Source organism: Anolis sagrei, chromosome 3, assembly GCF_037176765.1.
Source record: "Anolis sagrei isolate rAnoSag1 chromosome 3, rAnoSag1.mat, whole genome shotgun sequence".
NCBI lineage: Eukaryota > Metazoa > Chordata > Lepidosauria > Squamata > Dactyloidae > Anolis > Anolis sagrei.
Window position 1 is genome coordinate 258,672,568 of NC_090023.1, and position 72,089 is coordinate 258,744,656.

The window sequence follows — 72,089 nt, forward strand, 5'->3', positions numbered from 1 at the left end:
TAATTAGAATTAGTGGCCTGGAGGGCTGGATTATGCCTGAAGGACATATACTCCCACTCTAGAATCATCAGGATCATTTATAATAGATTATTTCAAATAGGTTAGGGTGTATTATAGAACAGTATAGCCAACAATAATCCACACTGTTGAATGCCTCTGGAAGGAGTAGAGTGTTGTGCCTGTAGGAAGAGAGCCAATGTACAGGCAGTGACTGAGTTACAAACACCCAACCTACAAATGACTCATAGTTAAGAACAGGGCTGAAAGAAATCTACCTCTCGGAAGGGAAGTTCACTCTTTGAAGAGTTATCATGGGGGAAAAAGTGTCTCCGCTGAAGCTTTCCAGCCAATCCTTGTTTCCACAACAAGCCAAATTTTGCAAAACCCAATTATCACTGGAACGGAAAGTGAGGTGAAATCTTCTCAACAGAGGAACAGACAGTAAAACAAACACCACAGGGGTGTTAACCCTCCCCTATGTTATCGAAAGCTATATATAAGGAAAGGGAGAGGGAAGAAGGCAGACTCGGGTTATACTTTTAAAATGTACCTGTTCCGACTTACATACAATTTAAGAACAAACCTACAGAACCTATCTTGTTCATAACTTGGTGACTACCTGTAGTTTAAAAACAGCTTCCTCTTTTTCTTTTCTTTATCCAGGATGAAGTTTATGCTTGTACCTCAGATATAGTACTTACCAATAGTTTCATTTGCTCCCTGGTTCTGTGTTCTCCCAATATTTGTCCTTTATTATTCTAAGAGATGATGAATAAAGGGGACTGCAGTAGTAGAGCTGTACCGGTACCAAATATAATCTACAGTTGACCAGTATTTCTTCTGGTAGTGGACAACTGTAGGTAAATGTAAATAATATGAGTTGATGGCGGCAGTATCCCTTGCAGGGAGAAAAGCAGGATGGAAGTAAATAAATAAATAAAATGCCTGAAGAGTGCATTTGAATTAGTTGTATAGCATAGTAGTCTTCAGGGCATTGTTGTTGATCTTGAAGTTGGTGTTGTTTCCTGTCAAGTCAACCTTGACAGATTGTGATCTTACAAATGGGGAAAGACTTCCAACTGTCATGTGCAAGTTTAGAAAACTCAGGTCTTTGGCTTCCTTTATTGTAGCACTCCATCTATAATGCAGTTTTCCTCTTTTCCTGCTGAATATGTGATGTACAGGAAGAACTATGGCCTGGTGAATTCTGACTGCTGTAAATATCCAGCATTTATTGGGATCAGAGATAGGTGAAAATTACCTACCCATTACTAATATTCCTTTTTAGGCAAGGTGCTCATGGATGTAGTAGCTGGGCAAGTTCAGATGTTCTTGGATGAAACAGATTTTAGTAGGATTTCAGATCAGTTTATGGGTTCAAAACAGCCTTGGTTGCTCTGAGAGGAAGAATCCTGCCCCCTTGATATTCCTGGATCTCTCAGCAACTTTCAGTACTATTGATTATGACATCTTACTGAGCTGGTTTTGTAGAAGCTGGAGAAGAGGAGAACTGTTACTGGGCCTCTACTGCTATCTTCAGGACTGCTTCGAGAGTGGTCTTAAGCGCCATGACTCTTAAAACTGTGAGGTGCCATAGGATTCCATACTATCTCCCACACAGTTTGCTATCTAGATGAGTTTGGGATTGGATCCCCAACACTATGCTGATGAAATTCAGCTATACTTCCTCATGTCAGATGCAGCTGAGGATATGCAGATGCTGGACCAGTGCCTGTATGCTGATGGGCTGGATGAGAGCCAAAATAAACTAGAGATTAATCCCATTAAAATCAGTGCTCTGTGACTTACTGGTTTTCAGGTCCATTAATTGGATAAATGTTCTGCCCAGCTCTACTTGAAGGAGCAGATCATGGTCTGACAGTATTTTTGGATCCTTTCAGTCCCTGAAGGGCTAGATGGACTCTGGATCATAACACCTTAAAATTGCTTTGACTATATTGTCAACCTTTGCCTTTTGAGGGCAAAGATACCAATCATAGTAGTTCATACTTAAATAACTTCCAGTCTATTGCAATGCAATCTCTGTGGAGCTGCTGTTGAAAATGGCTCTAAAGTTATAGTTTATATGGCACACTATAATAGATTATTTCTATTGTTTTTACCTCTCCAGAATCTAGTTTTCCCTCACCACATGTTGCTGTAGCCCACTCTGATTAAATGGAAAAGAAAGAAAAGAAAAAGAGCAGGCTTCTAATATAATGAATTTCACAATGCTTGGGGTATACAACACTTTTTGTTGTTCCATTTTGTGTGCAGATATAGAGAATGTCTGATTTGCTGACTGTAGAACACGCAACATGTAGCCACCGCTAGCCTTCCCTTATTTTTGTCGCAACTCCCTGGAGAGCCCTGTGCGGGGAGCAAGTGATTCGCTACTGCCCCCTCCTTCAGCTCTCTTAAAATATGTAGTATAGCATGTATTTCTTGGATGTCCAGCAGATGGTGCTGTTTTTGGAAGCATATTTTTACCTGTCACAAGTGTGACATCTATATAATTGTTGGTATGTAAAGACATGAAAACATTCACCTGTTCGAATGCTATGTTGTGTCAAAATTTCAAAGCAATCGGTGAAGTATTTTGGGAGATTTGAGGTAATGAACAAACAGACATTTACATTTTTATTTATATAGATAGTAGCTAGATTCCCAGTGTGAGTATTTAATAAAAACCACTGACAGTGCAGTCAACCCTCTACAGTTGTGAATTTGACTTTTTGTGGATTTGTTTATACATGGATTATATTTTAAAATATTCACTCTAGGAATTTCTAGGCTCTCTGGTATGAGTTTAAGGAGAAATTTTGCTGGAGGTTGGTTATAGAGTCATATAGAGAACATCACTCTAGAATCTCTAGATCCTCCAGTATGATTCTTTGGTTAACATCTAGCAGACATTAGAGTCATGCTGGAGATTCTGGAGAGGTAAAAACAATAGAAATGTTATTATTTTTATGTTTTTACTTTTGCAGTGGTCCTTTACCCCAACCCCAGTGAATGTGGAGACTGACCGTCATTTCTGTTCTGAATTCAGGAGCTAGTGGTGGCATGTAAAATAATTAATGTCATGCAATGTTAATGCATAAATAATGCCTCTTCAGTTTCCCACCAGTGGATGCCATGAAAGAGCAAGAATATGAAAGAGAGCCTTCTCTGCTGTGGCACCACACTTGTAAAATTCCTTTCTATGGAAGGTCTGATTGGCACCAATACTGACTTCTTTCTGGTGCCAAGTTAAATATGACTTTTTTAAAAGCCACTTTGGAGTATTACAATTTTTCCCAAACCTAGCACTGGTATGTGTTTTTGAAATCTCCTGACCTTGGATAAGGATAATGTTGCCCTATTGATCTTCAGATGAACAATGGATTGGTCATGGTTGGAATACTGTTCAGCATGTTCTAGATCGGTGTTTCTCACTCTGTGGGTCCCCAGATGTTTTGGCCTTCAACTCTCAGAAGTTCTACCAGCTGGTAAACTGTCTGGGATTTCTGGGAGTTGTAGGCCAATACACCTGGGGACCCACTGTTTGAGAACCACAGTTCTAGATTATTCCCTTTAAAGCGGAATGAACTGTCTTTTAGATGTGTCTGGAGAGCTACTCCAATCAGCCCTAGCCAGTATAGGTAGTTTTCAGGAAGCTGGAAGCTGCAGTTCAATATCTGGAGTAGCCCATCTGCTCTAAAGCATGGTGGTCTCAGATTAAGATGTGTATGATTCTGTGTTCTCACTGGAGGCTTAATAACTTGTGTGACCAGAAAAATCCTTTATGAACGTACATAGTTGGAAATAGCTCAATCACTATTCTCTGTTCCATGAATCTTCTGCTAGGACAATTGTACAGTACTGTAGAATCATAGATTTGGAAGGGGCATATTTGGCTATTAGGTCTAACCTCCACCTCATCCCTCTTCAATGCAGGAAAACCATCTAGAGCTTCCAAGCAGGTAGCTGTCTAGTCTCATCTTAAAGATGTCTAGAGAAGGAGTCTCCACAATCTCTCTGCTTAATTGGTTCCATTGTCAAGTGGTTCCTTCTAATGTTCAATGTTCGATTACAGAATGAATTTCCCAAAAGATATCCCAGCCTCTGAGCTTTTCGGGTCCCAGTGAAACCTTCACCTAGGTATTTTAAATAACTCACATAACTCGCCCACTGTGTCAAAATCCTGCAAGAGACATGTTGATATCATGACTGTTCTCCATTTCCCAATCCATCTCTCTAACCCACCTTAAAATTCAGGCAGCTGCACTGAGGTACAGAGCTGTGTGGCACTTCAAAATTCCATCCCTTGAGATTGCTACTTGTATTTTAAGGGGAATACCAAAGAGTTATAAGGTCATAAGCTTGGGACATTGTAACCACCTAAAAGGATACCAACCTCTGTATTGAATTTCAACATACTATGAACTGGCGTATTTTATGTTGCTTGTGATTGTATGCTTTTGTGTTCTGTTAATAGCAAATTTGTTTTTGTGTTTATATATTATAAACCAGATAATTTTATTTGCTGTCATAGAAATATTCATTCAATAATGTAACCCTTCCACCAATGTTATTGAGAGGAAAGAACTTTCAGTTGTATTAATATTGCAACCCACTAAGAAGTCTAGAAATCTATGCCAAATTGTGTGGATGTGTTTCCCCCTGAACTTGCAACATGTGTTATGAAGCTTTGTAAGTTTATCCCAAATTGTTAAAAAATACCATAAGAACATAAATTATTTTGTGTGGTGTAAAAGTTGTTAAATATTGTTTTTAAAAAAATGTTTAAAATTACAAGAGTATGCAACACTTTGTCGCTGTTAGTATAACAGCCATAACATTCAGATTCAGGAAGAAAGTGAATTTCTTTGAAAGGATGGCACTTTTAGGCAAGGCCACTAAAATATGAATCAATTTAGGTATAGTATAATCTCAGTATTGTTTCTATATTCCATTTAACTACATTTGATGTGCTGTAGGGATCGGACAAACTGAGTCCTTCCTTCTCTGTCTCTTCTTGACAGCAAACAAGTCTAGAACAAACAGAACAGTTTAACCTATTTCTAGCCAACAATGCTTAAATTGTGAAATTGCACTAATAACAACAACCACAACAAATAAAGGGACCACCGTAGTACAGAAAGCCAGGCTTACAAGGGTATGAGGAAGTATAATTATGGGAATGCAGAATGATGATTCAGCACAAGTGCACTACTGAGAAGAAGTACAGCATCAAAGATGTTCAACCCAATATTTATCCATTATCTATACTAATATGATTGTAGTGGAATAGTGGGTGCTACATCAGGGTGACTCTCTTGTTTTAGCTGCCTAAGATTAATGTGGCTAACCTTTTGGGCAATGATAGTTTTTGAGATCCAGTTCAGAATCTCTAAATTGTTGTGACCTGTGTGTGAATGAAAAATGTACAACCAAGCACAGTATTGTGTGACTCATCATGAATGTACTGATGAGAAACAAATGAGAAGCAACTATAATGTGAAAATGCAAAGATATCTGATTTATTACTAAGATAGATGGAAGAGGCTGGATGTACAACTATTGCCTTCAAAGGGACAGAAGACCTAGGGTTGGGAGGGTAGCAACTACATGATCATCTGATCATCTCCAAGAAAGACCATACAGAAAAACTAATGTCATGTCAGGTGTGGATTGAAGGACGGGGCTAAAAGTATACATCAGCTTACTGCTCCTAGTGGAAGTGCATTATAAATAATAAGCATGTGCAATCCATTAAAAGTTACTTACAAAACTAGGGCACGCTGTTGTTTTGTTTCTAAAGTATTTCTAATTTTTCAGAGGTGAAAATTTCAGAACTCTAACAAGACTAAAGAATTTTCAATTTCAATCGTGGCAATCGTGCATGCGCAATAAGGAAAACATCACTGACCGTGGGGAAACTTCAGGGGCTCCTGTCTCCCTTATTTTAAAAACTATTGGGGTGAAACTTGCTACAATGGTAGAACACATTTTTGCCCACCACACTTTGCCCATCAAGTTTCATAATGTTTTACATGTCTACAGATTTTTTGGGGGAATTTTTCAAAGTTTTTATAAACAACATTTTTAAAAACCGACAAGAAAAGAACGATCTACTTGATTTTTATATACCATTCACAAAATAACCAGGGCATCAATCCCCAGAAGTTTCAGAAAGATTCACAGATCTACAGATTTCTGGGGATTTTTAAAAGTTGAGATAAACATTCTCCCCCCCCCCAAAAAAAAGCAACAACAGCTATCCCCTTGAATATCTGTCTGCCTTTATGACACACAACTGCATAACTACAACTTAGCACAGATTTATACTATTACTTACTTTAGTCCTCTTTGCAGATTCCATGATTTTATTTATTATAATTAGACTGACTCTAAATGCCATGGCTGGCTGCTGCAGCCAAATGGATTCTGGGAAATGTAGTTGAGCACAGGCATATGGCTTCTCCTCGCTTTCCAAACTGCACATGTGCATAATTAAATTACTATAAATGGGGAACCTTAAGGGGCTCCTATATCTTTCATTTTTAAAGCTATTACAGTGAAGCTTGCTACAATGATAGAATACATTTACCATTGTTAGCCCACAAAATTTCAGAACGTTTCACTTATCCACAGATTTTTGGGGAATTTTCAAACTTTTTAAAAACATTTTTAAGACAACTACAAGAGCTAGTGCCTTGAATTTTCTATCCAATGACACAAGATAACAGGAATTCATTCTCTCCAATTTTCAGAAATACTCATACTGATTTGAGGGAATTTTTAGATTTTGTAACAAAAAACTGTTTAAGTCTCTCACTCCTCTCCTGATTGGTCCTTTCTCATTCTGATGCACAATGGGAAATGTAGTTTATGGCAGAGCCCTTTGAATTCTTTGGCAATTTAAAGGCAACATGGTGTCCACTCTACCTCCCCCTCTCTCCTCCATCAGCATTGATTGGCTGAGAGGCATGCCAACAGATTTAACTTCACCTCTCAGCAGGGTTTGAGTGTTCTGCGCATTTTAACTGCATCACAGACACATCCGATGGAATCGAAACTTAAGAATTGAAGCCTTCAAAACGTTCAATTTCTTAATGTTTTCAGCACACCACTCCGGAGCATCGGAATACGTGTCATAAGTGTGAAACATACAAAACAATAAAGCAACAATAAAATGTAACTTCTGTAGTTTGCTGTATAAAATGCATGTACAAGGAGGGGTGGGTGGGAGTGGGATAAAACAATAAAACAACAATAAAAAAGTGTGAAGCATACAAATAACATCTAACTTACGATGATTTCCGATACAAATGCACATGCCTAATGAATAACACCAAGTCTTGTTGGAACTGTGAACCTCCACTGGCAGGGTGCTACTATTTCAGAGGAAGGATGGGCCTAAATCAGTTGGTGAATCCATGAGACATGAAGTTCAGTAGCAAGAAAATAAAAGTGATATATGGAGCCATTAGCAAACTTTTTTGAAACCTTGTGGACTATGGTTGGGAAAGCTTTAAATTGATGCAGACCAGAAATATATCTAACCATTGGTGATCAACTGGGTAAATTCAAAGACCATGGTGCATTACAATAGGCTATGCCATATAAGCAAGAAAATATAGCATAGAAGGTGTGATTTTGCCATTAAGACAGTATATCATTTAAAGGTAGACATATAGTTGGGCAGGATGCCCAGTATATTAGGGAAGCTTAGTTTGCTTATAGGGCTGTTATAATGTTAGCTGTGCCATAGGGACAAAATGGGCTGATTTTTTCCTACCAGTTTTGAACTGGCATAAGGTGAGCAAACCAAATACTGAACAATGATTCTCACCTTTCCCAAAATGCAACCATATTGTCATCAACCTTTGTTTTTGAACAAGACATAACATTGGTGCTCTATGTTCCCAGCTAGCCACCAACTAAGAGTCAAAGCTGTACTGTACATCATGAAGTGGTAATGAATGGCATTCTTTTAAATTCAAAATCTTTGTATATTGCTGTGAAATGATAAATGGAATGGATAACCCACCTTGCCACAAACTACAAGTGTTATTCTAAGGGCAAGAGTGACTAGTAGTGTTATTTTTTAGTATGGTGCAGCTTGCTGCTATTGCTACCTACATTTTGTGGGTCCAGAGTTATTGCAATTTAATGTAACGGCATTGGATTTTCCAGATAGATCTGGAAGTGAACTGATATATTCTGATATATAACTGTTATATATCTTGCAAGGAGCATAAGGTAAGGTTTTCCCCTGGCATTAAATCCAGTTGTGTCCGACTCTGGGGGTTGGTACACATCTTAATTTTTAAGCTGAAGAGCCAGAATTATCTGTAGACGCCTCCAAGGTCATGTGGCCAGCAAGACTGCATGGAGCACAGTTATCCTTCCCACCAGAGTAGTACCTATTGATCTACTCACATTTGCATGTTTTCAAACTGCTAGGTTGGCAGAAACTGGGACAAACAGCTTATGCCGCTCCCTGGATTTGAACCTGTGAGCTTTTGGTCAGCAAGTTCAGCAGCTCAGCATTTTAACCCACTGTGCCACCGGGGGCTTCTAAACACCAGCAAGGGGTATGTGGTATGACAAATGTGAATCAGGCTATCAAGAAATGTGCAATAATTTGGAGAAGAGCAATGACCAATCTTGATAAAATAGTGAAGCATAGTGACATCACACTAGCAATGAAGATCCGCATAGTTAAAGCAATGGTATTCCCCATAGTAACATATGATTGTGAGAGCTGGACCATAAGGAAGGCTGAGCCAAGGAAGATACACACTTTTGAACTGTGGCGTTGGAGGAAAATTCTGAGAGTACCTTGGACTGCAAGAAGATGAAACCAGTCCATAGTCCAGGAAATAATGCCCAGCTGCTCACTGGAGGGAAGGATATTAGAGGCAAAGATAAAATACTTTGGTCACATAATGAGAAGACAGGAGAGATTGGAGAAGATAGTGATGCTTGGGGAAATGGAAGGAAAAAGTAAGAGGGGCCAACCAAGGGCAAGATGGTTGGATGGTATCCTTGAAGTGACTGGCCTGACCTTGAAGGAGCTGGGTGTGGCCATGGCCAACAGGGAGCTCTGGCGTGGGCTGGTCCATGAGGTCACAAAGAGTCAGAAGCGACTGAACATGCATCCCAACCTCAATCGCTACTTCCACCTGAAAAAACATCTACATTAAGAATTCACTGTTTCTTCTGCAATAGAGTGGGGGATAAGAAAATTAGCAGATGGTGCCCTATTGCTGGAGAATTTGCTTGCAAGGACAGCGGTACTTGTATAATCCTATTCCCATTCACTGCATTCACTGATAAATATGATGATGAGAAAAGGACTCATGTGGTCATAAGTTTCTTGAAAGGCAAGCCTTAATTTGTGAAAGCCTTCAACAATACAAGCCTTAATTTATTGTTGATGTACTGTTTTATGTCTATGTCTCTTCCTTTGTATATGATTGCAAGACTTTTGGCACTTTCACCTTTCCATATTTACATTGTTTTTGATGTCTTCTAAAGGCATGCAGTTGTTGAGGCCATCTGACAAAATTAGATTAGAATTTCTGATCTAGGTGAGACTGTGTATCTGGAGAATTCACATTATAAACAATTGCAATGCAACTTTCACAAACAATAACTGAAAGATCATTTGACATGTTGAAGCAATTTAAGCCTCTTCTTTGCATGTGTGTGTTTGTGTATATAATGTGTGTGAAGAGAAAGAGAGTGCTAGTTTAAGCTGTTGATTTGAGGGTAGCTGACACAATGAACTAGTACCATGAGCATCACTTGCTGTGTTTTTAGCTAATGCTCTTGAACACTGTTTCAAATTACAAAATTTAATTAGCTATAAAAATGCTAGAAGGAACAAACATCACTCCATTGTCTTGATATCTTTCCTGAAATTAGTCTTTTAAAGCAAATTTGCCATATTAATCATCTAAAAATATTTTTGATCACTGAATTATTAGTCTCCCCAGCCTGTTTTCAGGTATTCATTGCCATAGGTGATTGCCTCTTAATTACTACATGGGCGCTTTCTATTCAGTCGTATTAATTCATGTTTTCTGGCACGGTCCCAAATGGCAGCCTTGCCCTATATCTTCTAATTACTTCTATAATTGAATTTGCCCACTTTTCCTCACCTATTTTTTTAAATTGACTGTGTTTGTTCATGGTTTATTGTGTCTTTTTTGTGTCAGCCCTCTGCAAGCAGAATGTACATTGATTCTTTCCTCATTTCTCATTAATTTTCAAGAGCTCTGCTGTGTGTCTGTTTTTTTTCAGCCTGTCAAGCCTATTGCTAGACCAAAAAAAAGTCTTATTATTAAAGGTTAGGTAAAATAGACTGAAGTTAATTAATTCATTAGTAACTCTGAGCCAATTACTGAAGTCTCTTCTTATTTATATACTTGTTAACAAGACAGAAATGAGAAATATCCCTTATAGGTTTTTGTCCTTCAGAAGTTGGTTAAACCCTTTAGAACTTGTGCATTTAGTTCCACTTTAAGAAGAAATTTTTAAAAATTGATTCTACATTAGATGCTTACGGCACAATTGTCACCTGTTAAAAGAGGGCTTTCATGTATGACACTTGAAAAACTTTCATCTCTTGCATGTACTATTTCTGTGCAGTTATCAATGTTGTGATTGCAGACTTGGAAATAGAAGAGAACCATGAAAGTCTATTATAGCAAAAACAATAAACAGTTTTGAGGCACCTTATACATGAACAAAATTTATTATAGCCTGAGCTTTTGTGGGCTATAGTGCACTTTATCAGATTCATGAAGTGTTACCATGGTTAAAGTAGGACTGTAGATATTGAAGGTAAAAGGAAATTAATTTCTGCATTTAATCTCCATTTGACCTTACTGTCTACTGTCCCAGTTCCAATCACATGTATTTTAAGTGTGTATGTGGGTGAGAGGGGGTGTATATGTCTGATGTCCTATATCACCATGCATCTGATAAAATTAGCTATAGTCTACAAAGTCTCAAGATATGATAAATGCTCTTAGTCTGTAAGATGCCAAAGCCTTTCTTTTTGAATTGTTGGTTCATCCTTTTTGATTTCAGTTGCTAGCTCAAATTTCACACATAAGAAATTCCAAAATCAATTGAAGCATAGAATCATAGAGTTGGAAGAGACCTCATGGGCCATCCAGTCCAACCCCCAGCCAAGAAGCAGGAACATTGCATTCAAAGCACTCCCAACAGATGGCCATCCGGCCTCTGTTCAAAAGCCTCCAAAGAAGGAGCCTTTACCACACTTCGGGGTAGAGAGTTCCACTGCTGAACAGCTCTCACAGTCAGAAAGTTCTTCCTAATGTTCAGAAGAAATCTCCTTTCTTGCAGTTTGAAGCCTTATTTAAAAAGCAGTGCATTACAATCAATTCAGATTTATACTTAAGCAAGGCCTGCATGTTGCAATGGGATTTATTTCCAATGGTGTATGGAATTCTTCCAGTTTAGAGCAAAGACCACCAACCTATTAAAAAATACAAGTTGAGTATCTTTATCCGAAATCCAATGTCTGGAATTGTCCGCATGAGTTATTGAGATAATGATACCTTTGTTTTCTGGTAGTTGGATGTTTCGTGCATAAAATTATTTGAAATATTTCTAAAATTACCTTCTGGTGCATGTGAAACATACACAATTTTGGCGTTTATATATGGGTTCCATCTCCAAGATCTCTCATTATGTACACATATGCAAACAAAAATATTTCAGTGTATGGAGGTTCATTTATGGAAGGACACAAGAATGGGAAAATGGGAGTCAGAGTATCTTAAGAGTGGACAGGTGAGTTTTTCATCAATCCCCATCCACAGTTCGGTTGGAGCCAGTCTTCAGTCTCATCTGCATATGTTTTTCATACCAAGGCTCAGATCTGGAAAATGTTAAAAAAGAAAAGAGAAAGATCTCCTAGAACATTTGTAGAATGCAAGCCTATGATCTGGAGAAGGTTTCCAGGCCAGAAGTGGCTCCTTCCAAGCAGGATCTAAGCATTTATCTTCTCAAAAATTAAACACATGGTAAGAATAAACACATCTTACTTCTTACCATATATCCTCAAATTGAAGCAGTATTTGTAACATTGTATGCCATGATTTTCAAATGATGCAGTTAACCTTAGGGCCTTTTTTCATCCACACATAATCCTCCAACTAAGCACCATCTTTTTTATTGATGTATCCTCACTCTTTAATGAATCTCTTTCATTACTTGCATCCCTCCTTCTTGACAATCACCATTTTTATGGTACGCTACTAATTCTTTCTCAAATCCAGCTTCCACTTTCTCCAAAATCTCCAATAAAATTTTTTAGAATACTCTTCAAGAAAATTGCAGTGTGGTTCTGATAAAATTATTGCGATCAGCTTTGGAAATTATGATAACTTCAGAATGTACAGTTGGAATTGACACATCTTTTAAAAAAGACGAGTATTCCTTAACTGCGTAGAATTTTATTTGTTAATTTTTACATCTTGGAATACAACTTTTCAACTTAATTAATCAAAAGGAGGAAAATAAGGCTAGTTCTGTCCTGATGAAATGACATGTGATACAGTTTCCAACTCTTTATTCTGTGTGTGTATGTGCTTTCAAGTTGCCTCTTCACTTATAGTGACCCCATGAATTCCATAGGGTTTTCTTAGACAAAAAAAATACTCAAAACTTGTTTTGCTAGTTTATTCCTCTAAAATATGACCTACAGCACCTGATATTCATTGGTGGTCTTCGCTTAACATATAAATACAATTCACATATGGAATGCTATTGAGCCTTCCTTTCAAAATAGCTGAGAGGAGAGAATTAATATAAATGCTTTCCTATATTTTGGGAGAAATAATGACCTGCAGTAATTAGCACAGCCTCCTTGTGGATCCATAGTAGTCCCAATTGTAATGGAGAACAAAGCTTCTTGAGAGATATTATAGGGAGCTGATGATCAATACCTTTGACCTATTAGAACAAAACAGATTTTGCCTTTTTGTAACTGAAGGGGGTAGGAGGGATGAAAGATTTCGACATTGCAATTGCAAAATCAGTTTTCCAGGAGATTATTCTAGCCACTTCTGTGACAGTCTTTATTCATTAAATAAAGCAAGTTAGAAGTAATGCAAAAATAAAAATAACAGCTAGTTAAATTCCAGCTAAAAGCAAATCCTTGCCTCTACTGAAATAGAAACCACTAGTTATTAAAAGTACACATGATAAGTGCCTCCCATCTATAGAATATCTTCAGATTTAGAAGCTTGATTCATATCTAAACTCCTCATAAAACTTGCCTCAAAAAGGACAAAGGACCAGAAGGTTTATAGGATAGACATTACTTCATCCCCCTTTAAACTAAACCTTGTTGAGTGCACTGAATAAAGGGATGGTGTCCTATATTTTTGAGGGGTTTTTGTTCCTTCAAGAAGACTGAAATATGATACCAAAATGCTTAAATATCATCACTTGCTCTGTGGGATGCCCAGCCAAGACACATCAGTTTCACAGTTTCTTTGCAGACCATTTAGTTTTCTTAGATAACTTACTACCTGTACAAAATGTTCACATGGTGGTCATGACCTAAACAGCTTAAATCCATTCTATCTAACTGACCATATCTCCCCAAAAGAGCCTTCCTGAACCCTGAGATCTACAGGAGAGATCCCTCTCTCATTCCCACCATCCTTACAAGTTTCAATGGTGGGAACACAAGAGAGGACCTAGGCTTTTGGAGCTCCCTTCCTGGTGAAGCTAGGATAGTCTTCTCCTTGCTTTTCTTATATTATGTTGGCAGGAAAATACTTTTTTATTTAGGCCTTAAGAATGGAAGGCTTTTAACAATGGAGCTGTAAATACTGTCAGAACCATTAATCATGGCAGAGGCGTCTGGGCATTCTAATACAGAGAAATGTCTTGATCCATCTCCTCTGCCCCTATTCCTTATATTTATTTTATTTTTATTTACAGTATTTATATTCTGCCTTTCTCACCCTTGGGGTGAAAATATATAGCATGCCTTGACTATTTTTATATGAAAATATATGTATTGCAATAAGGAGAGGATCACTATCCAGTCATTCAACAGCAGTAAGAGTGCTTGCATAGTTAAATTAGTAACACAAATGGCACAAATTAGTGCATAATCCACATTACTACTGGCTTCTCAGAACTGTAAATAAATTCACCCAGAGAATGCACTAGACTGCCAGTTATTGAACTGTGATTGATCTGTGAACTGTTGCATTCCTAGACATGTGTCTATGGCAAAGCTGCAGAGACATTACTGCTAATTTCTGTATTAAGTTGTGCCTTTAACTTATCTTATTTGTCTTTCACCAAGATAATTTATAAAATAATTAAAATGACAATAAAGCACAGAATAAAATTTAGTCAATTCAGAGGGTGAAATCAAGATTATGGGGAAAAACATCTTTTTGAACAGTTAACATATTGCAAGGCGCAAGTTAACAGCCAAGGGAATTGTTGAGGTGAGTGGCTAGCTCCTCCCTTTATTTCAGAGCATTAGAGGCAATTTCCAAATAAGACCCAGTTGTTTGGTCAGAATATCAAAGAGGAAAGATGAACCAATTATTGAAGAATTGAGCCAGAAAATGTAAAGAATGAATGGGAGAATGATAACTAGAAAAATAAACCCCACAAGACTTGTGTTTCAAAAGGTGTATCTACGTTGTAGAATTAATGCCATGTGACACCAGTGTAACTGACAGAGAAGGCTAAAGATTATAAAACTACAAAAATTGTGTCAAGGGGCATTATTTCTACAGTGTAATGCACTCAAAGTATATCACCGTATGGGACAACTATCATTGCCAGAACATAGCACTGTGGTCCAATGCTTCACTTGGCTCTTTTTATACATTCATCATTGATGAAATTGATGAAGTGTTCCATCAAGACCCACATAAATTGTAGAAGGATCAGGAACAAAACAAACAAATAAAAAATATTGAAACCCACAATTCTCCTTTAGACCAGAGAAAGAAATTTTATGAACCGGAACATAACAAACTCCAGAATGTTATTTTTACATCCTGGTTTAAATAAAGCACAACTCTTGACCTTGTACCACCCCTCCTGCTTGGACGTACTGATTATGTAGTCTAGCTCCTGCATTTATATCACCATTGCAATGAAACAGGCAAACAAGCATTAGGATTCTAACTCAGCTGAGTAGCTTTTTTATTTTTCACACATAGCCTTAATTTACTTATTAGTAATTTAAGGGGAAAGATAAACACAAACCACTGAAAACTGACGCTCCAAATGTAATCAAAAGTTTATTCTACATGATAGGCCTAAATTCATAGAACAGAATTAACCAACCTGGCTTTAAGTCTCTCTATCTGAGATAACAAATTGCCATCCAGTTTCAATGTGGTGTAATCATCAAAGACTTTTACGTGGTCCCACTGCTCTTCTACCCCTAGCACACTGCCATGTACGTCTTGGACAACTTTCCTTACTATATACTTTAAATGATTGTAGCTCTAGCTGAAGATTCTATTATTGTAGCTCTAAATAGCCCTCATACATTTTTGAGATGTTTGACCTTCATGTTTTTCTCCTTTCAATGTTGTTTTTACCCATTCCTTCACACACTGAAAAAAAGAAGTTTCTTCTGTTAAGTGAAACTGAGTGTGACGTACTCTCTTGGTAATTTCCCACAATTAAATGTGCCTTCAGTTGCTTTACACATTGCATTAGATTCTAGGTGCCTCTTAGATTTAGTTTTTTGGTTGCCTTCCAACTGAGGTGTTCAATGATCTACTATTGTGTGAATGAATCCAAGGCCAACTACATTGTTTGTTCTCAACCCACAGTGGCAGTGGGTCAAAGATCAGTATGTCCAATGGGGATGAAACTGATTTGGTTCTGCTGGATGGTATCTTTATCTTGACGGTCTCCTGCCTGTACTTCCAGACTGCTACAGAGCTCGAGAGCTCCTGACCATCACCAGGTGCCTTTGCTCACATCAGCTATAGCTTCTACATAACCAGGGAGAAGCAGAGGCCAGGAGCAAATTCTGATTGAGCTCTTCAAAGACAGGCCCTAAACTACAATCATTTGAAGTATATGGAGGTTTTGTGTTCTTGCTTTGATTGAATTTATCTTACCTGAAGACACCCATTTGATACAATGCTTTCTTCTTTGGATATCTCGCTGCTTTCATTCTTCATCTCAAAATCACTCCAAATATTTGATCAGGAGAGACAAAAAGATATATTCACCCTACAGTACTTTGATGGCCTCATATTGCCACTACAATGATTTGGTGGTAAAGTCTTCCTGCCTTAAAGTTTCTCTTCAATTTGCTGCAAATAAACGCCATTGTCTTCTCTGTGATACTCTCCATTCCACCGTATTTGTTGTGTCTTTTATATCCTATGCGCTCTTTGCTGACTAAGTATTCCAGACCTCAAGTTTTGAGTCACTGAATTGTAGTACTAGGAACTATGGTGTTTTGCTTCTGGAGCCTATTAACGCGTGCCTTAATTTTTAACAGCCTCTTGGTGCAGATTCACTGTGATTTTGGAAGGCTTTTCTAGGTATGGTTGAGGGCGCTTCCAGGCAGCATCAAAATCCGGGTCAAAAAAGTGAGCGCAAAAAATCACGAGACCTAACGAAAGTCCAAACACAGACTTGTCAGTCCCGCTAAATGGTCCCTCTCCATCTTGAGACCTTTGTTTGTAGCAGATTTTAGAAATCTGCAAGATGGATGAGGGACATCTTGCTTCAAAAAAATCTCTCCTAGATGCACTCATGCGGATATTCAAATGTACACACAATCGGATTTATTATTCTCTCTCCTCGCCCAACTATAAATTCAAGCTCTGTTTAATATCATAAACATCAGAATAAAGGAATGGTTCCAGAAAGTTCTAATTGTAATTGTTTCTTATTGTGTTTCCATTTATCCACCTGTATGTCCATGGCTCCATTTTTTGACAGCCCTGATCAGCTGTTTCAGGACCTTAAAACACGCACATGCGGTGGGGCAGTCCACATCAGGTTATATGAACAAAGTCACATGTTTTCCATGACTGCAGGAATATACAGTCATGTGAATATACACATTTTTAAAGGTGGAATCGGGTTTTAAGCACACGTTTTTAACATGTACTTTTCAGCTGTTAACCCAAATCAGTATGCAATTTCATGAAACATCATTTAGCCACACTCACCCCTTTTATCTTGGTTTCTTCCAGGTTTTAGGTCATGTGTAGAAGGGCTTCAAGTTAAAGAACATGTGACTAGTGTGAATGTGTGGTGCAATCGCCTTTGGAGATTGGGCTGAATGGCTCTTGTGGCCTCTTCCAATTTCATGATTCTATGTTTATGCTAATTCTTTCTGATCTGACTTAACAAAGTTATTTCCCATAGTTACGAAAGATTAAATGCTTTAGGATCATTTGTAGAGGCATGCTTTGCAGCCAGGTTCCAAGGTCAGCACCCAGCATTTCCTAGGATTATTAGGAATAACCCCATCTGAAAAACTGCTAAGCAGTGTAAATAACAATCTAGATGGTCCAGTGGTTTGGCTCAGTATACGACAGTTTCATATGAACTAGATCAGTCCCAAAATGGCTGCAACTTCTGTATAAACTATGTCTCTATTGTATTGTGATTCAAAAATATTTTTCTGATATGTTTGTAGTTCTGCATGCTTTCTATAAGCAACCAGGAAATTCTAATTGGATAAAACGCAGTTTGGGCAATATAGTTGCTTACAATAAAACAGAGTAATTTGTGAGTTCTGAACTCAACTGGAAAAAAGATATTTTTGTGGGTGATATATTTGATTCCAGCATTAAAGTTCAGAAGTAGTTATATTTTCTGTCCACCATATCTCATCCGATCTTGCAAGCTAAGCAGGATCAACCTTAACAAGATGCTTTGGATCTTGATCAAGAGAGATTGTTGTTGTTGTTGTTGTTGTTGTTGGTCTTGATCAAGAGAGGTTGTTGTCGCTGTTGTAAATAGGATATGTGACCACCAATGAACACCAGACAATATTTCAAAATAATAAACTGGCAAAACCATTTCTGAGTATTTGTTGCCTACAATAACCATATGAAATTAATAGGGTCATCATAAGTTGACAGGCAACTTGAAGGCACATTCACACATACGCAGTCCTTCTACTCCCCCCCCCCCCCCCCCCGCTCCACCCCATGTCTATCCTATGAATTCAAAGTCCCTCAAAGCAACTGAAATAGCAGGCTATAATGCCTCTGTGCATGTCCTTTGCACAGGTCAGAGTAAGATTAGAAGGGTGATCAACCTGCTCTAGCTTTCGTGCTTTTATTAACCTCACACTTGAGGAGTGAGGATATAATTGGTTGCTCTAGAGATGATGATATCATCACAAGCAGATAATCATTTTATGTTTGGGGGGAAAACAGAAGTAGTAATTAATTATGGATTTATAATTAAGGCTCCATTGAGAATATAATTTACAACAGGGATAACCCTATTTATTATGTTAGAATATTGTAATAGAGCCTCTCAACTTCATGGCATTTCTTTTGAAGTAGAAAGCAGTGTCTGTGTGTTCCCTTTAATGGATATGCTCATGTATTTGAGATATCTTTTGAAAGGAGCCTTTTGGTCTTCTAAGCTTTTCCTTCCACCATGTAAGACATCAATAACCCACCAAGAAAAAGATTCTAATAAAAATACATGTGGTTGTTTTGTCTTCCTATTTATTGGGAATGTGACAGTTCACTGATGCGCTTGAGCTTCTCTACTGACGCGCATTTAAACTCCATTTATTTTAATGGAAATGTTATATACTGCCTTTTATTTTTTCATTATTATTTTTTTGTGATTCACTCAATACGTGTTTTATTTTATTTTATCCTTGCTGTTGAACTATTTTCTCTGTTTACCACAATCACATTGTTTATGATTCAATGTTTTACAAGTATATGAATGCAGTACCCATATATATCTTTTAAAAAATTTTAGTTACTTTTTTTCAAAACAAAAGGGAAGCCAGAACTAGGAATGTCACAAAACCTGCAAGTGAGAAGAAAAAAGATAGATGGTAGAAAAGGTAAAAGAAAAGAAATAAGATGTTACTCAAACAAACTACATAATAAATCTGGGTTACCTCTAGGAAAGCACACCATACATAAGTTTTGCTCTATAAGTTTTGTCTCAAAATAGAAATTGTTGAAAAGCTGGAGGCTGATAAAAGAAAAGACGATGACTTACCTGTGGAGCCCCCGGTGGTGCAGTGGGTTAAACTGCTGAACTTGCTGATTGCTGATTGAAAGGTCGCAGGTTCGAATCTGGGGAGCAGCATGAGCTCCCGCTGTTAGCCCCAGCTTCTACCAACCTAGCAATTCAAAAATGTGCCAATATGAGTAGATCAATAGGTACTGCTCTGGCGGGAAGGTAATGGCACTCCATGCAGTCATGTTGGCTACATGACCTTAGAGATGTCTGTGGACAACGCTGACTCTTTGACTTAGAAATGGAGATTTGCACCAACCTGCAGAGTCGGACACAATTGGACTTAATGTCAGGAGAAAACCTACCTATGGCTTACCTTATTTGTTTGTTTCACATGTGCATTTTGTTAGCTTGGGGTAAAAAGTTTGCAGAAACATGGTTTTGTGGTATATGAACTAATCCTTCAGCCACCAAATTTTCAGTTAAATAAGAAATGCTTAGATATTAGCTCAACTATATCAGAAATATAGACTTATTTCTCACATATACTTATGTCTGATATGCATGGCCTTACATAGCTGCATATTACCCCATATATACTCCCCCTTTGTATAGAAAACTAGCAAATCAGGGAACTAGGTAGGCTAGAGAGGCATAGGTGAGAACAGCATAGGTGACAATAGCATTCAGTTATGTGACACTCCCATAAGTCATTTGATATGTTGCAGTTCAAAAACAGGTTATTACAACCCATATGAGAATCATGAAAGTCCTGTGGTTTGTGCAAAGAGCATATTAACATCTTGAAATACAGTACAACCTCAATATTGAAATTAAAGGGTCATATCATTGAGTTACTCTGGAAGACCTAGAAAATACCTAGAGAGGACATATTTAATACAGCATGGATAAATGAAACTATGGATACAGTCCCGTGAATACAAAAGTCAAGCTGTAATTTACATCCAGTGGTAGGCTTTTGGTCCATAATGCATCAGCCAGATTGGCCCAGGCTTCTTGCAAGGAGTAGGTGACTGCCTAGTTAGATCAGTCACATTGGCTACAGGTCTAGTTTCTAGTCACAGTCCAAGATGCTGGTTAATGACCTGCAGAGCACTATATGACTTTATCCCAGAAACGAAGAACCACAATCTCCCATATGAGCATATCTGGACTTTGACATTTTAAAGGGAAACCCTTCAGCCAATCTCGCCTGAAGCACATGTGGTGAGATAAGGAGGGAGGACTTCCTCAGCTCTGGGGCTCTTGTAAAAGAATGCCAGGTAAGCCTTGCCATCTTTCATTGGCAGGTAAAGAAACTGTGATTCAGGCATGCCTTTGGCAACTGTCATCAGTAACTGAAAGAAGCATTTTCCATTGGTTGGATCTTGTATTTTCTTTTCCTGGTGTGTCTCAAATTGCATTTTATTCCTCCCATATTTAAACTTATTTCAGTTATATTTCTTTTAGTTCATTTTAATTTTAGCTTGCTTAAGTTTTATTTTTGGAATAAAGTTGGAATATAAATCCAATAAATTTAATGATATGATAATTTTAAAAGTCTGTTTTATTTTATTTCAAAAAGAAAACAATTTGTGGCTTTAGAGCAACCCACAAGTGCTTTGCTTATTTTTTTGAGATCTGTGTATCTGGTGATCCTTCAGCTCTTCTTCATCATAGTACATAAAATACATACATGTTTATTCATAAAGGTTTTAATTCGTCCGTTATTTTGGGAAATAACGATTGACACTGGTTTTAGCAAAGAATTGGTGGGAAAACAAATGTATTTTTATATCATAAGACATGAGAATGAGTTGTACAAATTTGTGATGTCTAGTAATGCTGGGTGGATATCCGCAGGTATTGTCTACACATTGGGAATGATGTGTTTTTTGAGCTACAATAAGTGCCATCTTTCAGAATGCCAAACCTGTGCTTAGCACTGTGCCAATTTTTCCTTGATAAACCCTGACAGTACATTGTTCTCTTGTCAAGGAGCATTATCCTACCAATTCAGCAAAAGAGAAAAAATGTTGTTTTTTTAAAAAAATTCTTCATTTGGACAGTACATCTTATGGACATTCCCTTCTTCTATTGATTTGTTTTCTCGTGCCCCTTTCTCCTTCTTTTGTTTTCTTATCATAGCTTCAGGTTATTAAGTGCAAAGTATTGATGGGAATGGATGGGCTTTGGTCGATGGAGAGCTAATGCATCCCTAATCCGGCCATTGTTACAGAGTTGTGCTTTACTCTGGGTTCCTGATGGGGGGGAAAGGTGCAAAGCTGTTGATCCTCGTTTTATTTGTCACAAACCCATCCATCAATCAAGCACAGGCATGTCTGCATGCTGAATGACATGTGGGTTTCAGCTGAAAAAACTCGATAACAGTGTATTGTCAGGTTGCTCACTCTTTTTTTCCGATAAGAAATACATTTGACTGAAATAGATAAGCATGGTACTACTAAAGACTTGAAGAGAGAGAGTGACATACAAGGCAACAGGGATTGGAGATGCTGTGTGTGTTGATGATACTTAAGAGTAATAAAATGGAGGAGACCACTCTACATACAACATGCCTAAGTCATGAATGTACTCAGAAAAGGGGTTCTGCTCGAACTTAAACCAATAATCTCTCTTACCTTGCTGCCTAGCCTCAAACTGAAATGAAATTTATCCTTTTCAGATACCTATGTAGATATTTTCACACATGAAGATTAGGAGCAGAAGCAGATAAAAACATAAGCCCTTTAAAAAAAAATAGCAATAGCAAAGGAATGCATCCATGTGTGCTGATAATAACCAAGGAAGTCTAAACTGTGTGCTGCTTGATTCATATAAAGCTCTATCTATCTATCTATCTATCTCTTTATCTATCTATCTCTTTATCTATCTTTTTCTGCTTGCATACATGCACCAAAGATACCTATGCTCATCAAAATAACCAAAACATTATTATTATTTCATTCTCGTTGTTGTCCTTGTGAAAAACAATCTCACTCCCTCCTTCTCTCTGGCTCTTTTTTATCATCCCATGTCTATAGCTGCCGTTGAATATACCCAAACATACAAATATTTGCTTGGTGTGGTTTTAGCAACCAAATAGACTAAAAGATGAAACATTTTAATGCATACGTATGGGCCATAAAAGTAAATATATCATACTGGGAAGATGACCTAGAAATTCATTGGCAGTGGTAACTGGACTGCAGCCCTCCTTTACAGACACTAAGACATGTTGTAGCCCCAAGAAGTAGCGCTCTGTGAGTGAGCCATTTCCCCCTCTCTGTTCTTAGTGACTAGGGGCTAGAAAACTGCAAAAATCAATGTGGGAGTGCTTTAGATTTGTTTGGTAAATTACTTGTGCTTGGCTGCTCTATTGTATCTGGCCCATATTCCATACTAGATATTTTTAGATGGAACTACCACATAATACATAGACTCAGTATTGATTTTTATAGATTTAACAGCACTTGAATTGGACCCCTTGAGAAAGCAAGGAGTTACTTAAGAAATGCTGCTACTTGAACCTGGGGACATTCCCATTAATGCTGGTAAACGTTTGTGTCTTGAGAGGCTTTAATTCCATTTTTTTTCATTGCTCAGGCAAAATCCGTCAAACAAAGCATCCAGAGGTCAAATATTCTATGCACACATTGCAAAATCCACTACTGTGTATTTTATTTGTGTGAATAGTTTAAAATATATTTACTCTGAAAGTGATTATTTGGCTAGATCAAAGGCTGAGCAAAAGGAGAGTGTGAATAAATAAACAGGGACATTTAAAAATCAGATAGAATGTAACATTGCTTTTATGTTAGCCCATTAATTAATACTTAATTAACTAATACTACAATTACAAAGACAAAACATTTTAGGTCATGTCAAATTGGCTATTTAAAGTGCAAAATGTAATATAGCCCAATAAGCTTAGGAAGAATTCAAGAAATATTTAACTGGTGCACAAAGGAAAGGATTATCTAGGACATCAGTTCTTTTTCTATTACCACTTGGTACTGCTGTGTTTCTGGATCCAGTTCAAACTGATGATTGTGACCTTCAAAACTTTTGTCCTTAAGATACTTATCTCCATCCCTTGGATCTGCAAGGAAGGCCATGCATATGTGTTTCCTTCCATGCCATGACAAATGGGTTGCATTGTGTCAAGGTTAAGGTTGTACTTTCAGATGTAGAGACATTTCTCCCTAGGGAGATCCACCTCTGCCCAGCTCTCATCATCCTCACACAGCAAATAATGGAGATATATACAGAAGGATATTTTCCTCACAAAGAAATATACTTCCACATAGACATCACTTGCAGAGTAAGGCATTGAGACCTTAAATCTGAATTCATGGGAGCCTGAATTCAAGGTCTACTGTCATCCATTCACATTGTTTGCTTTCAGTGAGAAGCAGGCCTAAACATTTTTGTCAAATGTGTCAAATGCAAATACCTTTCAAAAATGAGTTTACTCTTGAACTGAAACAATTATCTTTTACAAAGCAAGGTAAAAGCTTTTCTGTTGAGGTAAGTTTTCTTTCTGCTGTTGTCTGATCTATCATTTTATCTAAGAGATGTTTTAGAGGTTTCAAGTACTTTTAATTGCTTTTCATGTGATTTGCTTGTTTCCTGTGAACTGTCTGGGGTTAGGACACACCATAGTCTCAAGGAAGGAACAAAGAAATAAATGTCAACTACAATAACTTAGCAAATGTGTAGGACTTTAGAGTGTCAAAGGGGTTGACATAATTCTCTTATATTCTTACTAGAAGCCTGTAATATGGGGGGGGGGGGGTAATGGGGGAGAAAAATGGCCTTGCATGGCAGAGCTGGGATTTGATCCAGGAGCTTCCTGGTGCTCAGCCTCTTATTCACTGCAGAAGCCCAGTCTGTGTATATGTGTTTTGTGTGTGTGTATATTTGTGTATATGCGTGTTTGCGTATATATTTGTGGTTTTGCACATGCATTGTAATGCAATTTTTGTTTTTTGGCTTTTAAAGTCTATTCTGCTGTGTTTTTCAGTGTTTTTTATGAGTGATGGTCACTTGTTGGCCAGATAGATATATTGTGTCCAAATTTGGTGTCAGTTTGTCAAGTGGTTTTTGAGTTATGTTAATCCCACAAATGAATATTACATTTTTATTTATATTGATATTTAATGGTTGAGCAAATCATTTTATGCCAAAATAAGGGAAAGAAAATTAGGGTTGAGTCTTACCCACATTTGTCATACACTTGGCATGAATTAACACTTTTCTAAAACATTGACTTGCATCATTCTTGTCCATTTGTTGCTGTGCAGTATCTGAATCTAATGTTTTGTGCTTTGTGAGAGATAAGCACAATTCCCTCTTCTGGGTATGCATGGATATGATGCTAACTGTTAAGCTCAGTTATTATATGGGACTTGCTTCTGAGCAAATATGTAAAGGATTGCACAAGGTCAAAGGCAGCTCTAAAGTCCCATCTCCTTGATTGCATTGACTGAGGTCTGTTTAGCATAACCAACGGAACATAGTGCACTCCGCTTGGCTTCTCAGTTTTTCTTCCTCCTGTTACTGCCCCATATTGTTATTTCAGAGCCATTAATGCCATCTTCAAATAACTAAATGGTAGTCCGCCTATTTCCATTGGTCAGGAGCTTGAATTGTTCCAAACTGAATTTATTTTACTTTTAATGTGCTAGGCACCTTGGGGTTCATTACTTAACAGTGTACCATTATATATTAAGGTCTTCCATTTTGCTCTCTGCCTGACACTGCTGAGTTAGGTTCCTTTCTTCCATCCATTAGAAAGTGGCCCTATATTTTTACCAACCCATGTGTTGATGATGATATACAAAACATTCTCAGGCTCTTTGGAACAATGCAAATAAAGAATCAATATATTACATAAATGGCTTGAGCTCCAGTCTTCGTCAGCACCTATCAAAAGTTAGTCCAAGTGCTAACACCATTAGATGTCTAGTGGTTATCCAGGAACACTCAAGCAGATCAAGATTTTGTTCATGAACTGTGAAAGCAACTTGAGACATGTCAATGAAAACAAGATAATGAGGTCCTTACTGTCTCCTTGCCTTTCCTCTTTCAAAGGGCAACATGTTCTATTATTTCTTCTTCTTCTTCCATGTGGAATCTTGTTGCAAATACATAATGTTAGGACGAGAAAAAATGGCATAGAGCAAATTCTAGGAGTTGCTTTTTGAAGCCACAAGGACCTACAGCTCAGAGTGTTGCAAGATATAGCTTTCTCTACTGACACTGCTGGGAATAAACAGACACAAGGCACTCACATGTAAAGTTGCATGTACTGCTTGTCATTACCCATGAGGCATGCTGTGAAAAATAGAGTAATCATCTCACCAGTACAACCGGGTGAATTGCTCAACTGTAATTGTGCAGCGTGTCTCATCTTCTGCTTGCTGAGCCAAGAAAGCTTCTCCTACAGTTGTAACACTGTAGAAACCACTGTTCCCATCAGAAGTGTACATACGGGATCACATCCTAGGTTTAGCTAACAGGTTCTTTGCCAAGATAACTTTTCTACATTTTAGTTGGTTTCCTTTCTTTTCAAGTTGACTCTTAGGTAATAAGGAAATGTTCAGTTTGCATACACTCAGAATGTGTTAACTCAGACAGAAAAATTAGCAATGATCTTTTCTTCTTTCCAAGGAAATAGGATGACCCTCCTTTGCATACCTCCTAGCATTTGACTGACAGGACTAATTACACTTCTTTCATATTACACAAATAAGAGGGTTTGACTCATAACCAGGCCTGGTGACATGTGCCACTGAAGAATTTTTGCAGTACTAATTTCCATCCAATCTGGAAAGCACATTTTCTTTTTTAGATATCCCAAATGCATACAGTGTTACTGGCTTATAATAGCTAAATTCTTGGATATGAACAGTTTCATTCCATACATACACATATATTCTAGTGATAGTTTAATTATACAGCATTTGACTTTTTGTGTATGTTTACTAATGTGAGCTATTATATGTATTTTTATTTTATTTTATTTTTTGTAAATTGTCTCAAGTTCTGGACTGGGGGAGGTCATATGAAGTAAATGAAGATGCATAACTCAACCTCCTGCCAACAATTCAATATGAGTTATAGTGGTTGTACTAGTGCCAGGTAGAAATTTTTCACCTACCCCATATTGAAGCTGCTGGGAATAAGGAACTGAAATGGATAGGGGCTGTATAAATAGGTGTGACTGGCAAGAAGTTGGGGGAGAGCTTGAATTGGCGTACACCTTGGCATCCATTCTGGGGTGAAGGGGGGAATTTTGGGTTTATCTCTGTAGGCCCTATGGCTTAGGGGGTTCCCAAAAATTTCTTCCTGAGGGGTTTCCTTGGGGGGTCTGCCTCTCACCTTTGGGGTTTTATGGTCCAGTGGAGAGGGGAGGTTCCCAAGGACGGCCTTCCATTAATGACCGGCCCGGACAACAAGCCATCAATGTGGAGTGCCCCTGGGGTCAGGTGTTTCGCCCAGTGGTTGGCTTGACAGGTGGTCCCAGAAAGATACCTGGCCTCACACCATTACCTATGTTGCAATGCGCCCCCACAACTAATTAGCTCAATTACCAGTTTTTTAATTAGGTCAATAAATGCCCCAAGTATTTCTCCACATTGTGTGTCTGGTCTCTTTATTTCGCGATGGTGATTCAAGTGACTGTAGAGATCTATTCTGGATCCCCATGGTCTGTCACTATGAGGACATAGATTTCCAGATGGAAGGCAGTCACTCACTTCATGCTGGTGGTCTTTATTTCTTTCAGAACACTGAAATTTGTCTGCCTGTCTTCCCAAGAGATTTGTAGGATTTTTCAGAGGCAATGTTGATGGAATCTTTCCAAAACTCTATGGATTTTTAACTAGGTTACAAACCTATAACTACAATAAAGAATGCCAGCCAAATCTATATGATGCACACACTGTCTTCTTTGCCATTGTTGACCCACACCTTCCCAATGAACTGACCACTTTCACCAACTCCTATCATCCCATTTTTTATGCTCTTATGATTACACTGACATTCACATACCGAAAATGTGACAACTGTTGGAAACAACAGAACAAAATGTATGACAATAAGATAGAAAAATGGGATGGACGGAGGTGGACACTGAAGATTGGTATGTCACTCAGAGATGTTGATCAATGTCTGAATTGACTCAGTGTCTCAGTTTTTCAAAAACTGAGATTTCTGAACCAGAGCCAAATGGCCTGGAGAACTGTGGAAATGTTTCCTCTGAAGATTTTTCGGGGATATGACCAAGATATGTTCAGAATCCAGCATCTGCCTAGCTTGGAATCAACTCAGTGACACCTTTTTGTAGACTTTTAGAATCACACATATTGGCACTCCTTGCACTAAAATATTACACCAAGGGTGATTTTCCTCCTGGAATTGCCATCATCTGATTGTTTAATTTGTATGAAGTGTCCAGTGGCATTGCAGGAATTTTCTCATTTTTCCAGACTTTTTTATTCTAACTGTGAGAGTATTTATTTGCATGCTTACTTAGTAAAATGCAGTTGCACTCCTAGCTTGTTCATAATGGATCATGCCCTATTATAGCTTTTCTGATGAAGGTAGATTTTCAGTCTTTAACCAGATCGGTTGATTCTGGGCCGTTAACAATACCATAAGAATGGATGAGAAAGGTTGAAGAAGGGAGTGCATTAATGCCATGCTCCACCTGTCGTTATCTATGTGTATGTACCCTTACAGTCCACAATGAATTATAAGAAATCATGGCTCTCACTAAAAAAAGCTTTTCAATCAGTCACCATTTGATCAGTATTGGTCCAAAGATTGATTTTGTTTGCTAGAGCTTTGATTAGTTTTCTTTGCATAACAATTCTTTTTTCAGGCCCTTGACTTTCTCTTCTCCTTCTCTCGTCACAAGGACATTGTGGTTTTTGTCTTCTTCGTTTTGTTTCTGATGGATCATTTCCACTCTGAAGCAGAAGCAATGACCCATGATCTCCTTTGCCCCTCCAGATGAACAACGGGGAAGAGGGAAGGGAGATCTGTCTGGATTATAGTTCACATGATTAAAATAATATTCTAAATTATATTACAATGCACTGGGTTTATTTTTAAAATCATGTAAATGGAAAGAAGAACCTTCACTCTTTTTTCTAAATAACTTTAGGATTTTCTTAGTGTTTACACCAAATGTTAAACCATATGAGTATGATCGCAGAGGATCTTGTATAAAATCCCAGACTAAAATGTTCCCTGGTTTCTTTCCAAGCCCCTGGAAGGAGAAACAAAACAGCATTTCCTTCTAATTTATACAATTCCAGACTTACTGCTATCTGTAAAGAGGGAATCAAATTAAATTGTGGTTTGTGTATTTGGCAATTAAGTAAAGTTTGTTTTGAAATCCTGCATAGAAATGTTTGCATCTTCAAACCGTGTATCTGTGCGCCATTTAAAATAATCAGTTTACATTTAGACATACATTTTTGTTTAGACTGTGCTTCAGGCATAGGTGTTACCCTGCATTGAGCAGACATTTAACTAAGCTCAGCTCACTGCTATAATGAGAATACATTTCTGCAGATATTGTCATCCTGATCCTTTCAAAGTTTTCTCTGACTTTGTATACACTTGGGTTAGCCATTTCATGTGTAGACACTGATTTCTTCCACTTTGAAACCTCAACAAATTCCATATGGCAGAGGACATCTTCTAATCTAATCTAATGGGAGACAAGAGGGAAATGATGGTGTGGTTCAAATTCTTAATGTAAGGACAAACGAATGTCTACATCTTATATGGAGAGAAATGTACTTATAGTCCTGGCCAGTACAGCTCACACACAATGCCCTTTTGTAATTCCATGTCTCTGCATCATGCCTCATATCAAGCCTATAGAATCATAGAATCATAGAGTTGGAAGAGACCTCATGGACCATCCTGTTCAATCCGCTGCCAAGAAGCAGGAATATTGCATTCAAAGCACCCCTGACAGATGGCCATGTGTCAGATCATCTGATAAAAGCGCTGCATTGGAATACTGACTGGTTCACCCTTGTTAAATGCATCACTTTATTTCTCCCACTTGATTACTCAGCTCTTGATGATTTATAGCTGAATAAGTAGGCCACATCCAGAGGAAAATGTTGTGTTAGGGGGATGAGTAGTGTTTGATCTAGAAGTGTTAATTCATCTTTCAAGTCATCAATTAGTATTAAATGGCTATGAGTGATAAAACGAGTCAGAATGTTGTTTAGGGAGGGAAAAGGCAATGGGGACATGTGCTTGTTTTCTTTTGTTGTTATGTATTACATATACACAAGCATCACCAATCTATGCATGTTTCATTTTATTTAAACAACATTCCAGGAAATATAACTGTTGGCATTTGGAAGCCATATCTTTAGGGGAAAGGTCTCCAAGGAAGAAAACGCTACAACAAGATAATTTAATTCCTTATTTTGAGTTTGGAGAATAATTGTCCATTCATTTATCTTCGCAAATACTGAAACTGACAGTTCCATCCAGCACAATGTGAAGAAAATAAAGTTGTTAAAATTATGCCACTTAAAATAGGAGGGTGGCTTTCTCAATGGGTAAGTCCAAACAAATGTGTGACCAATACATTGCAGAGAATGTTGTGGGTTTTGGGGCTTTTTAACCTTTAAAATAAAATATTACTACATGGAAGACATGAGAGAAGTCCATGAAATTTTACACATGGTGGAGAAATTAGAGAGATGGGACTTGTTCTCTTTTCTTATAATACTAGAATGCAAACTTATCCAGTAAAACTAGTGGGTCCAGAATAAACAAAAGTCAATACTTTTTTCTTACCCTGCTTAACTGTAGAGCTTGCTTCTAGAAAATGTGGTGATGGCTGTCAGTTGGGATGGTTTTAAGAGAGGATTAGATGATTCATGGAGGATAAGACTGTCTAGTAGTCATTGTGATTATTCACATAGTCTAATAGATTACATGTCACCTGCAGTATCAGAAGCAGCCTGCCTTTCAGTGCCAGTCATTGGGGGAACATTGAGCTGAATTATGCCATTACTGTTGCCTTGAGGTCATGCTTGCAGGATTCCAGGGTTGGCTATGATTGATCATTGGTCTGATCCAGCACCATGCTTTTATTTTATTAAGCTGTCTTCCATGCATCCTAGTGAACATATTCACTTACATTCCAAGTTATTTGGTGTATAAAGATAGTGACTACACTGGGGTATACATCATGACTTCTGTATCCATGGGGAATATGTTCCAAAACACACACACACACACATCCACATGTGAATACCTGAAACTGTGGATAATAACAAACCCTGTATTTTGACTCAACATGGACTGGAAGCATCCCTGATTATCACATTGAAGAGCCTAGAGAGGCCTTCAAACATTTTTGGGGGAGAAGAAGGACCATACTGTATTGGTGAACCATTCCTAAAATACTAAAAATCTTCAGTTCAGATCTTGTTTCAACCAGAGCAATCTTAGGAAGTATAATTGCTTTACAGTCTCCCTTACACTTCTTTCAGTGGGCATTATGAAGGGCTAATAATGATGGCCTGCTAAATATGTTTGATTGAACCGATGCAACCAATTTAGAGTCGCCGTCTGGTATGCTTATATGACATGCATGATGGATAATGTACTGAATATATATCTCCAAGCTAATATTAAAACTTAGGAGTATGTTAACAAAAAGATAATGAAGTTCTTCCAAGGATGTGAGATGATAAACATGCATATTTTAATCATTGTGGTTTGCATCATGTTCAACATTTTCAAGAATTGTATTCTGTTCAGTCTTTACTTGTGGTCTGTTTGAGATAATAATCACAATTGTTGACATGGCCTTCCTCTTAAAACAGGCAGTGCCCCCTGCTGAAGGGTTTCTGAGGTGCTATTGACTGGGACACTGAGATTTGATGACTGCAGTGCTTTCCTGGTCATGAGGTCTGTAGAAACAAGCAGATGTGGCAGGACTCAGAGGGGCTCTCTCCAACGGTGTATGAATGCACAAAAGGGTGAGAGTCGTGCAGGTGTCAGCTCCTAATTATATCATTTCAGAAACCTTTCCGTTGGGATTCTGTCTAGCTGATGTGAGTGGTATCATTGGCAGAATAACCATCGAAAACAGAACTCCATCATTTTGGCTATGTCTGCTGGTGCAGGATTTCAACCTTCATAGATACTAAACATTGGTTTTCCGTTGTATTGTTTACCTCTTCTTCTTTCCTCTTCTTCTCTTATTTTTCTTACTTGCTCACGAGTGACTTTGTAGTTGGTTTTTGGTTTAATGTTGATGCTGTACAATCCAAATACTGCAATAATATCCAGATACTATTTGTATTATGGGCCAGTCTTTTCCAAAACAATCTCTGTAAAAAAAAAAAAGCATGGAACTCTCAGAAAATAATACAGTGTGTTATACCTGACCTTACCATTTCAGAAGTGATACCACAGGTTGATTTAGAATACATGTCATGGGAAAGAGACTAAGACATCACTTACAAGTATAATAGGTGTAAAACATAGGCAAGACCCCATTGTTTTAAACAGCCATGCTAAAACTGTAAAAGGGAAATCATAAATCTTGAGGCGCAACTAAAGGGAATGAGTGGCTAATTGCTTTACATTCTTTTCAACTGACATACAGACATCAGAATAGATACTGCTAAGAGATCATGACAGCAGTGACAAAACAATGCAATTGGAAAAGACAAACTCCTAGTTTGTTGCTTTCTGTGGCAGCTGCAATTGTGTAAATGTATTCATGTGACATATATAAATGTGTTTATAGAAGGTTGTGCCAATGGTTCCTCGCCATGATTGTTGGAAGGCAACATGTATGGTTAGAAGCGTTTTCCTCCCTCTTTCCAATAGCAGACTCAGGAATGACAGAAAAGGAACCAAGATGGGGTCACTGAGAAACAAGGATATGCTCAAGCAAACTCTAGGCTTTGCAGAAGTACAAAACATTGAAATGAAATCCATCATAAGGATCATCAGTGACTCACAAAAAGCTTGATAAGCTTGCTGAGTGGCCATATGAGTTGTGCCAATTTGAAAAATAAAACTTTAGGGAGACATGGAAAGAACGGGCACTCAGCTCATTGGAAATGTCTTTACTTGTGGTTTCTTTGGATTCTGAACTGGAAGTATAAAGAGTACTTGATAGTGTTCTTGTTCTCAGTGGGAAAATGCATCTCAGCATATTGAGACACTTGGTTTTTGAAGAGGGACCAAGCTCTAGCATTTTTCACATTTTGTTTGTTAAAAAACATTGCATAAAAATATATGAATTAATTTACAGTGACCATCATATGTTGTGCAAATATATTGTGCAAAACAGTGCTTTTGTAGAAATGAAAAGCCAAACTTTTTTTTCTATTGCAAAGTCAAGTATTTGGGGGATGTTTGAATCTCCGGCAGGAAGGTAACAGCGCTCCATGCAATTATGCCAGCCACATGACCTTGGAGGTGTCTATGGACAACACTGGCTCTTCGGCTTAGAAATTGAGATGAGCACCAAGCCCCAGAGTGGGACACGACTGGACTTAATGTCAGGGGAAAACCTGCTCTTAGTGGAGATGAAATATGCTAGAGTTTATTTGTATATAGATCAGAATCGCTCATTGTTGCCTCTTCTTTCAGTGTGACTTTGGGGGCTGTCATTAGAAACATCTACACTCTAAAATATAGCTGCTGATCAGCCTTGCTGAAATGAATAGGAATTCTATCTTCATTGAATTTGCATAGGGGATTTCCTTATGATATGCTTTCTAGAAACACATTATGTTCTGCTCTGAAGGAATTAAAATCCACAAATTATTTTCAGAATGTATTTAAACATTATCACTTTTCAGCCTCTTCTCCATTGAAATAGTCCCTCCTTCCATAGCTGCTTTTCACTGCAACAGCTGCCAGGGCTGCGAGCCTACATCTTTGGAATATGTATTTTGTCCCTGATTGTTTTTGCATAATGTTTGGGGAAGAGCAAGCAAGAGACAATTAAGCTTCTGCACAGAACAGAGGTCTGATTCCCCTCCTCCATAAAAGTCTCAAGGTATTCACTACAGGAAAATATCCAGTTAACATGATCAGATTATTTTAGTTCTATAGAAGAATATCTTGGAATATCTTTCCAAAGCTCAGAATATCTGTCACAAATTGCTTTTTGTTAATACAGAAAAAGTTGGCAAAACAGAGATATTTCCCTTTCTCAATTCTTTATAAAGAATAATATCCTCTGATGCAGCTGGTCTCTTGAGTGCCTACCAACAGCTGGGTTATTCAGAAATCATTTCTCCAAGATTGTGAAGATGTAGCGCACAATTGGCAGCAATACAGACTCAGGCAAAGTTCTTGGGCAGACCTCCTGGTTGTTGGCTCTCTCAGCTATCCAGTGCAACATTTCAGCCTTATCAAGACAGAACTCTAACTAGGTTGTTGTGAGTTTTCCGGGCTGTATGGTCATGTTCCAGAAGCATTCTCTCATCTTCAGTTTGTCCAACTTGCCCTCAGCCACAAGAACTGATATTCAATAACATGAGCTTGATGAGATAGCATTCAGTAGATTCCCTTAAGCATTAATTGTAAAAATATGCTACTCTAGTCCTCTTAGATTGTGTTGAAGTGTGCCTTTATAGAACCTGACTCTCTCATTTTAAAGATTTAGCAGTACAATTCAGATAGGCAGATGATAGGCACTAGGTGACCTATAAGGTTATCTACTGATTAGATGTGGCTTTCACACTTCACATGGCTTAAATATATGTTGAGTCAAGGACATAGTCCAAAACCAACCAACTGTAACATCATATCTGATTCTTTATAGGTATAGGGATAGCTACTGGGTTGCTCGTAATTGCAATATGAGTTTTAATATCATTCCAATTGCCATAGCTCCCATAGGGTGTCCAGTGGGTGATGCAACTGTAATGCAGTAGGTACACAAATATACACGAAGATTCAAAAGTGATACTGAAACCCCTCCATCAATTCCATATAAAAACTTACCCCTGAAAAGTTTCGAAGTCCAGGAATATTGGGTTCTGTTATTTATTTATTTATTTATTATTTATTTATTAATGCACTTGTATACCGCTAATATCTCAGCCTAAATCGGCGACTCATTGCGGTTTACAACATTTAAAAAACAATATTCAGTTAAAAGCATAAAACACATATACAGTACAAATTATTGGGCCACCAATAACAATCCTATGCATCTCATAACTGGAATCGTAATCCAAAATTCATCGTCCGTGTATAACCAATCCTTAGTCATCACAATTCGTTACAACGGATTAACCGAATGCTTGTTTAAACATCCATGTCTTCAATCTTTTCCGAAACACCATCAGCGAAGGGGCTGATCGTACCTCTATGGGGAGGGTGTTCCAAAGCCGGGGGGCCACCACAGAAAAGGCCCTATCTCTCGTCCCCGCCAGCCGAGCTTGAGAAGCAGGCGGGATCGAGAGCAGGGTCTCCCCGGAAGATCTCAAACTCCTGGTGGGTTCATAGGCAGAGATGCAGTCAGATAGGTAGCTTGGGCCGGAACCGTTTAGGGCTTTAAAGGCCAACGCCAGCACTTTGAATTCAGCCCGGTAGCAGATCGGTAGCCAGTGGAGTTGGCGCAACAGGGGGGTTGTATGCTCCCTGCACTCCGCTCCTGTTAAAATCATGGCTGCCGAGCGTTGGACTAGTTGGAGCTTCCGAGTTGTCTTCAAAGGCAACCCCACGTAGAGAGCGTTGCAGTAGTCTAAACGGGATGTAACCAGAGTGTGGACTACCGTGGCCAAGTCAGACTTCCCAAGGTATGGGCGCAGCTGGCGCACAAGCTTTAGCTGTGCAAATGCTCCCCTGGTCACCGCCGAAACCTGGGGTTCCAGGCTCAGCGATGAGTCCAGGATCACACCCAAGCTGCGAACCTGCATCTTCAGGGGGAGTGTGGCCCCATCTAACACAGGCTGTAACCCTATGCCCTGTTCGGCCTTGCGACTGACCAGGAGTACCTCTGTCTTGTCTGGATTCAATTTCAATTTGTTCGCCCTCATCCAGACCGTCACAGCGACCAGGCACCGGTTCAGGACCTGGACAGCCTCCTTAGTAGCAGGTGGAAAGGAGTGACAGAGTAGGACATCATCCGCGTACAGATGACACCGTACCCCGAAACTCCGGATGATCTCCCCCAGCGGCTTCATGTAGATGTTAAACAACATGGGAGACAATATTGAGCCCTGAGGAACCCCACAAGACAATGGTTGTGGGGTTGAACAGGTGTCCCCCAACAACACCTTCTGAGATCGACCCTCCAGGAATGACCGGAGCCACTGCAAAACAGTACCTCCAAGACCCATCCCTGCGAGGCGTCCCAGAAGGATACCGTGGTCGACGGTATCGAAGGCCGCTGAGAGGTCGAGCAGCACCAACAGGGACACACTCCCCCTGTCGAGCTCCCGGCGCAGATCATCCACTAAGGCGACCAAGGCTGTCTCGGTACCATGTCCCGGCCTAAAGCCAGACTGTGCCGGGTCTAGATAATCCGTGTCTACCAAGAATACCTGGAGTTGTGAGGCCACCACACGTTCCAAGACTTTGCCCAAGAAGGGGAGATTGGAAACTGGCCGATAGTTGTCGAATTTAGTGGGGTCCAGTGATGGTTTCTTCAACAGCGGTTTTATTATAGCTTGTTTTAAGCTCGCTGGAAACTTGCCTTCCCGAAGGGAAGCATTAACCACCACCTTAACCCACTCAGCCAATCCCCTTCTGGCCTCCTTTAGAAGCCAGGATGGGCAGGGGTCCAGGATGCATGTGGTTGGCCTCATTCCTCCAAGTATCTTGTCCACATCCTCGGGTTTCACCAATTGAAATGAATCCATCAAAACTGGACAAGCAGGTGCTCGTGTTACATCCTCAGAGACTGCCATTAACATGGTATCCAGACCAGAACGGATCAAAGCGACTTTGTCTGTAAAGAACTGAGCAAAAGCTTCACAGCGAGAAGTCGAATCGTCAGGGTTCCCACCTTGAGTGGTGGGATTTAAAAGGCCTCTGTTATATGTTCACGTTCATTGTTGCTTGTGCCCAAATTGTAGCCATGTATCCACATTGAGTAGTTTGATCACAGATCAATCTCAAAAGCAAATCTTGGGTAACACACCTAATATCATTTCCTGCAAGGAATCTTTACAGTAGCTTTACTCAAATTGAGACAAACATTTCCCCTGGAAATACATTAGAAAATTGATGCAGAGTCTTGGTACACAATGTACTCTTTAGCAGAGGTTCTCAACCTGTGAGTCCCCAGATGTTTTGACCTTCAACTCCCAGAAATGGCTGGGATTTCTGGGAGTTATAGGCCAAAACATGTGGGGACCCAAAGGCTGAGAACCACTGCTCTATAGGTAAGGAATAAAAGAAAAGGGATATACATACAAGGGGAAAGGTCTTTACAAAGACTAAGAACAGAGCTGGGGATCCATTCTTTCCAGAACTTGACTTCAGAATGGGAAGTTCTTTTGTTTCCTCCTTTTTGCTCATCATGTTTCAGTTTTGCTAATTTTATTTGGATATCGCTTTTTGTTCTCCTATTTGGTTGCATTGTCTGTTTATTAGTTATTTACAGGCATATAGCCGGGGGGGGGGTTGAGGGGCTTCAGCCCCCCCCCCCGAAATTCTCATGGTGGTCCGTGAGAAGACCTTACTGGTACATTATTTAAACTGTTATGTTTATTCATATCATGATCTGATCACCCTGCTCTATATATCCCATATGCATGGGAGTATTGGGGTAACGATACAAAAGGTTTGCTAGGGTAGACCCTCTTTCACTCAGACTCAGCCCCTCCCCGAAACAAACTCACCCCCCCCCCCCCGAATTGAAATCCTGGCTATGGGCTTGGTTATTTACAGTATTTATATACCGCTTTTCTCACCCCTGGGGGACTCAAAGTGCTTTACACAAACATAGTGGCAAAATTCAATGCCTTACAAACATACACCAAATTACAATCCACACCGTAACAAAGTATAAAATCAATGGGACAGTTCAACATAAAATACAATAAAAAGACATTTAAAACATGAAATATAAGAATTAAAACCCAGTTTTAGAATTCTATAAGTATTGCATTGACAAAGGGGAAATGAGTTAGAAGAATACTATAGAGCCACAATGGAGAACTTAGAAAATACCTAAAGAGGACATATTATATATGTCAAACGTAGATAAATGAAACTACAGGTTCTGGTCCTGTGGAATATGGGAGTCATACTGTGCTTCTCTTTCCTTTGTGCGAGCTTGCAACTCTCAGAGCAAATCTAGGAATGGGTTTGTACAAATGTTTTCTGTTGGTCTACTAGGCCAACCCCTCAGCAATCAATGTAACATGCTGGGATGGTTGCCAAATCTACTGTGGTAAACTCCATGTAGCAAAGCACCCCTTTTAAATTTCCTGATTCTTTAAAAATATTTTTGGTTCTAAACTATCAGAATAATGAAGTGATCACTGAATATTTCCCAGAAGACTAGTTCTTGTTCAGAAGTTCCCTTGCACTGCTTTTCTCAAGAAGACCGCTTGTGTAGCGCCTATGTGATTCAGTGGATCTTGCACTGGTGAATTTCCTGGTGAATTTTGCCCTTACGCCAAGGGCACTGTTTCTTCCCCGACTTGCTGTGCCTTCTACTTCCAGCCATTTTAAGACAAGCAAGGGGTTAAACCATTAGTTTGCTTGTGAATAGCTGCCATCCAGGGATTTTGTGAAAAGCTGAGAGCACTTGGGATTGATTCTCCAGTAGACAGCTGCAGTAGCTGCTGCCTGTTTTGACTATTACAAAATTCATTCCTGCCAAGCATATTTCTGTTGTCCTTTCTCAAGTAAGTATCATAGGAGTGCCAAAGAATTCCAATAGCCCCCTCATTCTCTTAGAGCATGTAGTCTTTTTTCTAAAAAGAATGGCACATGAAATCCCTTATTTGATAGGTTGATGAAGCAAGGGCGGCCTTGAAGTATTTTGATTTCATCTCCCCAAAAAGGGACCAGTTTGGATGCATTCCAGATTAAATGAATCAGTTCTGTGGGCTTTTCTCTGTGTTTGTGTGTGTTCAGTGCCCCTTGTGCCATTGATTACAAAAAAAAGAAGAAAACCTTTTACACACATTGTAACATAACTACTATATCTGAAAAGCAGACTATTTTAAAGTATGTATTTTAATAAATACTTTTAGCACGAGTTTTCTCCATCCAGGCATATTGCCAGTAGGTGGTATTCAAGGCTAAAGTCCTTACCTTTGTGCGTCTGCTAAAAAAGTATCAATTATAAAAAAAAGTCCAACAATGTTCATCCAATCAGATCCCTCTATTAACCAAAAATTCCAATGGCTCTTTCAAAAAAGAGTATGCAAGAGTGCTAATGGACTGCGCTGCCGTGCTCATTGTTGAAGGAGGGAGAGAAGTAGTCGCTCAAAGTTATGGTTTTTCTTTTTTAATTGGACATCTCTAGAATTGAATAGCGTTGTTGTTACCAGGAGGTTGTACCACTTTTTCACGCCAGTAGCATTTTCACATCCTTTACAATGCAACATTGCGGTGCTATATAGCAGCTAAGCACACAAACCATCTTTTAACGCTCTCATGGGGTGTAGCCTTGAAACTGTCATAAACCCATAAACATCAGCAGGCTAAAGGTATGATCTGTTTCTACATAACCCTATGCAGTTTTCTTCTTCTGAGGAAAGCAACTCCACAGTAAGTTGCCACATAAGAGGTTCATCACATGAATTAGTGCTAAAATGAAGCAAATTTAAAGAGACAGTCTCTTGCAGGGTCTCTATCCTAGGAATGACCAGTTTCCAAAGATGGAAAGAAGAATATGTTTTGGATTCAGGACTTGTCCATTTGTACTCTTTAGTGGCCAAGTGGGTGCATGTGACGCATATTTTCCAACTGTCCTGATTTGGCAGGGACAGTCTCAATTGATCCTATCTCATTCCACTTTTTATTTTAAAAAGTGGAAGGAAAGGACTAAATGTGTCAGCACATTTAAGATTAACTGGTTTTTATTTTTCCATTAGGTTCTTTGGATATAAACCCACTTCTTCAAGTGTAGCATCAAGTGGTATTAAAGCCATAGGCAGAAAGTACCACTTGGTGGGTACCAGTTATAGGAGTGAGACAGAATGTAATAGGGTTTAGACCAGTGGTTCTCCACCTGTGGGTGCCCAGATGTTTTGGCCTTCAAGCCCCAGAAATCCTAACAGCTGGTAAACTAGTTGTGATTTCTGGGAGTTGTCAACCAAACCACCTGGGGACCCACAGGTTGAGAACCACTGGTTTAGAGAGAGGCAAGTGCACATCATGACCTTTGCCCTATCCCCCCCCTCCCCCACTTTCTCCTTGACTTCCTTTTTCTTTTCTCCGGCTTCTATTCTGTCAAGGTTTCCTTCCACATTGTAGCCAGCTGAATCTTTGCTGTGCTCTACAGGTCATTTGGAGGCAGCAGAATGAGAACAGAAGGAAACAAGCAAGCAATACTGTCATGTCAAAATAAATCAGGCAACAAACTGCCAAGGGCAAGCTAAAATGGGTGCTAAGGCACTCTGGATCTTCTAGACCTCAGAACATTAGCCCTAGTTAACCGCAGAGTTCAAGCAAAGACTTATACTTTGGTTGTCCTGGTGACTATTCAAAGCTCTGTCCTTTGATGGAGAGCTAGGTCTAATGGGGCCATTTCTGTCCTAGAGCCTTGCACTCTTGTAGTATTCTAAAATATTTGGGGAAATCTTGGTATGGCCACAGAACCAGACTATGATATATCTTCTTCAAGATTGGGAAGAATTGACTTCGACTCCCAGAATCTGCCAGATAGCATGGCTACTGGGAATTCTATGAGCCATAGTCTAAAAGTACCTTTTCCTAGCTTTGTTCTGTAGGTCTCCACAAAGTTACCATACTCATATGTTTTCATTGGAAACACTGAGGGCAAGAGGAGGAGTTATGGGCCGAGTCTGAGAGTGTCATGTGACTAGGCCATCCAGCTTGTGTGTGTAATGAAGAAAGAACCCTGGAACTGAAACACAAAACAGAAGAGAAACAGTTGAAGAGGTTGCAGGAAAGCTGATTGTGAGTGTTGGATCCGCCTATGCCCTGATTCATGACAGCCGTAAATTCAGTAAAGTGTGTGTCAGATGGGTGCCTAAGCAATTGACAAAGGAGCATAAGTACAAGCAGCATGCAGATGATGTGAAAAAAGGGTGGCTACAAAAAAAACCCACATTTTTTACTAATGGCATTAAAGAGTTGGTACAACACTGAGAAAAATACATCACAAAGGAAGGTGACTAGAAAAATGATGTAATTTGTTTTTGAAATTCTTAATAAATAGGGTTAAAGTACAGAAACCTTTGAAGAACCCTTATATTACTTTGGCATTTTTAGAATGCCAAAGGGCTCACTGTTTTTATTGCAACACACACATACACAAGTCCTAGAATTTCACTTCTGTTATCTACCCCAGGTTCTACTTTCATTGGGAAATGAGCAATAGTGTATATAATCCATGGCACACACTTCTGTAGTTGAGAAAGATCTAGTTAGTCTAACATCTTGTTTTCCCGGAGACTTACTGGATTCTCTCAGTAAGTGGTATTGAGAGGCATAATGCCCCTGATTATAGCATAAAACCATCATGACTACTAGTCATGTAAATCAATATATGTTAACTAAAGAGCTTTATTAGACCTTAAAAATATGTTGGAGTGGTAGAGAGATGTGACTTAAATTGTTAACCTTAATGTTTCTTAAAGGTACAGAAACTAAATCTTTTAAAAAGCAACTTACAGGTTGGGTATTTGTTATCTGAAATGTTCGGGACTAGAAATATTTTGGATTTAAGGTGTGGTCATCCACCCCCCACCCCCTGAGATTTTGGAATACCTGTATTTCTACATGAGATATCATGGAGATGGGATACAAGTCTAAACATGAAATTCATTTACCTTTCATATACATATGGCCAGAAGATAATGTTATACACAATATTTTAAAATAATTATTTGCATGAAACAAATGTGTGTACATTAACCATATTTATTTATTTATTTAGGTGATTTTTATCCCACCTTTCCCCACTTAAGGGTCCAAGGTGGCTAACAGCATTATAAAATACAACAATACAAACATTAAAACAGTACATATCAAAACCAAATATTTGACAGCGCAGTGCTGATAAACATTAAAACCTGAATATTAAAATAAAACTATATCATCCTAAAATCAAAGGTACGTAGGAGTCATCCAAGTGCTCTCATCTGCTTGTATCAGAAAATCCAGTGGCCTGAAAGCTTTCTTTTAAAAGTATGTTTTAAGACTTTTTCTGAACCTGAGTAGGGTATGGGCAGATCTAATCTCCATCAGGAGGGCATTCCACATTATGAGTGCAGTCCCGGAGAAGGGACCTTCCCTTGAGAGCTGGAATATGTTATTGTTTACACCAGGATCTCCTCGCTGGATCTAAGAAATCTCCCAGGGATGTAGCAGGGGACACACTGTCTCAGGTCGCCTGAAACGCGACCGTGTAGGGCTTTAAAGTTGAAAACCAGCACCTTAAATTGAGCCCAGAAATTGATGTGCAGCCACTGGAGCTGTTCCCACAGTGGAGTAGTGTGATCTCTTACATTCGCATTAGAAAGTAAAGGTGTCACTATATAGCCAGCAATGTGTACAACTTTGGATTTTTTTTAGTATTTTAGATTTTCAGAATTCTGGTTAAGGGATGCTCAACCTGTATTTGGGGAATATAAGTAGCCCCCGTTTATTATGTATTCAAAATAGGAATGCATGCTTTTTAAATATCATGAAAATCTCTTGTCTCTGTTTAAAACACTCAAGAATGTGAAGTTTCTACACAACTAATCAGTTTTTGACTCCTATCTTAGATATTGTCACCAGGATATATTTGTATGCACTCTCCTTTGAGGCAGCTAAATGATCTGAAAAGATGTCTTTAAAGTCTCTTTGAATATTCTCTCTTTTCTTTCTTCACCTGTTCAGAGCATGCTACAGTGTTGGCTTGGCTTCAGAAATGTCCTACTGGTAATTACTCCACTTAGATTTTTTTTAGCTGCCCATGGCGGGCAGAGATCATAGCCGCTGTTGCAAGGTGAGCTTTTTCTTTCACAGCTGCAGAGGTTGAGCAAAAAGATGACCAAATGACAGTAAGATTGCCTGGTATTGAAGATCTCTTGGTTTTCTTGCTGTGGGGAAATATATAATTTGGCTGCTGATTTTGCACAGGGCAAGTGCAAGATGTCTGGTCCCTTCCTATCTTTGTCTTTGCTTATGACAGCCGAGTTGTCAGGAAAATCTTGCATTTGCTTTCAACTCATCTGTGGCCGTATATTTTTACAAAACCTTCACTTTTGCAAAGTGATCAAAACTACCATTCATAATTTTTAAAAGACAAAACAGTCTGCATACCAAAACGTTCTACAGACGGCGTATTTACTCGTTTCTTATTTCCCCCTTCCTCTCACTCTTTAAGGGTCTTAATGTTCATTTTACTTATTCAGAACATTAAAATAGCAAATGGTTTATATGAGGTGTTGCTAATTACCTATATTACTGCACTACTGTGGCAGATGTGTGCAAAAAAGAAGCTGAAAATGCCCACAGCTGCGCTCGCCACGACATCGCGCTGAAACACAGACAGAAGGCTAACAGATGTTCTGAACTGTCACTCTGCCTACTTCAATTTCTTTCCTTGCTTGCTCTTAGTATACACACAAGCTTACGGTCCACAACATAGTTAACAATAAAATGTTACTGAGCAAAGAAACAACACTATTAATGTAATAAAACAGAGATTAAAAACCAAACACATCCAAATAACAAAAACAGTAAGAAAAATAAACCTGCAATTTTTGCCAAATGTGGACAGAAAAATGAAGCTTTTGACAACCCTGAATTAGTAGGGAGGTGCTGAGAACAACCCTTTAGGTTGGCATCCCCAAATTTTAAGACATCCGCGCAGAATGAAAAGTCTTATGCACTAAAGCTGATCTCAGAAAACTATAGCTAATTAAGATAAAGTCTTTGATAGTTTCAGGTCTACAGAATTCATTGTAATGTGCTAGTAGCTGGTTAAATTTTAGGTGTGCCCTCCTCAGAATTCCCCAGTTGCAACAGAAATATGGACAAAAAACATTAATGCCTGAAAATACTAATTGACTTTCTTTCTTTTTTATATACAATATCTTTATTGTATATTTTCCAGTAACAATAAAAAATGAAAAAGAGAAAAAATGAAGAAAGAAAAAGGTGAAAATAGAAAGAAAGATAAAGAAAAAAAGAGCGGGGGGGGGGGAGGACTTTCTTGAAACACATGTATCTTTGGAAAGCAATTTTAAATTTGTGCTTGCTAGAAGGATCGCCACAATATTTAACCTATTAAAATATTATCCCATGAATTGATTAAATAGTTACATTTCATTTCTGAGAATTAGAATATTTTTGAAGGTCAAAGAAGGCATAAAATAAATGCAGATCATCTGCTCCAACATTTTAATGTTCCTTTAAAATTAAAAAAAGGCACAGCACAATAAATAGTACCGTATTGAGAGGTATTCGTTTTTTGGAAGATTGAAGAAGAACTAAGGGAGGAAGATGCGAGATTCCTGTTGTACAGAAGTTTTAATGGCTTAAACATAATGTTCAACATAATCAGCATTTGGCCTCTCCTGTTCCTTAGTTCTGTTAAGAAACATGGCTCCAAATTGTACATCTTTGCTAGGTTTATTTCTAAATTACTCCCCACACTTAATTACGAGGATGAGAGGGATGCCTTATTCCTCTTTGTTATAGGCTAAGCTCTCAGTAATCCCAAACAAAAGAGCCAGTTCTGGAAGATATAGGATTTGCTAGCGGGATTATGGTCTCATAGATAATGATGTGCAGTCAGCAGAAGCAAAGCTTTATTTTAATTCAAATAAGCCAATAAACAAACCACTGACAAGAGTAACTGGTTTCTGTTGCCACATTGGCAGCTGAATGATAGAAAATCTATTATACCCTATTCGCCATATGTTTAATTTAATAGAGATACAAATTAAACTCTCTACATTACCTATTAATATTGCAATGCATTTTAATAACTATACTTTTCTATTTGCTTGTTGTCTACTCTGTATGTGTGTGTATAGCCACATAAATACACACACAAACATATGCACACATTTCTAAATGTGCCCTTACGGGCTGTATGGTGCGCTTTGCTGATGTATATAATTTGAGCAGAGCATGTGAGGCACAAGCCCACCAGATTTTCTTAACAAAAAAGAACAATTTGAGAGATATCAGGAGAGCAACAGCAGAGTTTTGTAGGACATAATGAGGTAATTGGAGTTCATAGACCCTGGTAATTTGCTTTTGCATAGCAGTTTCCTCCTTCAATATAACTGCCATAGCTCTTCCGCAAGCCGTAAAACCTGGGCTTAACCAGAGCCCTCTTCAATTTGACCCTTACCCGGTGAAGCATCCCTCATACTTCTCGGAGCTGGTTCTCTAGTAGGGTCAACTTTTGGAAGAGTTTGCTTGGCTTGAGGTCAAAAGGAGAAACAGTTTTGCCAAGGCTGTCCCATGGGGCCCTTTGTTCTCCTTCACATTCCAAAGCTGGCATGACTGTTAGAGCATCGTATAGGGATGTTCTTGTTTTGAATTATTTTATAATACATTGGTTTATTAAACAGAAGTGGAAATATAGTTGCCATGTTTTTTAAAAAATCTATTAACTTGATAAATCCATTTCCTATTTCCAACAGACCTCACTACCTCTGAGGATGCTTGCCATAGATGCAGGCGAAACGTCAGGAGAAATGCCTCTAGAACATGGCCCTATAGCCCGAAAAAACCTACAAGAACCTATTAACTTGATGGTTTTTTTGTTTTAACTAGATTATTTTAAAGTATTTACTTATTTATTTACAACATTTCTACCCCGCCTTTCTCACCCCGGAGGGGACTCAAGGTGGTTTCACATACAGGCAACAATTCAATGCCCTAAAATACAATGTACACTTAAATATTAAAATAGAATTAAAAAGTACACTAAAACAATGAAAACATTTAAAAACAATATAGTCGGAGTTAAACACATAATCCACAAGCGTAATCTGGGCCGTTCTAATGGTCAATGCAGATTGTTCCAAGTCTATCTATTGCACAAGTTCTCTAAAAGCCTGGCCCCAAAGCCATGTTTTCACTCTCTTGCAGAAGGTCGGAAGGGAGGGGGCTGAGCTAACATCATTGGAGAGGGAGTTCCACAGTCGAGGGGCCACCACTGAGAAGGCCCCATCTCTCGTCCCCACCAATCGTGTCTGTTAGGGAGGCGGGACTGAGAGCAGGGCCTCCCCAGATGATCTTAAACTCTGTGGTTGTTCATAGAGGGAGATATGTTCGGACAGATAACCTGGGCCAGAACCATTTAGGGTTTAAGTAGTACCTCTAGCATGCTTCTAAAGGAATAGAAGAGGAGATTCTTAAAATGAACGGGGGCATGACAGGGAAGAGCAGGTTATTGAGGAGGGTGAGCCGAAGTCAGATAAACAGCAAGGAACTTCTGCCCAAGAGCCACCTTGTTCATTCCTTTTATTTTGCAGCATCTGAGGAATATGGGATGTCAGCAGTAGCAAAAATTTCTGCCTCTACTGTAATAAATCCAGTACAATTATATTTCTGTGGTATAGGATCTAGATACATTTCAGTGGAACTTTGGTGAGATCATGCACGGTGTTTTTAAACATGTAAAGCAAGTGATTTCTGTCAGTGGATATAGGAGTGGGCCACAAGATTCTTGGAGCAAAGGAGAAAAATGTTTATGTACAATATTCCCCATCCAATGCTAAGTTGACTTTCATTGGAAGTGAATAAGGTGATATACAATTTAAAATCAACTCCTGGTGTGAGTGTATTGGCTTTGCTTTGGGGGGGGGGGGGGATCTCCTGATTCCTACTCCCAGGAATCCGTCTTTATTTGTTTTTCTATTAATGTTCTAAACTAACAATTTGGCTTACTCAATACAGCAGGAACCCTGAAAGCTGATGCTGAAAGGGATATTTTACTCAAATTCCATTCTGTCATAGCTTGTTGATGAGAAAGTCAATGTCTGATTTAAAATCTTCAGCCATTACGAAATGCAACCACCAACATTGGAAATCAGAAAGTAGAATTCTGATTTTGATGCCAATAAACATCTGATCTCAATTCAGAGTGCTGGTGTTAATCCTTCAAACCTTTGAACAGCTTGATAGCAAGTTACTTGAAGAACCATCTTCACCCATATAATCCATTCTGTATAATGAGCTCTGTATTGATATTCTTCTCATGTGGTCACCATTAAATCTGTTAAGTTCGAAAGTAAACAGATTAGTGGTGTCATCAACACTGCAAAATTTTCTACATGTTGATGTTCAGATGAAGTCTTTTGTGTAGTTTATTCAATCATTTTTTTAAAAAATCAGATCTTTAGATTTAAAGCTGCCTTTAGCGGACTTCTTTAATTGACTTGCATGTTTGAAACAATTCTGTCTCTGCTACTGTGACTGTTCTGTCGCATATTCCCTGTAATCTAGTTTGCATGCTGCTGTATGAGGGCCTTGAAAAATAGATTTAAAAAATTACTTTTGCTTCGTAAAATTGGGTGCCAAATTTTCTTTTGATATTGCTTTTACACATACACATTTTTAGTTTATGTCTTCCAAGGAAAATAGTTAAACCATCCAGAAAAGTGACCAAATGGAAAAGAAACAGGCATATTGCAATGTGTATACATGTGGTGTGATTTGTTCATTCAGCAGATTCTTCAACCATCCTGATTGCCTGGACAATCCCAGCTAATCCTCTCTTGTCTCGCTTTTTCAGCTGCTTTTAAAACGTCCTAATTTCTCTCTCCTTCTGCTATTTTCCCCCTTAGTCCTCATCTTCTACAAATCCTGCAAACATAATTTAAAGTGCAAAAGTAATTTACAGTAATTAACTTGGGAAGAGAGGAGAGAAAGAGGTAAAAAAAGAAGAAGCGGATTGCTTTAGCCTCTCCTAGCTTTTGTGTCCTTCCTTATTAATGTTTGGCAGTTTTATCATACTCTGGTATTATTTGGCCACACATATCCAGGTTTCTTCTGTGAAATCTTGGAGAATATGAAACAGGATTTCATACTACAAATGTAAGATAAAAAGAATAATCGTAAAACTAGCCGTCCCTTGCCATGCGTTGCTGTGGCCCAGTCTAGTGATCTGGAAATAAAGTAATGAGAAAATGCTGGTTTGTAATATATGTAATTTCTTTAGGCTTGTGGGTAAACAGTATTTCTTGTTGCTTATTTGTCAGTGTTGATGTAGAGACTGTCTGGTTTGCCTACTCTGGAAAATGCAACATATCTTTGTCCTTCTTTAGGAGTCCCTTTCAAATCTATGATATGATATCTGTCATATACATATATGTGTGTGTGTGTGTTTGAATCATATATATTGATCTATATCTATGCCTGGATGACTCTTTGTCAGGGGGGCTTTGATTATGTTTTCTTGCCTTGGTGAAGGAAGTTGGATTGGATGGCCTTAAGGCAGCATTTCTCAACCTGGGTGTCGGGACCCCTGGGGGGGTCACAATGGGGTGTCAGAAGGGTTGCCAAAGACCAGCAGAAAATATAGTATTTTCTGTTGGTCATGAGGGTTCTGTATGGGAAGTTTTGCCCCATTCTATCGTTGGTGGGATTCAGAATGCTCATTGATTTGTAGATGAACTATGTTGTTGTTGTTTATTTGTTCAGTCGCTTCTGACTCTTCATGACCTCATGGACCAGCCACGCCAGAGCTCCCTGTCGGCTCTCACCACCCCCAGCTTCTTCAAGGTCAATCCAGTCACTTCAAGGATCCCATCCATCCATCTTGCCCTTTGTCGTCCCCTCTTCCTTTTTCCTTCCATTTTCCCGAGCATAATTGTCTTCTCTAAGTTTTCCTTTCTTCTCATGATGTAGCCAAAGTACTTCATCTTTGCCTCTATACATCCTAGTAACTACAACTCCCAAATGTCAAGGTCTATTTCTCCCAAATTCCATCTGTGTTCATATTTGGGCATATTGTGTATTTCTGCCAAGTTTTGTCCAGATCCATCATTGTTTGAGTCCACAGTGCTCTCTGGATATAGGTGAACTACAACTCCAAAACCAAAGAACACTGCCCACCAAACCCTTCCAGTATTTTCTATTGGTCATGGGAGAACTGTGTGCCAAGTTTGGTTCAATTCCATCATTAGTGGGGTTCAGAATGTTCTTTGATTGTAGGTGAACTATAAATCCCAGCAACTACAACTCCCAAATGACAAAATCAGTTTTTTTGAGTGAAGGACATACATTGGGTTGTTAGGTGTATTGTGTCCAAATTTGGTGTCAATTCGTCCAGTGGTTTTTGAGTTCTGTTAATCCCACAAATGAACATTGCATTTTTATTTATATGGATATGTAAGTAACTAGATGAGAAGTCAGAGCGCTGCGTTTGAATTTTTGAATTCAAAATGGCCCAGGGTACATCTGCACTGTAAAATTAACACAGATTGACACCACAGCTCAGTGCTAAGAAATCCTGAGAGTTGTACTTTAGTGAGGCACCAGCACTCCTTGGCAGGAAAGACTGTAGACCTTGTAAAACTATGCTGCAGGACCTGCAAGTGCTTAGAGAAGCGTTCTCTCTGAGATCCTTTTGGTACTTCTACTTTTGGCAGATATTGACCATAGAGTTGTGCTGGATGACCTAGAGGTTCCTAGAGAGAACATATCTCTAGAGGTTCCTAGAGAGAACACAATTCTCAATCATTAAACCCACAAATGTGGAGGGCAGAGTATATATCAACTGAAGGGAACCTCTCCAATACATGGAGAAGTAGAGTTGTGTGTCACATCAGCTTACCTGGGTATCCATTTCACACTTGAAGAACTGTGGTCCATTCTAAGATTGCAATGGAACTTGATTCAAGCCTGAATAATTCCCTCTAAACCAGAGCACAATACGTAGCATGTTGCATTTTCCAGAGAGCAGCTTGCTTCTCTCCAAGTAGATTAGCTTTCTAAAGTCTGGGTGATGGCAGACATTTTTGTTAGCTGTGATCTCTCTGCCAAAGGAAGTTCATCAAGTTAGATGTCCTTGGGTTTTTTGTTTTTAATTTTGAGAGAGATGGCTAGATATATTTCTGCCACCTCTGCCTTGGCTCTTTTCTCTTTTTCAAATAATGTTTTTAATGGTGGTTGAAGCTCTCCCCCCCCCCCCCCCCCATTATAGATTGGTGTCCAGTGGCCTTCCAGTTTCTTTCTAGGACAGAAAGATGGCATAGAAATGTTTTAGAAATAAACTGAATAACACATTTTCATCAGAAATCTACAAATGCCCCAATGAATGTTGGAATATATTGGGTCACTCTGTGAATAACAAATGCATACTTTAGAACTGATCATCAATATGGAGGACAGTAATGAAGTCAGGGGGAGGATAGGAAACTGAGTGAAACCATGAAGATGAGCACCCGTCTGGTAATAACCCTCTCCGCATTCCTGTTATGGCTTAATCATGTTGAACACACAAAGGAAGGCAAGGGCCAGGTGGAACCCAGCCACTCAAGGGACTTTTTTTCCAGCCCTCAGGAATTTCCAATTGAGGGCTGCTCTTTCCTTGCTAATTGGAGTGGGGAAGACACACAGAGAGAGACTCTTTCTCTCTCTTTCTCATTCATACTTTCTCTCAAGTGAGCTTACATCTTGGTACAGTAAATAGTCTTAAGGATCATTTGTGGTAGATTCCTTTCAGCAGGGTTGGCCCAGTGGAAAACCCATTACACTGTAAGAGGTTATGGGATCAGAGGAAGGTCTCAGTAGCAACTTTTGTGTAAGATCCTGGCAATGGTGCAGCAGTCCTGGATCCCATGGCCTGGGGGTGGTAGGCATTTATTTATGATCCATCTTTTCTCCTCATACAAAGCAGCTTTTACACATTTTTTAAAAAAGACATGGCTTAAAGATATATATATATATATAAATTTATAACCTGCCCTGTCTCCCAGAAATTAAGAACAATTAATAGTTCAGTTCAAATAGAAAATTAAAATAATATAAGGCATAAGTAAGACATAATAAAAAGATGAAACTACAACTTCACTAATAACCCAATATGATACATAGATTAAAAGCCAAAGACCTGCTTGAATAAATAGGTCTTTGCAAAAGGAAAGGAGAAAGCAGATGAACTAAACCTCCCATGAGAGTGAATTCCACACCCTGAAGCTAGTCAGAAGAGGTTCTCTTGCATTTTCTCAACAAACGTGAACACCACCAAAAGAATAGCAGGTTGTGAAGGCAGTAACAAATACACAACCTGGACCAGCATGGATTTGCCAGGGCTAAGTAGGTCTGATGGTGCTTGCTACAGAATCTTTTTGGACATTATGTCACAAGGGTTAGGGTGTGTGTGTTTGTGGCTGTTTAACAGCATGTAATCACACTGCTTATTGTATAATCTCCTTGCATCTCACTGGAGATGCATTTCAGGGTCCCCTCTATTGTTTGTTTGTATCTTTTAATTCATGGGGAAACCTATGAATAGGCTCCTGAAAGGGCTTTGTTCTAACATTGACACTGGTGCAATAAGCAACTGGTGCTGCTGCAGTGATTTTGGATTAACCTTGGTGGCATGGGCATGTTGTGAGCGTAACTTTTCTCCACTCAACTTACCTGTCCCTAAGTTGAGGCCATTCAATTTCTGGTGAACAGATGGAGAGGATCTTTGCCACATTGCCCCATTTGCCCGCTTTAAAATTTAGTAATTGTAATTTAGTAACACAACTATAGTAAGTATAATTTCATTACACAAATATAGAGTTGTGCTGGAGGCCAAGGCCTGCCCAACCTGTGGTCCTCCAAGTATTTTGGACTGCTCCTTCCAGAATTTTGAGCTACAACTCCCATTGGACAAACTGGCTAGGGCTTCTATGAGTTGGAGTCCCAAACAACTGGGGGCCAGGCTATACAGGCCTGATTTAGGACTTCTCCGCTTTCATGGGTTTCCTTCATCCAAAACCCCAAACATGGCGGTATGCAGGTATTTTTCCATATGAGCCTATCCATTTCTTGAAATCTTCAAGAGAGGGCCGTGTCTTTATCCCTCCATCTTCACTGAACCATCTGGTGGGAACAGGACCTTCTCAATGGCCACTTCATGCTTGGAAACTCCCTTCCTACAGAGGCTAGACTTTCCATGGCATCCTTCTGGAGAAAAATAATGGTTTTGATCTGCCTTTGAGAACTGCTTTTAATAACATACTACATTGCCTGCATTACTTGTTGCTGTTTCAAGTATGTAGAATTCAGTTTAGTCTATAGCTTTATTATAATTTAACTATTGCATGACTAAATGATGAGGAATTTTATCTGTACTTGATTTGATAAGTCATCATGAGACCCAGGGCTGGAGACAGAGTGGGATATAAGTTATTCTCATTGCCACCATAGAATCATAGAGTCATAGAGTTGGAAGAGACCACATGGCCATCTAGTCCAACTCCTTGCCATGCAGGAAAAGCACAATCAAAAACAGATGGTCATCCAGCCTCTATTTAAAAGTTTCCAATGTTTCCAACAAGCTGGAATGTGTCCAGAGGAGGGCGACTAAAATGATCAAGGGTCTGGAGAACAAGCCCTATGAGGAGCGGCTTGGGGAACTGGGCATGTTTAGCCTGAAGAAGAGAAGGCTGAGAGGAGATATGATAGCCATGTATAAATATGTGAGAGGAAGCCACAGGGAGGAGGGAGCAAGCTTGTTTTCTGCTTCCTTGGAGACTAGGACGCGGAACAATGGCTTCAAACTACAAGAGAGGAGATTCCATCTGAACATTAGGAAGAACTTCCTGACTGTGAGAGCCGTTCAGCAGTGGAACTCTCTGCCCCGGAGTGTGGTGGAGGCTCCTTCTTTGGAAGCTTTTAAGCAGAGGCTGGATGGCCATTTGTCAGGGGTGCTTTGAATGCAATATTCCTGCTTCTTGGCAGGGGGTTGGACTGGATGGCCCATGAGGTCTCTTCCAACTCTTTGATTCTATGATTCTATGAGGCATAGAGTCCCATTGTTTAATAGCTTTTAGGGTCAGGAAGTTCTTCCTAATTCAAGTGCAACCTCTTTTCCTGTAATTTGAACCCATTGCTCCCATCTTTGATATCAGCACTGACTGGCATCTTGTTAGGAAGTTACAATGTCATCAGTTAGGTTTATGACCTCATAAGTCTTCTAACAGAGCATGGTGGAAGCTCCTTCTTTGGAGGCTTTTAAACAGAGTCTGGAAGGCCATCTGTTGGGAGTACTTTGTGCTTTTCCTGCATAGCAGGGGGTTGGATTAGATCAGTGGTTCCCAACCTTTTTTTTTGACCAGGGACCACTTTGACAGGGACCACTCTCCAACATTAGTACCAAAAAGGTTACGAATTTTTTTTGTCAATTTTAGATTTGGTTTGTTATTTGGGGTTCTGATTCAGAAAATTGTATTGGTTTCTGATATAGAACATATGCCATCAAGTAGTTGCCATCTGCTTGCCCACAGAAAACCATATTTAATAAGCCTTGGCAATATAAGAGGGTTTCGCAAGACCAGTTGTTCTTGTTGGAACAGTGTGGTAACAGTGAAGCCACATACTATAATTTAGTTCTTATGGACCACTGGTGGTCTACAGACCAAAGGTTGGGAACCACTGGATTAGATTGACTAGATGGCCCATGTGGTCTCTTCTGATTCTATGATTCTGTATGTACATTTATGACCATGGCATAAATGTAAACTGCAAATGTCTCCCAAACTCACCTTAAGACATAGGCAGGGATATCAAGAGATAAAGTTATATGGTTTGTTAGGTTGCAGCACTGTATCTGCAGTAAGTTGTGCATTAAAATTTAATCTGGCAAAGAATGAGAGTCTACTCTGCCTGATCCTTGAGTGCCATGTGTCCCTACTGGGAACAATAAAGGTTTTGCTGAAAAATATTCAGGGGCTATTCTTGTTTGTGATGCAGCAACTTTCCCCTATTCTTTGCATATTATTTCTCCCAAATTTTCTACTAAAGAAGTAATGCCCAAGAACACATCTACCATGTGCCTATATTGAAGATCAAGCGGAAAATTCATCTCGCTGTGAATTGTACTCATTTTCTTGGGGAAAATGGTACTGAAGGGGTTAAAAATAGCAGAACTCTAAATCCCATAGTCTTATCTGGTGGGGGGGGGGGTGGTCCTGGATGGTAGTAAGCGACTACATTGCTTTCATGGTATTTTTGGCACTATAGCAACTGGTGACAAGGAATTCTGTATCAAATAATGAGAGTTATTTTCTCCCTGTAATATAAATGAGAGAGTTCTCAGATATCAGGATTGGCCTAGCAATCAGGACTTGAAAACATCCCCCTTTTTTGGACCATGAAATGCAGCCAGGACAAAGACAAATCTGTGCTTTAAACCCTTTGGTTGTATGAAGGTGCTTTCGATCACATTTAATTGGCTGAACAGTTTCCTCAGCACATTCTAGGGGAAAAGTTAATTCAGTGGTTTATAGTTAGCACTTTTAACTCTGTGGTGTATGGAAAAAGCCGTGATCAGATTTAGTGGCCATTTTGTGCCATTTTACTTCTTTCCCATGGTTTCAAATCTGAACAATAATCCATGGCATGCCTCTGTCTAAATATCTATATATATCTAAGAGAGAGAGAAAGATTGAGAAAGAGAGGGAGACATGAACAGAGAATGAATGAAGAAAGGACAATTTAGGGAAGCTACAGGGCTGCCCAATTGACCCATTAAGTTGAGGGTGGGGGATAAGCAGAAATCTGTCTCCCATAATAAGATGTGCTTTAATTTCCAAAACTTTTAAGCCCCTTGATCGCCTGTAAAGATGAAAGGAAGTAACTACACTATACTGTTCCCATTATGTAATGCCAATCGTCTTAATTTTGAGAGCTTGCTTTGAACCGGCATTGGCAGCAAGCAAGCTAAAACCAATCTAATAGGGGGTGGGGAATTATAATGGGGAAAGGTTTCAAAACCAGCCCTTTCTCTGCTGAATCGGAGGTGGAATGTGAAAAGCTTTTTTAAATGAAGGGTTTCTTGGTGGAATGTGAGAACCAAGGTCACAAAATATGTTGGTTGTTATTATTGAAAAAAATGTATATCCCACCTCTTGCTCAAATGATGATCAAGGAGGCTATTGTAATAATGTACCCACACAATGCACAAAGTCATTAGATCCTAATCCCTAATGATGGCAGAGGGCAGAGCATGATCCCTTCCAGCCTTTCAATCCCACAGCAAGTGGCAGTGGAAGCCTAGTGCTTTTTCTGAGTGTGAGGGAGACTACTATGAGTGGTGGGTTCCCTTTGCCTTGTTGTCCGTCCTGGGAGGAAGACTTGGCCACTTTTCCATGGGCCTACATCCCTTCATTTACCATAACCATTATAAGCCACTTTGCGCACTGTTTTAGTAGAAAACTAGGTTGAAAAATGAATAATTGTGGAGGCCAAGCTAAAGTTCCCTCAGCTTTCCAACTTTATGCATTAGAGAACTCATAAATGCTGTTTTCATTTGTATGTATGTATGTGTGTGTGTGTATGTATGTATGTATATATATATATATGTATGTATGTATGTATGTATTTATTTATTTATTGCATTTCTATACCACTTTTCTCACCTCTAGGGGGACTCAAAGTGGTTTACATCCATATAAAACAATACATTACATATCTTTAAAACAACAACAACAACTATTATTATTATTATTATTATTATTATTATTATTGTATCCATCTCCCAGGAGGGACTTGGAGCAGCTTACATGAGGATTAGCCCAGTCAAACATGGATGAAAACATACAAATATAACACAAATAAAATGTATAAAAGCAGCATCATAAACACTATAAAAAACATCAACAACAGCCAATAGCCTGACAGAATAATCAAATATTAAAACATGGGCGAGCAGGGGCTTGTGCAATAAAGTTGAAAGGACAGGGCAGTTGGAAAAAATGCAGGAGCCAGATCAAAAAATTAGGTCTGTAAGGACAATATCAATCAGAACACTATATACAGGGGACAGTAGTAAAGCTAAGGGGCCAATTATTAAATTATGGTTGAGAAGGCAGAGTTATCTAATGAACCGTTTCATTATAACATATAACCATAAAATTAAGATCAAATAAAATTACACCAACCATCAGACATAGCCATAAAACATTTAAACATTTAAATATTGCATCATGTTCATAGCTCTTGCACTCTTTGTAAGAAGGGTTGGTGGGTGGCATTGGAGAATGAGTTATAGGTCACAAGACAGGCATCCTGAGGATCTCACACTTTTTGAATCCAGATCTACTGATTCAGAATAATTTGCTATTCATTCGTTCTTTACTCACTGTCTGCAAAAGAAGTAGGAAAAAGGCATCACTTCATAAATACTTTGGTTGTGAAAAATGAAATGCTTCAAAAGATTAGCATCCATATTAAAGGATGGTGAGAGCAGAATCCTATTCAGCTCAGTTGTGGTTGCAGAGACACGGGAAGCTCTGTTGTCCAAAAGCACTTCTGAGATTCCCCAACACTATTTCTGCCAAGTGCGAAGATGAATTTGCACGCAGAGCCTATCTTAGTTCTTGGTTCAGTCAGCTTTATGAAACAAATGGCATTATTGCTATCATATGCACAGTATTTCTGAGTGCCCTTAGGATTCAACATATATTATCACTGTAATCCTTACAGCAGCCAAAGCTTGGTTCTGCTTCAGAGAACCAGGTGTTGAATCCCCTGGCCAGCAGAGCTAGTGGTTATGCTGACTGGGGGATTCTGGGAGATGGAATTTAAAAAAGGAACTTCCCCAAGCTCTAACAACTACCTTGTGTGGGAGGCTGTTTCTTTGATATCCCAGAACTGTAACTGCAATGGAAAGACTAAGCGAATCTTGCCATTGCTGCATAAAAGGTAGGGCTTAAATAAATATTTCTTTACTCAAGCTAGAATGTGTCTAGAAGGGTAACAAAGACTCGAAAACCAAGCCTTTCAAAGAATGACTTAGGACTTTATTGCATGGAGATGGTGAACTGGTGCAATAGCAGGACTGTTCCTCTAGTAGTGTCCCCTATCTCACAATGCTACCAATCTGTCACTTCACTGCAACAAAGAGGTTGAATGGGCAACTTTCAGCAGTGCTTTAGTTGTGTATCCTTGTAGGGGGACTAGATGTCCCTTGTGGTTCCTTTTGGGAAGCCCACTGTGTGGTCTTGGGTGAGTTACATGCTTTCAGCCCCAGAAAAGTCCAGGAAGGTTTGCCTTTGGGTCACCATATTCAAGAGGTGCTTGAAAGCACACAACAAAATGCTGCTGGTGCTGGACAATAAGGCTTAGAATCATAGAACCAAAGAGTTGGAAGAGACCTCATGGGCCATCCAGTCCAACCCCATTCTGCCAAGAAGCAGGAATATTGCATTCAAATCACCCCTGACAGATGGCCATCCAGCCTCTGTTTAAAAGCTTCCAAAGAAGGAGCCTCCACCACACTCCGAGGCAGAGAGTTCCACTGCTGAACGGCTCTCACAGTCAGGAAGTTCTTCCTCATGTTCAGATGGAATCTCCTCTCTTGTAGTTTGAAGCCATTGTTTCGCGTCCTAGTCCAAAGGCCAAAGGCCCTTCACTGCAGGTATGCTCTAGTCTAGAGAACCTAGAGAGTGCTGCATGATGTGGCCAACAGCAAACAAGTCAAACACAGGTTTGACTTGTGGGAACTGAGGGAGAGAGCCTTCTCCACTGTGCCCCCCCTGCTCTGGAACTCACTACCTGGTGAGATTAGGCAAGCCCCTACCCTAGCAGTCTTTAAGAAAGACCTAAAACTTGGCTTTTCTGATGTGCCTTCGGAGAGTGACCCTTTCACCCATTTGTTTGTTTCCATCTACAGCTGTCCTCATGATGCACCCTCCCCTGGCCTTAATAAAGGCCTAACCCCATTGCTCCTCCTTCTTGGGCCCCTCCCTTACAAATATAAATATAAATATACTTTTTTATTCCTATCTCACCCAGGGTTTTAACGTTTTAACATTTTATCTCATGCATCTGGCCCGCCCTTTGTGTTTGATTTTTGTTATGTTATTTTGCACTATTCGTTTTATTTTGTTTATTTTATATATTTTGTTGTGATGTATTTTTGTTGCTTTGTGACTAATTATGCTGTATTGTTTTGGGGCTTGGCCTCATGTTAGTTCCCTGAGACCCCTTTGGGGAGATGGTGGCGGATTATAAGTAAGGTTTATTATAATTTATTATTATTTGTCAAGCATACACTTTTTGTGCATATTTGCCTGATATATCAATCGTTTACAGTTTACCTAGTTTTCACATATGTGTGTGTGTATATAAATATATATTTGCAGGTGTGTTTTTAACCTAATATCATTTACCTAATACTGTCCACATGTCCCATGTTATGGCTGAATATCTCCATTCATCCCTTGTAGATGTTTGGAGAACTGTATTACAAAACCCCCCAAAAGTAATTGTGTTCCATCAAGTTGAAAACTTGGCATCTTCATATTCCATTTTTCTCCAATCAAGGCCTCCGTGACATCAACACTCCTCACCAAAATATATTTTTAAAAACATGTTTAAGGGCAGTGGTTCTCAACCTGTGGGTCCCCAGGTGTTTTGCCCTACAACTCCCAGAAATCCCAGCCAGTTTACCAGCTGTTAGGATTTCTGGGAGTTGTAGGCCAAAACATCTGAGGACCCACAGGTTGAGAACCACTGGTTAAGGGCATAATCCAGAGATGAGCAAACTTGGGCCCTCCAGGTGTTTTGGACTTCAGCTCCCACAATTCCTAGCAGCCTCAGGCCCTTTCCTCAGGCGCTTAAGCGGCTGAGGGGGAAAAGGAAGGGGCCTGAGGCTGCTAGGAATTGTGGGAGTTGAAGTCCAAAGCATCTGGAGGGCCCAAGTTTACCCATGCCTGGTGTAATCAGTCGGACATGCTGTGATTACAGATGTCCATCATATTGCTTCTGCTTTGAAAATATATTGACCTTTTCTACAACAAAAACTTTTTTCTCGCCAGGGCAGCAGGTGAAAAAAATCCATTTAATTCCTGTAATTCTGATGGTTCCTTGAGTGGATAGAAAATGCGTATTTCTCTCTCTGCCAGGATGGCCAAAGCATTATTTGAGATTTATTTTATTGTTTTGATCTGGTGTATCAGGACTATAGAGGCAGTGGTGATGCATTCAATGGGGAAGGGGGGGAATGGAAGAAAAATGTTAATTGTGTACTTGAATACAGAAAGGAGGGGGAGGGCGTTGAAGATCTTAGAGGCCAAATTCTTAAAATTACCCGACTGCTGCTGTGGAGGCATTTGCGAGAGCAGCCCTCCCTGGAAAGCCTGCCCTGGCCAGAGCGCTCATTAGCATGACAAATGCCCCCGGTGCCAACTGTGGAAGGATCCGAGGGGGGTGGGAATGGGTGGGCGAGGGGCCCCGAGGTAATAATGGAAGCCTCTCAGGTGCCAAGACACCTGAATGCCATTAATGCGGGGCGGAATACAGCTGGGCAATCAACCCGGCCTTGCTGGCACCGTCGGGGTTTTCCACCGCAAACCAATTTGAGCCTGGGGTGAAAACGCCCCAATTGTCCTTCATGCAAATGAGGAGCCGGGCTCGGTGCGCTTTTCCCAGCCTGGGGGCTTTCAGAGCCCGAGGCAGCCAGGCCAGCATTGTTTTAGCGGGGAAAGGGATTGAGTCTTCTGGGGATGATGGGTGGCATTTCTGGGCCTGATGGAGGGCAGGGGACACTCTCCTCTGTGGAAAGGAAAGGCAGGCCCAGGGACCTCGCATCTTCTGATGCTTCCAGGCAGGGAGAGAGAGACGCGAGAGGCAAAAGATCCCACGCGTAAAAGCGCCAGCTGGGAAAGAGAGGCTGGGAGTGGGAAGGGCGGGAGGGGGCTCAGAGTTGGTCCCTATTGAGGCTGTTCTGGCTCCGATCCAGGAAGATGAAGCCTCGCTCTTGCTTCCTTTGGGGAGGGGGCACCAGAGCCCCCCTCTTGCGCGAAGCCATCTTCAAAGTGGCAAAAGAAATAGGCGGTGGGTTCTCCCTACCTTTGAGGATGCTTGCCATAGATGCAGGCGAAACGTCAGGAGAGAATGCCTCTAGAACATGGCCGTATAGCCCGAAAAAACCTACAACAACCGAGGCGGTAAGTTGTTGTAGGTTTTTCGGGTTGTATGGCCATGTTCTAGAATCACTCTCACCTGACATTTCGCCTGCATCTGTGGCAACAACAACAAAACTTTATTTATATACCGCTCTGTCTCCCCGAGGGGACTCAGAGTGATTTCCAAGTAACATCATCAATACATATAAACAACATAAACATAAAATTAACAGGACAATATAAGCATTAAAAATCACAATAGCACCTATATATTTAAAATAATCCTGCCTGTTCAAGGCAATATAAAAGTCCTGGACGAGGCTAGTGCAATTTGTAGAGGGCCCGGGAAATTAGGTGCAATGCTATAGCAGGCAACAACAATAATAGATAAGAGTCTATGGCTGTTCATTTCCGGGGCCAAATAAGAGGAAGCAACCTGGGTAATTGGTAGAAAAAGATATGGCCATATTCAACAAGATCTGGGGCTGAGCTAGAACTAGTCCTTCTCAAAGAACTAGAACTAGTCCTTCTCAAAGGCTTGTTTAAACCACCAGGTCTTCAGGCTTTACGAAAGGAGGGGAGGGATGGGGCCTGTCTCAAGGAAGGGCGGTGGGGGGGGGGGGGGGCACCACCGAGAAGGCCCTCTCTCGTCCCCACCAACCAACTCTGCTTGTGACAGTGGTGGGAGCAAAAGGAGGGCCTCCCTGGAAGATCTTAAAGCATCCTCAGAGGTTGTCACCTCTGAGAATGTTTGCCACAGATGCAGGTGAAACTTCAGGAGAGAATGCTTCTAGAACATGGCCATACAACCCGAAAAACCTCCAACAATCCAGTGATTCTGGCCATGAAAGCCTTCGACAATACATAGGTGGTGAATCGGAGCCTTGTCTTCTTTCTCTCTTCCTTCCCCGAGTTGCCTTATTTGCCCTTCTCGTCGCTTTCAAGCGTCTCTCCGGCTTCAGATCCTTCTTCTTTTGGGGGAGAAGGATCGACGGGTTCCTGAAAAGAAGCCCCGAGGCTCTGTTTCGTCGGGGTCCCATCCTTATTGGGGTTCCTCCTTCCCCTCCTTGAGAAAACGCGAGGACTTCCAAGAGAGTTGAACCCAAGGGATGCACTGGGGCTTGAGCAGGACAGGCCCACCCCCAGACCCAGCCCAGGCGAGGCTGGGTCTTCTCTCCAAGCCCTGCATTCGAGTCGGGGGGGGGGGGGGGTTCTCGGGAATAGATGGGCTCCAGGTGGGATAAGATCGCTTCGAGCAGCGCGTCCTTCCCTGCCATCCGACGGACCTCAAGGAGAAGCCCGCGAAGGGAAAGGGTGCGCCTCCCCGGGTTGGTTGCCCTAAAAAGGGGGTTCCCCCTCTCCGGAGATCTCGACAGGAAGGCGGCTCAAGCAGACGCCCCTCCCCTTCGCCCGGGTGGAGGCTGGAGGCGCCAAACCGCATTTTCCGGGAAGCGGCTTCCCGGTCCAAGGGGCCCTCGGGTCGCGGCACTGGACGCCATTCCTCTAGGGGAAAATATCCACTTAAAATCCGGTTCCTTCCTCCTGTAGAATTCTGGGGTTTGTAGTGTAGTGAGCCTGTTAAAGGCTCCTCCCCAAACTACAAACTCCAGAATTCTGCAGGAGGCAGAAACCGGATTTTAAGGGGATTTTTTTCCCTCTAGTGTGATGAGAAATTCGAGTGTCGCATTGGGAGGAACGGGAAGAGGCACTTACTTGGGTTAAACCACGACCAACAAAGAAAAAATCATGCCTAGAAATATACGTTACTCTTGAGACGCACAGGAAAGGATGGATATCCATCCCTAATACTACGATGGGGGTTCTCTCGCCCCATTAAACCCATGTAATGTGAATTTGCTCCGAAGCCTGCCTTCTTTGTGGATTCAGGCAGCCTTGGCTTGGAAGCAAGGTAGATTCCAAATGGACTTTTAATAAAAATTCCAGACATTAATGAGAAGACAGGAAAGCTTAGAGAAGACAATTATGCTGGGGGAAATGGAAGGAAAAAGGAAGAGGGGGCGACCAAGGGCAAGATGGATGGATGGTATCCCAGAAGTGACTGGCTTGACCTTGAAGGAGCTAGGGGTGGTGACGGCTGACAGGGAGCTCTGGCGTGGGCTGGTCAATGAGGTCACGAAGAGTTGGAAGCCACTAAACGAATAAACAACAACAAACAAGAAGTATAGACATCACCCGATGAATGAATCCGTGCCTTGGAGCAATCATTGGCGCAAGTGTGCAAATCCCAGGGTCGGGGTGCAGGCACCCAGTTCAAACCCGTCTCGCCCCGGGTTTAGACTAACTTCAGACTACCGGGTTTGAACTCTCCATCAGGCAGGCTGGTTTAGACCAGGCATTGGCAAACTGGGGCCCTCCAAGTGTTTTGGACTCCAACTCACACCATTCCTAACAGCCTCAGGTCCCTTCCTTTTTGCTTAAGCGGCTGAGGGGGGAAAGGGCCTGAGGCTGTTAGGAATGGTGGGAGTTGGAGTCCTAAACACCTGGAGGACCAAAATTTGCCCAGGGCTGTTTTAGTGGGTTCAATCCCGTTTTCCAATCTGGAGGAGGCGATGGGGAGGGGGAGGATCCTGCTCTTTGAATGACCAATCCTCTTCTCACTGGGGAGTGTTGTTGTTTATTCGCTTCCAACCTCATGGACCAACCCACGCCAGAGCTCCCTGTCCAGGGGCCGTCACCACCCCCAGCTCCTTCAAGGTCAAGCCAGTCACTTCAAGGATACCATCAATCCATCTGCCCCTTGGTCGGCCCCTCTTCCTTTTTCCTTCAATTTTCCTCAGCATCATTATTTTCTCTAAGCTTTCCTGTCTTCTCATGATGTGGCCAAAGTACTTCATCTTTGCCTCTAATATCCTTCCCTCCAATGAGCAGTCGAGCTTTATTTCCTGAAGTATAGACTGGGGAGTAAAGCGGAGTAAAGTGGAGAAGGGAGAGACAACTACGCCTCTTTGGCTTCCCAGCCCTGTGGATGGCAAGGCCGGGCTTCTCCCTTCTGGAGCCCTTCTCCCGACGCCAAAGGGGGAGGGTTCAAGGGGGGGGCACCACTCTCTCCTCGCGCGATCCCTCCCAACCTCCCCCTCCCAGCTCCACCCCCCCCCCCCTCCCGGTGCCCCTCAATCAAAGATAGAGGCAAAAGTCCGAAGGGGAAACCTGCTTCCACCCAAGTGACCTGAGTATAGCCGAACCTTTGCCTTCATCTTGTCTCTGTGCCCTTCCTCCTCCTCCTCGCCCCTTTCCCCCTCCCTCCGGATGATTCCCTACCCGGCACCAAGTTTGGGGGCTGTGAAGCTGCCACGTTGATGAGGGGGCAGAGCAGGAACAAGGGACCCCTTTCTGACGCCTTTCCTGAGAGAGCCAGGCCTCACTGGTCAGTGCTGGCAAGGCCGGCTCTAGATGCTTTGACAACTGAGACTTTGGTTGGGCTGCATGGGCCAACTTGAGTCCTCGAGATGTTTTGGACTCCAACTCCCACCATTCCTAACAGCCTCAGGCCCCTTCCTTTCCCTTAAGCGGCTGAGGAGGAAAAGGAAGGGGCCTGAGGCTGTTAGGAATGGTGGGAGTTGGAGTCCAAAACACCTGGAAGACCGAAATTTGCCCAGGCCTGCCCTAGGACATAAAAACCATTTAAATTGGCCTTTAACCAAATCCAAGCTTCCTCGGGAACTGACGTCCTCTGTCCCTCCGGCATCAAATTTTCCGCCTCGCCCAATGGCCGGAGGGGCTCTTGGCAGTGTCCCCACGAGACATTAATGACAAATCAGGGGGACCGAGGAGAACGGGACCCCCACCTCTCTCCCCAACACAAGCAACCATCAGAGTTTCAAACCTGGGAGGTTAAACCCGTCGCTGCAGTTTGTTACATGCGAACTGTTGAGTGCAGATTGCACGGGGAAAGGGGGAAAAAAACACGCAGCGGGTGGATAACCGAATCCGAAGACGCTTTAATACGGATTTACGTCCTGCTTTTCTCCAGTGATTTCCCCATCAAACGGGGCGAGAAGGGAAGGTGAAATCTGAGCGTAAGGGTGGTTCTACACTGTCCTCAGAACATAACGCAACTCAATGTAGTTCAAAGTGCATTCTGTGGTCAGTATAGAATCAACCCGGTTCATACTTTTTTGGGGGGTGGGGTAATTATCACGGGTTAACGACTTCTGTCTGAAAGGTCTTCCGGGCTGAGTTTATTCCGGAGCAGCAACAATAACCGCCTTGAGTCGCCTGCGGACCGAGAAAGGCTGTATACAAATACAGTAAACAAGCAAACTTGGCGTCCTTCCACGCAGCCCTATATCCCAGAACATCAAGGCAGAAAATCCCACGGTATCTGAGTGTGGACTCAGATAACCTCGTTCAAAGGAGGTAATTGTGGGATTTTCTGCCTTGGTAGCTCGGGATAGAGGGCTGTGCGGAAGGGCCCCTGGAATCACCCCATTTAGAGCTGGGAGAGACCCCCAAGGCTATCTAGCCCAACCCCCCAGGACGACCTACTCAATGGTTGAATAAAGGTGTTTGAAGCAGTTCATCTTTTTCTTCGATCTTGTCGTGTTAAATCCGTCCAGAGGTTTTGCCTCCGAACTTTTTTTTGGAGGAGGGGCTGGGGTGGGAGGTTCAAGGCAGTCAAGAAACCTAAAAAGCTTTGGTTTAGTTTAATGTCTTGTCGAAGGCTTCCATGGTCGGAATCACTGGGTTGTTGTGTGTGTTTCCGGGCTGTTTGGCCATGGTCCAGAAGCATCCTCTCCTGGCGTTTCGCCTGCATCTATGGCAGGCATCCTCAGAGGCTGTGAAAGGCCTCACAACCTCTGAGGATGCCTACCACAGATGCAGGCGAAACGTCAAGAAAGATTGCTTCTGGAACACGGCCAGACAGCCCGGAAACACACACAACAACTTTGATTTGTTTTGGTTTTTGAAACCGAGGTGTCGGCGCGGGTCCTCAGCCTGGAATGCCCGAAATTGTGGTCATTGAGTTGAGATTATTTTGGGATTGAAGGTGCTTTTAGGCAAAGGTTGTGAATGGCGAGCCCCTGCTTTGGCAACAACTTTCGGCCTCCGAGGTCGCCAGGAAGGGTAATTATCTCCTGCCAGAAAGCGGTGTGCATTGGTGTGCATTCCCAGCACACACTGGCCTGTGTTGTGTTGTGTTGTGTTGCATTGTGGGGCTCTTTGTCTTCAACATAGCATTGGCAGATATTTTTTCCCCCAAACCCACGGGATTGAAAGACACAGTGGACTGAAAGTTGTTTGGACTGGAGGGGAAGGCAGAAGCCACACTAATAATAATAGTAATGGTAATAATGATAATAATACTACTACTCATAATGCGTGGCGCCCGCCTTCCGGGGTCTCGCGAGGCCCTGGGCCCTTCCCGCCCCTCCCTCCCTGCCCCCCCCTCCCTCCCTCCCTCCCTGGGGGTGGATGGAGGAGGCAGCTCAGCCTAAATCTTTATCAAGCCCCTTTCTCTCTCTCTCTCTCGCTCCCTCTCTTTCTCTCTCTCTGTGGCTTCAACAAACAGAATCCCCATTACTTCCCCGGCGCCTTTTGTTGGCCCTATACAAATGAGAACAAAATGGTTATTCAGGAAAACGCTTTTTCGATTTGTATTGTGTGTGGCGCTGCACAAAGCGCACTGTTATTGTATTTTATGAAAAAAGAACCATCTGTAGCAGAAACAATGGCATCAAATTATCTTTGAATACCCACTGCAAAAATATAAAGCTTTTATTCTTGAGCCTCCCATTCTGTGGATTTGGAGAAAGGGGGGGGGGGGGGAGAGAGAGAGAAAGAGAGAGAGAGCAAAAAGCGAGGGAGAATTGACTTTTTTGTTGTTGTGGGTGCCTTCTTATAACACACACACACAAGCACGAAATCAGGCATTTGGATGTTTTAAGCCATACCATAAACGATTTTCCCCTCTCTCTCTCTCGCTGTCTCTCTCTCTCTGCCTCTCTCTCTCTCTGCCCCCCCCCCCTTTCTTCTTCCAGGGGCTGCAGTTTAAAGCTAGGAGTAGGACTTGAAGGATGTGTAGGCAACCGGGAGAACCGGGGAAGAGGAACCCGAGGGGACGGAGGAGAAGAGGATGGTGAGAAAGAGAGAGAGAGAAAGGAAGGAAGAAGGAGGGAGGGAGGGAAAGAGAGAGAGAGAGGCGCCTCCAAGCCTCTCGGAGAGGCGCTGCTGCTGGTGGTGGTGGTGGTGCCCGGGGGAAGCTGCCCGAGAGAGGGGCCGAGGGCTCTGCGGGGAAACCCACCCCCTCCCCGGACCTCGCCGCCTTCTGCCAATCAAAGCCCAGGACCGGCAGGAACCGGTAAGTAAACTTCAGCCAACTTTGACATGAACTCCAGCCTGCCTCTCGCTGCCCCCTCCCTCCTTCCCTTCCAAATAAGAGAAGCCAATGCCATGCATGAGAGAAGGAAACTCAGCCCACCTCCCCTCATGTTCCCCCCAACCGCGGTCGGGAGGACGCTAAAGCGGGATAGTTTGCTAGTGTGGATGGTTCTGTCCTCCAGAAGGATCCCTTTTGGACCCAGATGATCCAATTAGCGGGGGTTCCCTTTGGTCTGTCTTTGTCCTCCAAAGGGATCCTTCCTGGACTCAAATGACCCAATTAGCGGGGTTCCTTTTTGGTCTGTCTTTCCTTCTTCCCTCTCCCAAAGAGATTTGGTATTCCTTTTAAAAAAAATCATAGGGTTTTGCAGGTATTCGAACGGGAGGGAGCTCCAACCATCCTTGACTATGGACAACCCCCACCTCCAAATTTTTTAAGGAAATTATAAATGAAACAAGGGCGCGCATCCCTGGCAGGAGGGGCATAATCTTGCCCCATGTTGCCTCAGAATGGGATATAAGTTGTATTTCTGGGAAGCAGGTAAACGGAAGGAGGTGCGAGATAGAGGGGAGGGGGGAGAAGGAGTCGGGAAAGTGGGGAGGCGAGGAAGGGAACCCGGAGAGAGGCATCCTCTTCCTCTCTCTTACCTGGGAAGGGGCGAGGCGAGGCGAGGCGCGGGCGGCGGGCTTGGCTCTTGCTCTCTCGCGCCCCCTCATGGCGAGACGCAGCGCGGCGCTTCTGAAAGGGCCAGGTTCAAAAAGACGGCGTGCTTTCCCCCCCCCAAAATACACACAACTTTCTGTAGCTAGCCACCCCTGCTTTCAGAAGGAGCTCTACCCCTTCTTTCTACTCATCCCTAGGTCTTCACGTGACGGGGCTAAGCTATATTGACATAGATTTATAATATTATAATGTAATGCAATATAATATTAGTAATAATAATAATAATAATATAATATTATAATTATATATTTATATCATAGAATCAAAGAGTTGGAAGAGACCTCATGGGCCATCCAGTCCAACCCCCTGCCAAGAATTAGGAATATTGCATTCAAATCACCCCTGACAGATGGCCATCCAGCCCCTGTTTAAAAGCTTCCAAAGAAGGAGCCTCCACCACACTCCGGGGCAGAGAGTTCCACTGCTGAACGGCTCTCACAGTCAGGAAGTCCTTCCTCATGTTCAGATGGAATCTCCTCTCTTGTAGTTTGAAGCCATTGCTCCATTGCGTCCTAGTCTCCAAGGAAGCAGAAAACAAGCTTGCTCCCTCCTCCCTGTGGCTTCCTCTCACATATTTATACATATTTATATCATATGTAATATTACTAATAATATTACAATATAATGGTATAGTATGATAGAGTAATATTTAATACTGATATTGTACTATGCTAATAATATAATAAATTGTGTGTGTGTGTGTGTGTGTGTGTGTGTGTGTATAATAAGCCACTCTGAGTCCCCTTATGGGTGAGAAGGGAGGCATATAAATGTCGGAAATAAATAAATAGATAGCTATCAATACAGATAGACAGAGATAAAGGTGCATATCTACTTCATCACACTAGAGAACGAATCCACTTTAAATCCGGTTTGCAGAATTCTGGGGTTTGTAGTTCAGGGAGGCTGTTAAAGGCTCCTCCTTAAACTACAAACCCCAGAATTCTGCAGGAGGCAGAAACCGGATTTAAAGTGGATTCATTCTCTGATGAGGTCCTAGTAATAAAAACCTGGCTCATAATAGCCCAAGATTCAGCAGAGACTTTCGCTTTCCATTATTATTATTATTATTATTATTGCCGTTTAGCAAGAATTTGGGGGTTCTTCTTCTCCCCTTCCACCCACTTCCCCGGATTTCGTTTCCCTCTAGTTAAAAAAAACCCAACAACAACTGGAGAATTTGGGAGAGGAAGGTTAATCTGGGTCTGAATGAGGGCGCCGTGATTGACAGGCGAAAAGGTGTGGAGGGCAGGTCGAGCTGTCGTCTTTACGGCCCACTCCGCGCGCGAGCGCCTTTGTTCGGACGGGGGAAGCTCATTTAGTGCGGATCAAAAAGCGCCACGGAGTTAAAGGGGCTGCTAATGACTGCTAATTTCATTGCAGCCTCAGACACCCCCTCCCCCCCCCCCCCCCCCCCGCGGACGCTGTAATTAAAGACGGGCGATTTAAATACAGGTGAAGCGGGTTGTGGGTGTTCCCCTCATACATATATATATATATAGAGAGAGAGAGAACTAGAGAGAGAGAGAGGAAAAGTGGGGGGGGGGGGTGGGTAGGCCGCCCCCCTTTTATTTAAGCTCCCCGCCATAAAGGGGTGCAAAGGGGTGAGTTGGGTTTCAATGGCACTCTCCCTTCATCCCTCTGCTGTATTGGCTGGACTTTTATCATTAGCACCCAAATAAAATGAAATAGCTTCGTTTGGAAACAAAACAAATGCCCCCCATAAGAGAAAAATGGCTATTGAGAGTCCAAAAATGAGAGGAAGGTGGCCCACAATCAACTAGACAAGGCAGGACTTCAGTGTGGAGATATGTATGTTCCTTCATATACCCATAAAATAAGCCTTGGCAGGATTTCTAAGTATTTGCTCAGTATAAGTCATACCCCAAAATATGCCAGGTCCTGGTCCTTCTGTGCCTGCTGCAAGCTGAGACATAGAGGAAGACATAGAAAGTGAAAGTGAAAGTCTCCCCAGTGCAGTAAGGAGCAGGATGCTCTGCTTTAGGTATTGTGTGTCCTCAGGGGAAAGAAGTAAAGCTGTGGCTGCCCTTTTACTCAGCACCATGGATCAGGTCCTGGTCCTTCTGTGCCTGCTGCAAGCTGAGACATAGAGGAAGACATGGAAAGTGAAAGTAAAAGTGGGTTGTAGGGTTTTTCAGGCAATATGGTCATGGTCTAGAGGCATTATCTCCTGACGTTGCTCCTGCATCTATGGCAAGCATTCTTCTACCTCTGAGGATGCTTGCCATAGATGCAGACGAAACGTCAGGAGAGAATGCCTCTAGCTCGAGGCCATGGCCATATAGCCTAAAAAAAAAACTACAACAACCCAGTGATTCCAGCCATGAAAGCCTTCGACAATACATTGAAAGTAAAAGTCTCCTAAGTGAAGTGAGGAGCAGGACGCTCTGCTTTAGATATTGTGTATCCTCAGGGGAAAGAAGTAAAGCTGTGGCTGCCCTTTTACTCAGCACCTTGGGTCTCTCTCTCCCAGTATCAACCAGCAACAGTCTGTGGGTCTTTCAAACACCCCACAAACACCAGTAAAGCTGCTGCTCCTCAGCACTGACCAGCAACAGTCTGTGGGTCTCTCTCACCCCACACAAACACAAGTGGGTAAGGTGAAAGCTTCAGCAAACTGTCTGCTACTGAGTCCAGAGTGATCATCCCATAAGTGCAGATTGTTGTGCTATGATAAAGGTAAAAGTTTTCCTCTGATGTGGCCGGCACGACTGGATGGAGTGCCGTTACCTTCCCACCAAGGCGGTACCTATTGATCTACTCACATTTGCATGTTTTCGAACTGCTAGGTTTGCAGAAGCTGGGGCTGACAACGGAAGCTCACTCCTCCCCAGATTCGAACCTGTGACCTTTCGGTCAAGAAGCTCAACAGCTAAGAGGTTTAAGCCACTGTGCGGGGGGGGGGGGAGTTAAATGCTTATTACAAATAGGACATCCCATGAGAATCATCATCATCATTATATTTAATTACTTATTAATCACCCTCCATCTGATATGCTCTAGGCGATTTACAAGCTAAATTGTAAAAGATAAAAATACATACCTACAGAAATTAATGATTAACATAGATCAAATGCTCTAATGAAAAGGCAGGTCTTAAGGGCTAGAGTAAAAGGCCCTAAGTCACGAATTAGCCATAGTTTGCCTTCTTGAGGAAAAATAAAGATAAGACAGTGTCTTATTTTCAAGGAAACTCGGTACATATTTTGAGCGTGTCTGGGTATGTACATATAACCAAAAAGGGGTCAGTAAGGACTTGAATGTAGAGATCTGTGTGTGTTTGAATGCATAAATAATACCCATCCTCTCATTGCACCGGATTAAACCCCTTCTCCTGCGCCTGTGTCAAATCAAATCCAAAAGAAGGCTGAGATTGGAGAGAAGGGGGGGGGGGGGAGAGGGAAAGGTAGCAAAGAGCAGCCCCTCCTTTTTTTAAATTTTGGAGTGCCACTGAGGAACATCATTTAGTAATTAAATTATGCCCCCCACTTCACGCTCGATTTGTAGGATGTCATTTCTCCCCTGGTGTAACGGTTTCTTTCCAGGGGGGACATCAAAGGGTATATATATATATAAAAGCTGTACTTGGTTCAAATTGATGCCAAAGGAGGAAAAAGAGGAGGAAGGGAGGGTTGGAAAGAGAAAGGGAGAGAGAGAATTTAGCCTTTCATCCCTCTCTTTATCTATCTATCTATCTATCTATCTATCTATCTATCATCTATCTATCTATCTATCTATCTATCTATCTATCACCTATCTATCTATCTATCTATACCAGACATGAGCAAACTTGGGCTCTACAGGGGTTTTGGACTTCAACTCTCACCATTCCTAACAGCCTCAGGCCCCTTCCTTTCCCCGCTTAAGCGGCTGAGGGGGGAAAGGAAGGGGCCTGAGGCTGTTAGGAATGGTGGGAGTTGAAGTCCAAAACCCCTGGAGGCCCCAAATTTGCCAATTCCTCATCTCTATCTGCCAATCTCTGTCTCTGCCAAGCCTCCTCGACCCAGCAAAGGCCGCCTGGAGTCGGGGTGTAGGGCGCCCCCTGTCGGCCGCCACGAGCGCCGCTCTTTTTGGGGTGCAGACCCCACGCTTCCTTCCAGGCGCCCCATTTAGCAAACTTCGCCAGATAAATATAGTCCAGCCATTAAAATCCAAGACTCTTGGGCCACACACTGCGCTCCCAGAAGTTCCCCCTTTTCACTGCATCCAGGAGAAATTGAGCCCCCCCCCCAACCCTTTCAATGGAGCAAAACGCTTCATTCTTGAAGGTGTATTCTTTCTTTCTTTTTTTGAAACCCTTTAATTCGTAAGAGGGTCTTCTCCCCCTCCCCTCCCTTCCTCCTGAAAGAAAAGAAATTAAGTGTCTGTATATATTGAGTATTTTTTTTAAAAGAAAGAAAAGGGGCTTATTTTCTTTGCACAACTTACCAGGGGAGGCATTATGCAAATGAATAATTGTGTTTAATTTGGAAATTGTGACATCATTAATAGTCAACGCGGTGGGGAGATGTTGGGAAACAGAATCGTCCTGACTGAAGCTGATAAAAAAAAAAGGTGGTTGTGGGAAAACTCTTTTGTCCAAGGCACTCTTTCTTTTGGGTGGGTGGGGGGGGGTCCTTTGCCAACAGGTGTTTTTAAATTAGCACTTAACATTTGTGTTGGGAATCAGGAGCTGTTAGGCTCAAAATAACCCTCTCTAGGGGTGATTCCACCAAAAATATAGCTCGAACAACCACAACATTGCCGTTTAGGTCCAAACAACTAAAACAGTGGTTCTCAACCTGGGGTCCCCAGGTGTTTTTGGCCTACAACTCCCAGAAATCCCAGCCAGTTTACCAGCTGTTAGGATTTCTGGGAATTGAAGGCCAAAAATATCTGGGGACCCCAGGTTCAGAACCACTGAACTAAAAGCAGGTCGTCTATATAAATAAAAATGTAATGTTAGTTTGTGGGATTAACATAACTCAAAAACCACTGGACGAATTGACACCAAATTTGGACACAACACACCTCTCGGGCCAACGAGTGACCACCACTCATAAAAACACAGAAAAACACAGCAGAAGAGACTTAAAATGCAAAAAAAGCAAAAAAAGATGCTACAGCGCATGCGCAAAACAACATATATACGTAAACACACACATACACAAATATATACACACACAAAACACATAAACAAAGAATGGGCCACAGCAACGTGTGGCAGGGGGTGGCTAGTAGAATCATAGCATCCTTCTACTAATGGGAGTTGAAAGAGACCTGGTGGACCATCCAATCCAACCCCATTCTTCCAAGAAGCAGGGAAATCGCATTCAAAGCACCCTCCACAGATGGCCATTCAACCTCTGTTTAAAAGCCTCCACAGAAGGAGCCTCCACCACATTCCGGGGCAGAGAGTTCCACTGCTAAACAGCTCCCCCTCACAGTTAGGAAGTTGTATCGTCAAAGGCTTTCATGGCTGGAATCACTGGGTTGTTGTGTGTTTTCCGGGCTGCAACATCAGGAGATAATGCTTCTGGAACATG